The sequence below is a fragment of the Pleurodeles waltl genome, chromosome 2_1 (genome assembly GCF_031143425.1).
Source record: "Pleurodeles waltl isolate 20211129_DDA chromosome 2_1, aPleWal1.hap1.20221129, whole genome shotgun sequence".
In the NCBI taxonomy this organism is placed as follows: Eukaryota; Metazoa; Chordata; class Amphibia; order Caudata; family Salamandridae; genus Pleurodeles; species Pleurodeles waltl.
The window spans coordinates 675,098,991-675,171,079 of record NC_090438.1 but is presented as its reverse complement, the minus strand read 5'-3'; positions in this window follow the sequence as shown (position 1 = coordinate 675,171,079).

The following is a 72,089-nucleotide window of genomic DNA, read 5'->3' as shown; positions in this document are numbered from 1 at the left end:
AGTACATCATCAGTTCACCTCCAGAAGCTAAGCTTCAACTGCGGCACCTGCTACGATTATAATTGTAAGTACTTCCTTTGAGGATCAGTTTCTGTAAAATGAGCATCGTGGCCTACTCAACCGGAGTATTTTCTACGAGTATGTCAGTAAGCGTTACCTAGCATGCTTCATACGCCCCGTTTATATTGTACACTAAGGGTACGTGATGGGCCACGGGGTAAACGTCTCCAGAAACCTTGTTTTCCTTTGGCAATGCGATTGTTACTAGTGCGTCTTTGTGGAGATGTCCTCGTGCTTCTGAGCATCAACAACGCGTGTATGAGTGAAAGGCATAAGCTCAACACTCCTGCCTGCCTACTAGACCAGTTCAGTCAGGCCCTCAAGAGTACTGGATATTCTGAGGAAAATGCACATGCACCACCAAATTTGGCAATACAGTATCATTTTACTTTTAACAATCATTGTTTTTAGAACTGTGTGGGTTCACTTCACTCCTTCATAATTTGTATATTTTAAACCTAGATGAAAGGACATTTGGAAATATGCCAATTACCAACTTGGACTGTGTGATTTATTGAGGTGTGACTTCATTTACACCATAAATTAGTGTGGAGGATGTGGTGAAAGTGACAATAGCTCACTGCATGATCTTCTATTACTTCAGCAATAGCCCACACCAGCCCCATTTACCCACCCACACGTTATTCATCATCATCATTATTCAGGCCTTGTGTTGTTGCATAAATGTTTAACCTTTTCCACTCCTGACTCTGAGTCCACTTCTCGTGACTCGAGGATTTCCTAAGTTTCGTTTTAATTAAATACCAGCTTCCCATTCCTCAGAAGAAGTTACTATTGCTAGTTTTTGTTATCATATCAGATCTTCTTTGTTGTGTCATGATGGTAGTCTGGTCTCTAAGTATTTTAAAAAATGTGATATAAATAATATAACCCACTAACTATGTGTTTAATTTCAATCTAGTTGCTGTAATAATTAACACTTTGATTAATCCTATGGTTGGAGTTGACCAAGGTGGGAGTGGGAACTAATTTGTGATTACCTTTCTTCCCCCTTAGAGGGCTAGCCTGCTATTACTACCACCACCATCAACTTTGGAAGCTCTGCAGTAAGAAGGCTGAGAGGTAGCAGTCCTCACTTTTGTTTCTATTTAGGTAAGAGACCTATGTAGTGATGTGAACTAGGTTAATTAATAACTAGCCTCTTCTGAAGATGTTGTTATTGTTTATCTAGGTTGGTAAAGACAATAAAGGTAATGGCAATCTATGTCTAGTGGTCAATATAGCTACAGAGGGTAGTAGGACAAGGGCATAACTAACTGGTATCCTTTTTTTTAAATCATATTTAGAAAGCGGTTATGCTAAAAGACAGCAGTGCACAGTAAAATACCAAAACAAAGATTTGAGGCACAAATAAAGTAAAAAACAAGTTTAACCTTTTATTTAATTAATGATTATACAACCTAACCTTTCCACCCACAACAGGCTCACCTCTCTCCCCAAACAAATCATCCTGTCCCCAACCAATGTCCAAAGAAAACTTAAGTGTTCTAACTAGTGCAACTCCGGTCCCAGCTCCCTTTCTCACCCTCTCCACCCACAATACATATTTCTCCAACAAAACAAAAATGTAAAAAAAGGGCTAAAAGAGGGTGTTCTCTACGTGGGTCGGAGATCATCAAGGCTTCCCTCAATGTGCGCCACCCTGCAGTCCAGATGCTCCAGATGTTGTAGGACGTGGTGCTGGAATATGCAGTTTGAGCAGAAGGAGGGGCAGCAGTGGCATGATGTGGATGGGCAGCTTTCAGCAGAACTGCAGATGTTGCCACTGGGAAGCTGGAGGCACTGGCAGATGGCTGGAGGAACTGCGCCCGTGGTCAAGGAAGATGCCATGTCCTCTTCCTCCTGCAGAGCCACCAGCCTCTGGTACTGCAAAGGGATGGCATCCAAGCTCTGCCACCACAGCTGGGCTGCTATCTCCTGGTGTGTAGGTTGTCCTTCAGAAGTATACGATATTGTACACACTGCTCTGTGCAAGCACTTGCTTAAAGTTATAGTGGCAGAGTAGCAGTACATTGCTGATCTCTAGGGCCATTGGAATTTGATGTGACTGATTACGAGTCACAAGGCCATTTTTTCCACCCACATATGCCTCACTGCAATTGACGAATGTCGAAAATTAACATTTGAACAGGCATGAGTCTATTATGAAAGCCAAGAAATATTTGAATCACCTTGTTTTCAGTTTACAGTGCATTGAAAACTTTGCAAATTTTCCTTTAACTGAAGCAGATGCACACTGCACAGACAACACTATTGCACAGCCAAATTGAACTGTGCTGCAGTTAGGTCATAGCATGAGTGACTAAATGCCATGGGCAGGGAGGTCATGAATGATGATGGTGAGAGGATACATATCTGCCTTGCTTGACAAATACAGTGAGCTAAGGGAGTAGATGGAAAATTAAAATACCCCCCACTTTGAAGCTTTGATAACCAAGCAAAGCAAGTGGACTAGTTGAACACGTCCCTCTCCAGAAGAGCTCTCAATTTCTTCATCCAAGCAATTATCCATTCACCCTTTCATCCTTATATTGACCCTTTGATACACACCATTTAAGCTTTACATTCTCTCATCCAAACTTACACCATTCCAATCCATATGTCCACCCATTGATCCATCCATTCACTTAGCCACCCTTTCAACCATCCTTTCATCCATTCATCCATTTACACACACATCATTACCCATCCACCCATCCATTAACCCACTGAGAATCCTTTTACCCATCCACCATTCACCTACCCACACATATACCCTTTCACCTATCCTTTTACCCTTTTTTAACCAACTATCCTTCTTTCCCTTTACCATCAACCCATCATTTGTAGCGTTCATTATCAACTTTTGTCAGCTGAGTTGCAGATAGAAGGGACCATTAAGAACTCAACCCCCACTGTAGCTGCTAAAGGGGGGGTTCACAATGCCTTTACCGTGAATATACTAGTAATTGTCAATAAACAAGCAATGTGACCTACTAACGCCCGTCCCTGCCACCGCTGGTTCTCCCTCTCCAACAGCCACCACGTCTGGTTCACTGGTACTGCCACTGGCCCCAGCACTGGTGGTTGGTGCAGCTGGAAAAAACTTTACACATTTTAGATGCCAGATTTATCTCCCCTTGTTATTTTTTAAGAACAAATTCAACAAAATACAACCACAATAGATCACTACAGTTCTATCTTCTTCTACCATTCACTTTTTTAGGAGTTTTGTTGGTTAACTATGTTAGAAAAGCCAGCTATTCACATCAAGCCAGCCTCAAAGGTTTCATAATTGGGGAGGGGACATAGCTAAGTCAGTAAATCACAATGGGGGGTGGAATAATTGGTCAATTAAGGACGTATGGTGAGGTCTTGGTTGGCAAATGCAATGGGAATATCCTAATACTACTTTCCAGTCACACCATACTTTCATCAAAACCACTGATATGCTATACTACTGTAAAATTAATAATAGTACATACAAAACAACATTAGGGAGAGTGGGTCCACCATGACCACAGCCACTCTTTCAATTTTACTGTTTAAAGCATGAGTGTTAGAAATGGGGTCTTTGGTTGGCACTCAGGTTACCCCTGTCCAAGCAAGGACCCTCACTCTAGTCAGGGTAAGTCACACACAATCCAAATGATCCTGTGCCCACCCTCTGGTAGCTTGGCACTGAGCAGTCAGGCTTAACTTAGAAGGCAATGTGTAAAGTATTTGTGCAATAAATCATACAATAACACTATATAGTACCACAAAAAATACACCACACAGTGTTTAGAAAAATATATAATATTTATCTGGATATTTGCAGGTCAAAACGATAAAAGATGCAATATGAAATTGTAAAGATATCACTGAAAAGTGATATAAAGTGTCTTAAGTCTTTAAGAAGCAAACAAAGTCTCTTTCAAGCACAAAGTACCTGGATTGGAGTGGAAAATCTCCACAAAGGGCCGCAGAGGAGGAGATGCGTGGAAAAATGGTGTGTGCGTCGGTTTCGCCCCTTCACACACAGACTTGTGTCGTTATTTTTCATGCGGGGAAGACGTGCGTCGTTTTCTGGCGCGTGGACAGGTCTCCTCTGTGGGTCGCGGGATTCCCAGATGTCCTGGGGTCTGTGCGTGGAATCCTGGGCTTGTTATCCGGCTGCGTGTCGTTCTGGTGGGCTGTCCGTGGAATTTTCTCCCTCACGGCAGGCGTTGTGTTGATTTCATCTCCGGAAGTCGGGCGGCGTGCGTCAAAGTTCCGGTCGCACTGCAGGCGTTGCGTCGATCTTTCCCTTGTGGGGTCAAGCAGCGTCTTTCTGGATCGGCTTGCGGTGAATTTTTCACCGCGGAGCAAGCAGTGCATCAAATGTTTCAGCGCACAAGGAGTCCAGTTGAAAGATGGAAGTCTTTTTGGTCCTGAGACTTCAGGGAACAGGAGGCAAGCTCCATCCAAGCCCTTGGAGAGCACTTATGCAGCAAGGCAAGAGTTCAGCAAGGCAGCAGGCCAACAGCAAGGCAGCAGTCCTTTGTAGAAAGCAGTCAGGTGAGTCCTTTGGACAGCCAGGCAGGATGCAGGTTCTGGTTCAGGTTTCTTCTCCAGCAAGTGTCTGAGGTGGTAGGGCAGAGGCCCTGTTTTATGCCCAAATGTGCCTTTGAAGTGGGGGAGACTTCAAAGAATGGCTTAGAAGTGCACCAGGTCCCCTTTCAGTTCAATCCTGTCTGCCAGGGTCCCAGTATGGGGTGTGGCAATTCTTTGTGTGAGAGCAGGCCCTACACCCTCCCAGCCTAGGAAGACCCATTCAGATGTATGCAAGTGAGGCTGAGTACCCTGTGTTTGGGGTGTGTCTGATTGAATGCACAAGGAGCTGTCAACTAAACCCAGCCAGACGTGAATTGTAAGGCACAGAAAGATTTAAGTGCAAAGAAATGCTCACTTTCTAAAAGTGGCATTTTTAGAATAGTAATATCCAAGTCAGCAGGATTTTGTATTACCATTCTGGCTATACTAAATATGACCTTCCTACTCCTTTCAGATCAGTAGCTACCACTTCAATAATGTATGAGGGCAGCCCCAATGTTAGCCTATGAAGGGAGCAGGCCTCAGAGTAGTGTAAAAATGATTTTAGGAGTTTTTCACTACCAGGACATGTAAACTACACAGGTACATGTCCTTCCTTTTACCCACACAGCACCCTGCTCTAGGGGTTACCTAGGTCACACATTAGAGGTGACATATGTAGAGAAAGGGGAGGTTTAGGCTTGGCAAGTACTGTTAGATGCCAAGTCGAAGTGGCAGTGAAACTACACACACAGCCCTTGCAATGGCAGGCCTGAGAGAAGGTAAAGGGGCTACTTAAGTGGGTGTCACAACCAGTGCTGCAGGCCCACTAGTAGCATTTAATCTACAGGCCCTAGGCACATACAGTGCACGTTACTAGGGACTTATAAGTACATTAAATAGTCCAATTGGGTGTGATCCAAGGTTACCATGTTTAAAGGGAGAGAGCATATGCACTTTAGCACTGGTTAGCAGTGGTAAAGTGTGCAGACTCTAAAAGCCAGCAAAAACAGAGTCCAAAAAGTGGAGGGAGGCATGCAAAAATGTTAGGGGTGATCACCCTAAGGTATGTCAGGTCTAACAATGAGCAAAAAAAGAAAGTTTTCTCAACAGATATACATAGAAAAGCTTACTTGGTCATGTGGTCCTCACAGTAGAGTACCTGTCCTACAATCTTTTCTCTTAGTCTTCGAGTACCAGTCTACAAGATATATAAGGGGAGAGGAAAAACTTACTAACAAAGCAGAAGAAAGCTAAAGACTAGTGTAGACAGGACGAAGTCAGCTACAGAAACATGAAATATAGAAAAAAGCTGGGATAATGCATGGAGAACAAGAATTTAACAAACCTTTGAGAAAAGGAAGATGAGTAGTGAAAAAGGGAGACAGGCAAAGTAAAAAAGGAACAATTATTTTAAATGTGGAGAGGTAAAAGTTAGAGAATTAATAATAATATAACAGGAGGACTTACTGGGGCCAGCAGTCTTCCTGACCCACCTCTGAAGACCTCTTTTTGCCCTTGGGTGCTGAGGAAAGAAATAAAGAAGATTAAAAATGATATCAGTGATACAGTTAATCTCCTAAAAATATGTTGACAGGCAAAGGTAAATGTCGTAACATTGACCTTTCTAAATCAGATTGCCTATAGTAATAGTATTGAGTTAACCTATTCTTTAATTTCCAAAACCTAAGCCCTATTCCAAATTTGCTAAGTCTAAACTACTTTTGCAACTACTAATGCATTTCAACAAATGATCTTTGCTTCTCAGCCACCTTTGGTGGGCCAACTCAGTCTCCCTTTTCAGTGCATAGATGCATACTACACATCAATGGGAGATTGGCATTGGCACAGTATGAGCTACATAGGGAAAGACCCTCCCCCCGTAGCAGGACGTAGCCACTCTCACGCATGATGCCAGCATGGAGGGGAAGTGGCACTACACATTAAACACAAGTACTGCTACCTCTGCCTTGGAAAAAATGGTGTGGGGCTGCACCGCTTGGTGGTGCCAACAACCGCAAGGTATACGGATAACAGCCGCACTGACACTGCCACCCCCTGATTCGCACTGCTCTTCCATGACGCTGGCTGGTAAAAAAGGGAATAAATAGGTGAAGAAAGGAAAAACTAAAGAAGTAAATGGAAAATCAAAAAAAGTAACAAAAACTCACAAAAACCCCAACAAAAATTACAAAAACTTAAAATACACAAACACAAAGACAAACACTGATATAGTAAAGGAAAATTAGGGTGAATGAATCAGACAGAGGAAGGACTGAGAAGAATAAGGGTATATTCGAAAATAAGGACCCAGCACCATGCACAGAACAGAATAAAACAAAATGGCCATGTACATGCAAACTGAGTTGTGCCATTCATGTGCCATTTCCAGCACAAGAACGCACATTGTGCTCCTAAACATCAAAAACATAGCATGATCGGGTACCCCAAGTAGCTTCTCCCACTTGCGGAACTAGGTGGAGCCTTGTCGAGTTTTTGGCCCGCTCCAAGGAATTCAGTGTAGTAGAACTTTGCAAGATCCACCAAGGCCTACCTTTTATCTATTGTATTTCTCATGTAATTGTTTATTGGTTTATAAAATCATGTGACCATAAATGTGTCTTTTAGTTGTTCATGTAGTAATTCTGAAACTTTACATATGCAGTCTTGTTAATTTTTTGGGCTTTCTTTCTACTTTTATTAGGATGGTGCTACATAAGAATCACAAAATGAATGAAAGGCAATCATTGTTATTAGTATAAAAGCTGAGATTATTATTTTTTTCCTAGTGTCCAATTATCTTGTCTTCCAAGTAGCAGTTTATGTGGCTCACTGCTAGGTCAATTTTTCATTTATTTTTTCAGGGGTGCATTAGAAAGATGGTTTTTGTTTGACTTGTTGAGCCATTTTAATTTTGTAAGCTAGACAGTATGCAAAGAAACTTTATGTAGATTAAGATGTTCTATTTGCTATGCATTTGTTTATAGGTTTCCATTCACATGTGACCACAAATGGGTTTTTCAGTTGTTCGTGTAGTAAATTTGAAAATGTATATATGTAGTGTAGTTTATTTTTTTGGTCTGTCTTGCTACATTTGATAGCATTCTGCTACAATATAAAACTAAGTTGAAAAACCTTAGTATTTACTTACTCTAACCATCTTCAGTGAACAACAGAATCATCTGCACTTCTCAATATGTAATATTGCTAAATGTCATAAAAATCCATCTGCTATTTTTGCACTATATGAAAGACAAAAGTCTATGGAAAAATCATGCATTTGAAGCCCGTTTTGGGACCCCCTTTTTCTTTGCATCCTTGTGACCTTACGCCTCAAAACCTTCAGTTCTCCTAAAATGAAATGGGGGCAGCGAGTATGCAAAGTTTTATACATATTCATCAAACGGATGCAAAATTATAAATAAACATTCAAAAATTCCCTATCTCTGTTCACCCTAACCATAACTACAGAGTGGCTACTGGCTAAGGGGGTCATTCTGACCTCGGCGGTAAAAGGCCCTTACCGCCGGTCAGAAGTCCGCTATTCTACCGCCGCGGCCGCGGTAAACCGCCACGGTCATTCTGACCACCAACTGTGAAACCGCCAAAAATCCGACATCCAAGGAAGGCCGCCTCATCAGCGGGCCGCGGGAAACTGGAGATGACCAAACCTCCACCGTCACGCCAACACAAACACGCCCATGCCATTCTGACCCACGAATCCACGCGGCGGTCTTTCAACCGCGGTATTCCATTGGCGGTACACACTGCCGCGCTCAAAATACACACACAGCTCCAAAACACAGCCACATTGGACAATTTGAAATACACACACCTGACACACATACAAACAACACTCCCACACATCCAATCAACTATAAAACACACACCCACATCACCCACAAACCCCCACTAGTTGGAAATCGGAGAGAAGGAGATAGAGATAGAGAGAGCGAGCACAGCAAACGAAAACCCCAACACACACAGGAACCCACCTTCATCACCCACACCACATTTACGCACACATCACCACATATCACCAAGCACATCACCACAAACACCACCCCACACCTCATCCACACCACCCCATGGCACCCCAAAGACACCCCAGGTTCTCGGACCAAGAACTCAGGGTCATGGTGGAGGAAATTATAAGGGTTGAGCCCCAGCTCTTCGGCACACAGGTGCAGCACACCATTATAGCAAGGAAGGCTGAGCTATGGCAAAGGATCGTAGACAGGGTCAACGCTGTGGGACAGCATCCCAGAAATCGGGAAGATATCAGAAAGCGATGGAACGACCTACGGGGGAAGGTGCGCTCGATGGTGTCGCGACACAACATCGCTGTGCAGAAGACTGGCGGCGGACCCCCACCCACTCCACCCCAATTCACTGCATGGGAGCAAGAGGTAGTAAACATCCTGCATCCTGATGGCCTCGCTGGAGTACACGGAGGAATGGACTCTGGTAAGTCGAATCTCAACTACTTCACCCCCCCCAACCACCAGCATGCCAACCCCCCCCCTCACCCCCAATCTCAACCCCCCAGCACACAACCTCCCTGCCAATGTCTCACCAGCACAACCCACCCTAAAAAACACCAACCCCTGAATGCCAACACAAACCATAGACAGCCACCACCAAAGCATGACCATTGCACATACCCATACACCCCCCCCCCCCACCCTCACAACACCTCCCACAAGGGAATGCCAGCACTGGGGGACAAAGGCACTCAAAATGCACGCCATGGCACACACAGAAACAATAACCATACTCCTTTACCCCTGCAGGGCCCGAACGCCAACACACCGCCACGGAGGGTCCAGATTTGTCCATCCCACCCCCAGAACAGGCCCCCAGCGAGGACAGCAGCTCTGTCGACCTAGAACCTGATGACCAGCCCGGACCATCGGGGACCTCTGGACAGTCGGTTCCCCACACACAGACACAGGCCACAGCAGACCCAACCCCCTCTGGGAACACCAGCACAGCTCCCACCCAGCGGGCCCATGCCTCTGTCTCGCGGACGCGTCAATCAGCGGTGTGTCCGCCACTACAGGGCACCCAGGCTGACCCAACACCCCAACAACAACAGGGACCTGGGGGCAGTGGTAGTGGGCACACCGTCCAGGGGACAGAGGCCCGGGGAAACAGGGCAACTGGGAGGGCTGCTGTGCGACAGGGGGGGGAGGACAGGCCCAGGGAACCGACTCTCCAAGAGGCCCTCACCACCATCATGGGAGCATACCATCACTCCCAGGAGACGATGGCGACGGTACTGGCCAGGTTCACCGAGATCCAGGCACAGCAGGAGGAACGGTACATGGGGTTCAGCAATGAACTCCGGAACATCGCTAACGCTATGGGGACCATAGTCCAGGCCCTCAACCGGATAGAAACCACATTGCGGGATCATGTGGCACCACAAAGGGCCCCTGTCACTAGCCAGGAACAGCCTACCACCTCCGCCGGCGCTAGTGGTCAGGAGGCCCCCACAGAACGACGGGCCCCCAGAACCCCACCTCCTGCTGAAGAACAACCACCCCGCAAGAGGAACCTGAGATCTCACAGGAAGACAGAGTAGGATGCCAAGACCCCCGCCAGCATAAGATACCCCCTGATGTCATCCCACTTTCCCACAGTATCACCCTGTCCAACCTTGAACTGCCCCTGCTCCATCCTTCCACAGGCATATGGCAAATGCACCTGTGAAACTGAGAACTGGGCTCTGCCATAGACATTACTCCACCCTCACCCATCACCGTTTTAATATCATGTACCAATATCTAGCACTAAAAATAAATCACTCATTGCACTGAAATCATTCTGGAGTCAGCCTGTATTATTTACTAATGTATAACACATTACTGATCAATAATGTTCTGTTATTTTTGTGATGACAACATACCGATGTCAATAAGCATTAGTCCATGGGCTAACCAAGCAGAAGTCACGCAGTGGGTCATACAGAACTGAAAAGGGAAGGGAAAATCAAACATCAGTTTAAAAGAACTGGGGGGAAATACACAAAGTAAAGATGCAGGGGGCTTTCAGTAAATGTTAAATGGCGTGGGTGATTCTTACCAGTGTGCTACTGAAAATACTGTTGGATAACTCTGTCCCTGTTGTCTGGGTCGTCTTCTTCGTCTTCCTCCTCTTCACTCTCCGCAGGCTCCACAGCTGCTTCAACACCACCATCTGGACCATCCTCCTACAGGAAAGGCACCTGACGTCGCAATGCCAGATTGTGAAGCATACAGCAGGCCACGATGATCTGGCACACCTTCTTTGGTGAGTACATCAGGGATCCCCCTGTCATATGCAGGCACCTAAACCTGGCCTTCAGGAGGCCAAAGGTTCTTCCAATGATCCTCCTAGTTCGCCCATGGGCCTCATTGTACCGTTCCTCTGCCTGGTCCGGGGATTCCTCACTGGGGTCAATAGCCAAGGCAGGTTGGGGTAACCAGAGTCACCAATTAGCCACACACGTTGTCTCTGTAGCTGTTCCATCACATAAGGGATGCTGCTATTACGCATCACATACGCGTCATGCACTGACCCAGGGAACTTGGCATTCACATGGGAGATGTACTGGTAAGCCAAACAGACCACCTGAACGTTCATAGAATGGTAACTTTTCCTGTTTCTGTACACCTGCTCATCGTCTTTTGGGGGTACTAAAGCCACATGGGTCCCATCAATGGCACCAATTATGTTGGGGATATGTCCAAGGGCATAAAAATCACCCTTCACAGTGGCCAACTCAACCTCCTCAGGGAATACAATGTAGCTCCGCATGTGTTTCGTCAGGGCAGACAACACTCTAGACAACATTTTTGAAAACATAGGCTGAGACATTCCAGATGACATGGCCACTGTTGTCTGGAATGAGCCACTTGCCAAAAAATGGAGGACTGACAGAACCTGCACTAGAGGGGGAATTCCTGTGGGTTGGCGGATGGGTGACATCAGGGCTGGCTCCAGCTGGGCACACAGTTCATGTATAGTGGTTCGGTCAAGTCGGTATCGTAGTATGATATGGCGTTCTTCCATTGTCGACAGGTCCACCAGCGGTCGGTACACGCGAGGATTCATCCTTCTCCTCGCAAGTCCCAGCGGACGGTGCCTAGGAAGGACAACATGGAGCACAGAGTCAAGCAAATCACAGGTACGTTCACCACAGCATGCCGAGCACACGGTTATCTATGTATTGAAAGGCGTGTATGTGTGGCAATGCAAGGCCTAGGCCTGTGTGACGCAGTACAAAATATGCCATGTGGGCCCTTGAAATGGCGGCTGCCTGACCTGTGAAGTGGGACAATGGGATGTGAGGTCAATGCGCTGGCGTGGCACACCGTGGCGGTAGGCGGTCGAAGACCGCTATACGAAGCCGCATTGGCTAACATTGAAGCCTATGGGTTTCAGGAGCCAATGACGAGGTGCGCCGGCGGTACGCACCGCCGCGGGCGTGACCGCCATTCTCTATCTGCTTAATCACTCGAGACCTGATCATCCACAGGAGAGGACCTATACTGCAAGTGCTGCTGTGACCTCGGTCTGGAAGTGACAATGGCTGCTGCGACTGGGGAAAGGGCCCCTGCCTTCACTGCGGAGGAGTTGGAGAAACTTGTGGATGGGGTCCTCCCCCAGTATGCGTTACTCTACGGTCCTCCAGACCAACAGGTAAGTACACTGGGTGCACATTGAATGGGCTATGCCTGTGTGGAGTGGGGTGGATGTAAGTTGGTGGGGTGGGGGGCGAATGAGGAGTGCAACGCACGACAGATGAGAGCATGTGCCATATGGCAAGGTTGGGGAGGGGGGGCCAATCGCATCTAACATGCAGAAAATTGATGATTTTTTCATTCCCACCCTGTACATGTCAAATAGGTCAGCGCCCATCAGAAAGTGGACATTTGGCGTGCCATCGCCAAGGACGTCCGGGCCCTGGGGGTCCACAACAGACGGGGCACCCACTGCCGCAAGAGGTGGGAGGACATCCGCTGCGGGACCAGGAAGACCGCCGAGTCACTGCTGGGGATGGCCTCCCAACCTAGGAGGGGTGCCAGTCGTACCCTGACCCCCCTGATGTCCCGGATCCTGGCGGTGGCCTACCCTGATTTGGATGGGCGCTTTAGGACATCACAGCAGACACAAGGGGGTGAGTATCAGCACAATCTGCTATCTCTCTGCGCAGTGGAGGCGTCTGGGTGGGGGAGGAGGGTTGTGGGTGACATTAGGCCAGGGCGCTTTCTGTAGTGTAGTCCTCTCCTTTAGGCATGGCCCTGTGCTCCCGGCCCCCACCTCTGTAGGGTGACAAGTACAGCTATCGATGGTCCAGCATCACACATGTACGCCTTTGTCGTCTCTAGACCTGTTGTCCTAGTCAGAAGTACTGAGTAGTGTACCCCGAATGCGCGGCTTAGTGCATGAGGCTCCTGTGTCTGTCCTCTCCGCCAACGGTGTTGACATTGCATGCACTCAACCTGGTCTTCGTTTTTCTCCCCCCACCCTTCTTCTTCATCTTCTTGTGCATGTGTGCATTAGCATCATCAGGCGGAGGAGAATTGGCATTGGAGCACGAGGGAGCTGCAAGTCACAAGGCCCCGGTGGGCCCAGGAACAGACACCGAGGGCACCAGTGATCCGGAGGGCGAGGGGAGCACCACAACGGGGACCGGTGGTGACACCAGCGACACCGACACGTCCTCGGATGGGAGCTCCCTAGCGGTGGCTGCAACATCCGGGCCCCCCGCCTCTACAGGTACAGCCGCCACCCAGCGCACCAGCCCCGCCTTCCAAGCAGCCCCTCAGCCTACGCTCCGTGCCCGCTCGCCCAGGAAGGCGGCCGTCTCCTTCGCCCCAGGCACCTCAGCCCCTGCCCCTGTTACCCCTGCTGCCCTCAGTGAGGAGGTCATTGACCTCCTTCAGACCATCATTGTTGGGCAGGCTACCCTTTTGAATGCCATCCAGGGGGTAGAAAGGGAGGTGCATCGGAGCAATGCCTACCTGGAGGGCATTCATTCGGGTCAGGCTGCCCATCAATGATCGTTCAATGCTCTGGCCTCAGCACTGACGGCAGCCATTGTCCCTGTTTCCAGCCTCCCTCTTCTGACTGCCTCCAGCCTGTCTCTGTCTCCTGTTCCTCAGCCTATCCCATCCACACCATCAGATCAGCCTGCACACACCTCAACACCCAAGGGCAGCTCATCCAGACACAAGCACCACAGAACCCACAAGCATTCACGCAAGCAACACCCAGATGCAGACATTCCAACAGTCACTACCACCTCTGTGTACCCTCCTCCTCGTCTCCCTCCTCCCTCCCTGTGACGTCTACACTCACACCTGCATGCACACCACCATCAGCCAGTGCTTCCATCACCAGCACACCCTCCAGTCCAGTCCGCACACGTGCAGTCACCACCCCCACTACCATTTACACGTCCCCTGTGTCCTCTCCCACTGTGTCTGTCACCCCCTCTTCCAAGACACACAAACGCAGGCAGACACCCACCCAACAGCCATCCACCTCAAGACAGCCTACAGCACAAGCACCTGCACCCAAAGACAGCACACCTGACTCTCCTACAACCACATCCTCTTCCTCCACTCCCATCACCGCTCCTCCTACCATTTACCTTGGTCCTAAAAAAGTTTTCCTCGCTAATCTTGACCTCTTTCCCTCCACTGACCCACCCCCTCCATCTGCAAAGAGTCCCAAGAGCACCTCAGCCACCACCAGCCCAGCTTCGAGTGTCACTGTGGTGCATGGGTTCTGGAGTCCACCCTTTGCCAGCAGTGACACTTCAATCAGAAGCAAGGGGACAGCCAGCCCCCCCCCAGGCAAGAGGACCCGGAAACTAAAGGGCCGCCGTGAGAGGACTGACACGGCTGCCCCCAAGGAGCAAAGTTCGCCCACTTCACCAGCCACAACATCTAGGGGAGGCAAGGGCCTGAGAGCCCCATCTAAGGAGCGAAAGGGCAGCAGGGCGGAGAAGTCAGCCAGCAGGAGTGCGGAGCAGGAGGGCCCCACAAGCCCCATCCCGGGTGTTAGGGAGAACACCAAAGGGCCCAGGACTCCGTCACCGAAGGGTCCAGCAACAGCACGGTCGGAGGGCGACTGAGCAGGGAGTCCAGGCCAGGTCTGGCTCCCTTGACTTACTGGACGAGCACCGCTGAACAGGGCCCCGCCGTGCAGAAGAGCACCGCTGAACAGGGCCCCGCCGTGCAGAAGAGCACCGCTGAAGAGGGCCCCGCCGTGCAGAAGAGCACCGCTGAACAGGGCCCGCCATCTCAAGCACCGCTTCGCTGGGCCCTTCCTGTCAAGCACCGCTCCGCTGGGCCCTTCCTGTCAAGCACCGCTCCGCTGGGCCCTTCCTGTCAAGCACCGCTCCGCTGGGCCCCGCCGTCTCAAGCACCGCTCCGGTGGGCCCTTCCTGTCAAGCACCGCTCCGCTGGGCCCCGCGGTCTCAAGCACCGCTCCGCTGGGCCCTTCCTGTCAAGCACCGCTCCGCTGGGCCCCGCCGTCTCAAGCACCGCTCCGCTGGGCCCTTCCTGTCAAGCACCGCTCCGCTGGGCCCTTCCTGTCAAGCACCGCTCCGCTGGGCCCTTCCTGTCAAGCACCGCTCCGCTGGGCCCCGCCGTCTCAAGCACCGCTCTGCTGGGCCCTTCCTGTCAAGCACCGCTCCGCTGGGCCCTTCCTGTCAAGCACCGCTCCGCTGTGCCCCGCCGTCTCAAGCACCGCTCCGCTGGGCCCTTCCTGTCAAGCACCGCTCCGCTGGGCCCTTCCTGTCAAGCACCGCTCCGCTGGGCCCTTCCTGTCAAGCACCGCTCCGCTGGGCCCCGCCGTCTCAAGCACCGCTCCGCTGGGCCCTTCCTGTCAAGCACCGCTCCGCTGGGCCCTTCCTGTCAAGCACCGCTCCGCTGGGCCCCGCCGTCTCAAGCACCGCTCCGCTGGGCCCTTCCTGTCAAGCACCGCTCCGCTGGGCCCCGCCGTCTCAAGCACCGCTCCGCTGGGCCCTTCCTGTCAAGCACCGCTCTGCTGGGCCCTTCCTGTCAAGCACCGCTCCGCTGGGCCCCGCCGTCTCAAGCACCGCTCCGCTGGGCCCTTCCTGTCAAGCACCGCTCCGCTGGGCCCTTCCTGTCAAGCACCGCTCCGCTGGGCCCCGCCGTCTCAAGCACCGCTCCGCTGGGCCCTTCCTGTCAATCACCGCTCCGCTGGGCCCCGCCGTCTCAAGCACCGCTCCGCTGGGCCCTTCCTGTCAAGCACCGCTCCGCTGGGCCCTTCCTGTCAAGCACCGCTCCGCTGGGCCCTTCCTGTCAAGCACCGCTCCGCTGGGCCCCGCCGTCTCAAGCACCGCTCCGCTGGGCCCTTCCTGTCAAGCACCGCTCCGCTGGGCCCTTCCTGCATGCACTGTTAACGGTTCACTGTGCCCACCATGCCTCCTCCTTGACCAGTGGAGACTGTAATCCACCTGATGGACTGTGGCTTTGCACTCGCCAGGATGGCACAGTGGGCAACCCACCCACTTGTGAGACTTGAGAGACTGTGGCTTTGCACTCCCCAGGATGGCACAGTGGGCAACCCACCCACTTGTGAGACTTGAGAGACTGTGGCTTTGCACTCCCCAGGATGGAACAGTGGGCAACCCACCTACTGTAGAGACTTGAGAGACTGTGGCTTTGCACTCCCCAGGATGGCACAGTAGGCATGGTGGCCCCTTCGTGGTTCTGGCGTCATGGACTCATGTGGCTGTGGTTCCCCCCCCCTTCCCTTCCCCCTGAGGTGCCTGTAGTTTTTTCATCAGATGCCCCTGCAGTGTTCTCTCCAGAGGACTCAGGTCTCCTGTGTGGGCTTTGCCCTTGTGTTGTTACACTTTGGCCCACGGACACTTCGATTTTCTTTTGATGTGCAGGACTAATTGCCTCGGTTATCCATTGCACTGTATATAAACTTATTTTGATATTGATTTTTTGGCTAGTTGACCATAACTTTTCAGAGCCTATTTTGTACATAAATTTTTATTCACAATTTAATTATGTCTTTGCATTTATCAGGGGAGTTTGGGTGGTGTCACTGTGACTTGTTGCTCTGCATTGGTGTGTAGATATTTTGGGGGGGTGGGGGCCGCATATGTGTGTGCCGTAAGCTTTCCTCCTCCCCCCTCCCGTGTGTCGTAGGTGCAGTACTCACTGTTGTCGTCTGCGCCGGCGTTCGTACTCGTGGTAGATGAGCAGGTAGACGAGAGCAGGTAGTATGTTTAATTCGGGTTCCATGCTGTCCTCCTTCCTCGTGGAGTGCTTAGAGGTGAGCGTTTTCCCGTTCGTAGTCTGTTTCCGCCGTGTTTTTATCGGCGGGGCTCCCGCCCCGGAAAAGGTGGCAGATTGGTGAGTTATGATACTGTGGGTGGTACATTGTCTGCCGCCTGCCTGTTGGCGGTGACTGCCGCGCTGTTTGTCTGTACCGCCGTGGCGGGCGGAGTGTTAATGGCTCCCGCCAGGGTCAGAATTCCATTTTTTGGACCGCCAGCCTGTTGGCGGGTAGGCTGCCGCTTTATCACCGACCGCCAGGGTTAGAATCACCCCCTTAGGTCTCAAAATGACCGCCAACACTTCCTGGTGTTTTGGCAGCCAATAAGATCTCTGCACGAGATCATGAGTATTTGCAAAGCCTTCGCACATCTTAGTTTTCTTATAATATTTCAAAAGCTACACAACATATTCACACCATAAAACAAAAAGGCTTCTTTCTGGACCAAATCTAACTATCTGCCAAATTTGGTGAAATTTCGTCCAGCGGATCAGGCTGTCGTTGTGTTAAAAATCCCTATAGGTATTTCACCCTCCCTTTTCTCTGCCCTTGCTGGATGGATCACCCCAAAACTTTCTGTGCACAATAAGACTCTCAGGCACTCTATTTTCCTAAACGTTTGTGAAGATTTGTGAAACAGTGCCAAAGATATAGCCAAGTCTAAAATCGCTCTTGAATTGAAACCAGGTCCAAACTATAAATGTATATTTATATGTATGTATGTATGTATGCATGTATGTATGTATGTATATGTATAAATATTATATATTCACTAAAAAAACAAACCTATAGGGACATTATAGTTAGGTTCAGACTTTACATGCACACTGCCATATAAATTCAGCTTTTATAGTTTGACTTATTTCAAGTCACTGTAGTCTTAGGCCCGTATTTATACTTTTTTTAGCGCCGCATTTGCGCCGCTTTTTGGCGCAAAACAGCGCAAACCTACAAAATACAATGGTATTTTGCAAGTTTGCGCCATTTTTGCGTCAAAAAACGACGCAAATGCGGCGCTAAAAAAGTATAAATACGGGCCTTAGTTTTTTTTAATTCAATTTCTAAGATTTTTTTATTCTATTTCATAAATATAATGCCCCTGTAACCTTTGTTTTTTCACTGAATTTCTAGGATGTTTTCTAATGTTAAGTAAGACACCCATTGTAATTCACTGTGTGTGGGGGGAGGATTGGATGCAGGGCCTGGCCTGGAATTGTGCTGCCCCCACTCAAGCTTGCTGCCCCTGCAACCCCTCCTCCCTTCCATCCATTATCCAAGTCCATGTCCCTGCTCCTCATTGCAGTCCTGTGTGGCTCTTGTTCTATCACTGCCCTTCCTGCCTGCCCTAAACAGTTAACTTGCTGTCCCATCCACCTCCTCCCTACCCTCTGTTTTCCGAGTCCATGCACCAGCCCCATCCCTCCTGCCCTGATTGGTCCGATGTACTATCACTACCCTCCGTTTAGCTTGGTGTCCCTGCCCATTCCTCTCACTCTCCATTCCCCAATTCTAGGCCCCATCATTGCCCTTCTGCTTAGCCTCTGTGCTTAGCTTGGGGCCCTACCCTCCTTCCCCCACCCTCGGATGTCTGTGTGCATGTCCTTGCTCCCTGCTTTTTACCCACCATGTTCCATGGACCTGCCGGTACCAGTGCTATCTACTCTGGATGTTTCATTGACCTGCTACTGCTAATACCACCTGCCTAGCATGGTCAGATGGCTATCCCCTGTCTCTGTTACCTCTACCCTGCCTGTCTGAGTTCCATGTCCCTATGCCCTCTCTTCTGTCCTCCGTGGTCCATTTTGCTGCTACTCCCTTCTGCCCTCCATACTCTGTTGTGCTGCAACTGCTCTTCCTGCCTGCTCTGCATGGTCTGTTGTGATGTTCCTTCCCCTGCCCTCTCTTGTCTGTGTCCAACCACTACCACCCTTCTGTCTTTCGTGGTCCTTTGTGCATCTCCCTGCCCCTTTTCTGTTGCCCCACATGGCTATTGTGCTACCACTAACCCTTCCGCTTGCCATGAATGGTCTTCTGTGCTGCTACAGCCCCTCCCACCTGTCCATTGTAGCCAGCTTGCTGCATTTGTCAGTGTGTATTCCATTATAGTCTCACTGTTGCCTTTATCGTGTTTTGTGCTTTCAGTGCCCATCCCAACTGCCCTCCATGGTCAGCTTGCAACTGCTACTCTGCCCCCTTGTCCCTTGCCCTCTTTTTTCTGATGTTCATGCCCCTATCCCCTCACTCCTGCCTTATCTAGTCTGTTGTCACCCCCCCCCCCCCCCTCTCCTGCTCTTCATGGTCAGTTATGCTGCGACAGCCCTTCCTGCTTAATCCCATATTTTCATCTTGCTGCCCTTGCCTCTTTCCCCTCTGGTCTCTGTTGTCTATGTACATGGCCCGTCTCTTCCCAATTGCTTTCTGTAGTCCGTTGGGCTGCACTGCCGTCCTGTCTTCCTGCTTGCCCTGTGTAGTGCTATGCTGCTGCAACCTCTGCCCCATCAGTTTGGTGCACTTGTCCATCTCCCTCCTGCACTGTCAGTACCTCTACCCCATTCCCCTTGCCCTTCGTGATCGAATGTACCATTCTTGCCAACATTTTGAACTTGGTGAGAGGGAAAACATTTTTTTTAAACTGGAGGAATTGATTTTCCCTGTTGATTAACACTAAAAAGAGGAGAATTTAGGCAGGAGACGGATAAAATAAAGCCCTTTGGGGCTTAAAAGCATTGAAAGTCTTCTGCCTGAATTGGTCATATGATTATACTACCACTGCCTCTTCCTTCTGCCCTCAATGGTCTGTTATAGTGCCACAGACTCTCTTGCCTGTCCAGCATGGATGTTTTTTTTGTCCGTGCCCCCCTTTCCCCTGCACCCCAGGGTCCGTTGTGCTTCCACTGAACCTCCTGCCTGCCCAGAGTGGTCAACTTGTCCCCTCTGCACCCTCGTCTTTGCCCTCAATTATCAAAGTAGGTGGCCCTGACATCTGCCTCCCCACATTATTCTAATGAACAACTAGGTTTTAACATTTAATATTTATTGCAAAAGTGTAGCATTCCTAATGTAATTTTGATGTATTCAAAACTGTACTACCTAAAGCATTTCCTTTAGAAATTATGAAAATGAGAGGGTCTTATTCTCATACAAATTATTGTTAGTGCTCCAAAAACTAAAATGGGGATTCATTTCTGAGCTCTCAAATAGCGACAAATCACTTTTATATTATACGCTTTCTTTATGTTTTTTATCCAGTTGATCACTTGATTATATGCTACACCTTAGGGGGAGGATGTGGCATTACGGCCAGAGCTGCAGACTTTGAACTGGATAACCAGGTTTGAGTTTCAGCATCAGCTCGGTGTCCTGTGACTGTGAGCAAATCACTTAGGGGGTCATTATGAACATGGTGGTAAACACCATTGTCCCCCGTGGCAACGGTGAACAGAAGACCGCCATTGGCGGTGAACAGAAACCCACCATATAAAGATGGCAAAGACAGAAACCGCCAAAATTTCTGTTTCCACCAGCCACCGCCAGGGCCTTTCCGGCAGAAAGGCTGCACATCCCACCCTGCGACCGCCAAGCAGAAAAATCCCCCGCCCCCCAAATAATGATGCACAAATCACCACAGCAGTTAGTGGATGCCGAATGACCATTGGCAGTACAGACAGCCACGGCCAGCAATGGCACCCAACAGCAAGAAATGCACACATTGGCAAGTTTGAAACCCACACACCTGTCACACATCCACAACACTATAAAACATTCACAGACTGTGAGAAGGTAGCCTCTTTCTAGCCTTGTTACCCCCACTTTTGGCCTGTTTGTGAGTGTATGTCAGGGTGTTTGTCACTGTTTTCACTGTCTCACTGGGATCCTGATAGCCAGGCCTCAGTGCTCATAGTGAAAACACTATGTTTTCAGTATGGTTGTTATGTGTCACTGGGATCCTGCTGGTCAGGACCCCAGTGCTCATAGGTTTGTGGCCTATATGTATGTGTCACTGGGACCCTGTCACACAGGGCCCCAGTGCTCATAGGTGTGCATGTATATGTTCCCTGTGTGGTGCCTAACTGTCTCACTGAGGCTCTGCTAACCAGAACCTCAGTGGTTATGCTCTCTCATTACTTTTAAATTGTCACTAACAGGCTAGTGACCAATTTTACCAATTTACATTGGCTTACTGGAACACCCTTATAATTCCCTAGTATATGGTACTGAGGTACCCAGGGTATTGGGGTTCCAGGAGATCCCTATGGGCTGCAGCATTTCTTTTGCCACCCATAGGGAGCTCTGACAATTCTTACACAGGCCTGCCACTGCAGCCTGAGTGAAATAACGTCCACGTTATTTCACAGCCATTTTACACTGCACTTAAGTAACTTATAAGTCACCTATATGTCTAACCTTTACCTGGTAAAGGTTAGGTGCAAAGTTACTTAGTGTGAGGGCACCCTGGCACTAGCCAAGGTGCCCCCACATTGTTCAGAGCCAATTCACTGAACTTTGTGAGTGCGGGGACACCATTACACGCGTGCACTACATATAGGTCACTACCTATATGTAGCTTCACAATGGTAACTCCGAATATGGCCATGTAACATGTCTATGATCATGGAATTGCCCCCTCTATGCCATCCTGGCATAGTTGGCACAATCCCATGATCCCAGTGGTCTGTAGCACAGACCCTGGTACTGCCAAACTGCCCTTCCTGGGGTTTCACTGCAGCTGCTGCTGCTGCCAACCCCTCAGACAGGCAGCTGCCCTCCTGGGGTCCAGCCAGGCCTGGCCCAGGATGGCAGAACAAAGAACTTCCTCTGAGAGAGGGTGTGACACCCTCTCCCTTTGGAAAATGGTGTGAAGGCAGGGGAGGAGTAGCCTCCCCCAGCCTCTGGAAATGCTTTGTTGGGCACAGATGTGCCCAATTCTGCATAAGCCAGTCTACACCGGTTCAGGGACCCCTTAGCCCCTGCTCTGGCGCGAAACTGGACAAAGGAAAGGGGAGTGACCACTCCCCTGACCTGCACCTCCCCTGGGAGGTGTCCAGAGCTCCTCCAGTGTGCTCCAGACCTCTGCCATCTTGGAAACAGAGGTGCTGCTGGCACACTGGACTGCTCTGAGTGGCCAGTGCCACCAGGTGACGTCAGAGACTCCTGCTGATAGGCTCCTTCAGGTGTTAGTAGCCTTTCTTCTCTCCTAGGTAGCCAAACCCTCTTTTCTGGCTATTTAGGGTCTCTGTCTCTGGGGAAACTTTAGATAACGAATGCATGAGCTCAGCCGAGTTCCTCTGCATCTCCCTCTTCACCTTCTGATAAGGAATCGACCGCTGACCGCGCTGGAAGCCTGCAAACCTGCAACATAGTAGCAAAGACGACTACTGCAACTCTGTAACGCTGATCCTGCCGCCTTCTCGACTGTTTTCCTGCTTGTGCATGCTGTGGGGGTAGTCTGCCTCCTCTCTGCACCAGAAGCTCCGAAGAAATCTCCCGTGGGTCGACGGAATCTTCCCCCTGCAACCGCAGGCACCAAAAAGCTGCATTACCGGTCCCTTGGGTCTCCTCTCAGCATGACGAGCGAGGTCCCTCGAATCCAGCGACACCGTCCAAGTAACTCCCACAGTCCAGTGACTCTTCAGCCCAAGTTTGGTGGAGGTAAGTCCTTGCCTCACCTCGCTGGGCTGCATTGCTGGGAACCGCGACTTTGCAAGCTACTCCGGCCCCTGTGCACTTCCGGCGGAAATCCTTCGTGCACAGCCAAGCCTGGGTCCACGACACTCTAACCTGCATTGCACGACTTTCTAAGTTGGTCTCCGGCGACGTGGGACTCCTTTGTGCAACTTCGGCGAGCACCGTTTCACGCATCCTCGTAGTGCCTGTTTCTGGCACTTCTCCGGGTGCTACCTGCTTCAGTGAGGGCTCTTTGTCTTGCTCGACGTCCCCTCTCTCTGCAGGTCCAATTTGCGACCTCCTGGTCCCTCCTGGGTCCCAGCAGCGTCCAAAAACGCCAAACGCACGATTTGCGTGTAGCAAGGCTTGTTGGCGTCCATCTGGCGGGAAAACACTTCTGCACGACTCTCCAAGGCGTGGGGGATCCATCCTCCAAAGGGGAAGTCTCTAGCCCTTGTCGTTCCTGCAGTATTCACAGTTCTTCAGCCTAGTAAGAGCTTCTTTGCACCAACCGCTGGCATTTCTTGGGCATCTGCCCATCTCCGAGCTGCTTGTGACTTTTGGACTTGGTCCCCTTGTTCCACAGGTACCCTCAGTCAGGAATCCATCGTTGTTGCATTGCTGATTTGTGTTTTCCTTGCATTTTCCCTCTAACACGACTATTTTGTCCTTAGGGGAACTTTGGTGCACTTTGCACTCACTTTTCAGGGTCTTGGGGAGGGTTATTTTGCTAACTCTCACTACTTTCTAATAGTCCCAGCGACCCACTACAAGGTCACATAGGTTTGGGGTCCATTCGTGGTTCGCATTCCACTTCTGGAGTATATGGTTTGTGTTGCCCCTATCCCTATGTTTCCCCATTGCATCCTATTGTAACTATACATTGTTTGCACTGTTTTCTAAGACTATACTGCATATTTTTGCTATTGTGTATATATATCTTGTGTATATTTCCTATCCTCTCACTGAGGGTACACTCTAAGATACTTTGGCATATTGTCATAAAAATAAAGTACCTTTATTTTTAGTATAACTGTGTATTGTGTTTTCTTATGATATTGTGCATATGACACTAAGGGCCTGATTCTAACTTTGGAGGACGGTGTTAAACCGTCCCAAAAGTGGCGGATATACCACCTACCGTATTACGAGTCCATTATATCCTATGGAACTTGTAATACGGTAGGTGGTATATCCGCCACTTTTGGGACGGTTTAACACCGTCCTCCAAAGTTAGAATCAGGCCCTAAGTGGTACTGTAGTAGCTTCACACGTCTCCTAGTTCAGCCTAAGCTGCTCTGCTAAGCTACCATTATCTATCAGCCTACGCTGCTAGACACCCTATACACTAATAAGGGATAACTGGGCCTGGTGCAAGGTGCAAGTACCCCTTGGTACTCACTACAAGCCAGTCCAGCCTCCTACATTGGTTGTGCAGCGGTGGGATAAGTGCTTTGAGACTACTTACCACTCTTGTCATTGTACTTTTCATAAGAGAAAAATATACAAAACAAGGTCAGTGTATATACACATAGCCAAAAAGTTTTGCATTTCCTCTTTTCACTCTTTTCTAAGTGCTGAAAAGTACTTCTAAACTTTCAAAAAGTTCTTAAAAGTTTAAAAAGTTTTTTCTGTCTTTCCAAAAAATTCTGAAAACTTTTTTCTCTTTGTCTATCACTTTAACTCTCTCTAAAAATGTCTGGCACAGGCCAAAAAGTTGAACTGTCCAAACTTGCATATGATCACCTTAGCTGGAAAGGAGCAAGGAGTCTCTGCATAGAGAGAGGTTTGAGTGTAGGGAAGAATCCTTCCTTAGAACTGTTAATTAATATGCTTAGAGTACAGGATAAGGCCATAAGTGCCCAATCTGTAGAAAAAGTAGCTAATGGTTCTCAATCTGATCCAGGGACTCCCCCAGGAAAAGGTTCAGGAAAGAAACTTCTCAGCCTGCCCATTACTAGACAGTCTAGCATAGTTGGTACAGAGGTTGAATCACATCATACTGATGATGTGCTCTCACATTATGCTGGTAGCCAAGCTGTTAGGGTGCCCTTGGTAAGGGACAGGTCTCCTTCTGTTCATTCCCATCATACCTCTGTATCTAGAAATGTCCCTCCCACCCACCCTGATGACAGATTGTTAGAAAGGGAGCTCAATAGATTGAGAGTGGAACAAACCAGACTGAAGCTCAAGAAGCAACAGCTGGATTTGGATAGACAGTCTTTAGAATTAGAGAAGGAAAGACAGAAGTTGGGTTTAGATACCCATGGTGGCAGCAGCAGTATTCCCCATAGTCATCCTGCAAAAGAGCATGATTCCAGGAATCTGCACAAGATAGTTCCCCCTTATAAGGAGGGGGATGACATTAACAAGTGGTTTGCTGCACTTGAGAGGGCCTGTGCTGTACAGGATGTCCCTCAAAAGCAGTGGGCTGCTATCCTATGGCTATCATTTAGTGGAAAAGGTAGGGATAGGCTCCTTACTGTGAAAGAAAATGATGCCAATAATTTTACAGTTCTTAAGAATGCACTCCTGGATGGTTATGGCTTAACCACTGAACAGTACAGGATAAAGTTCAGAGAGACCAAAAAGGAGTCTTCACAAGACTGGGTTGATTTCATTGACCAGGCAGTGAAGGCCTTGGAGGGGTGGTTACATGGCAGTAAAGTTACTGATTATGACAGCCTGTATAACTTAATCCTGAGAGAGCATATTCTTAATAATTGTGTGTCTGATTTGTTGCACCAGTACCTGGTAGACTCTGATCTGACCTCTCCCCAAGAATTGGGAAAGAAGGCAGACAAATGGGTCAGAACAAGGGAGAACAGAAAAGTTCATACAGGGGGTGACAAAGATGGCAAGAAGAAGAAAGATGGTGAAAAATCTCAAGATAAGCATGGGGATAAGGGTAAAACCAAAGATCCCACTTCAAATCTTAAACACTCTTCAGAGGGTGGGGATAAAACAAATTCTTCCTCTTCTTCCCAACCTGCACACATTAAAAAGCCTTGGTGCTTTGTGTGTAAAAATAGAGGCCATAGGCCAGGGGATAAGTCCTGTCCAGGTAAACCCCCTGAGCCTACCACCACTAATACATCAAGCTCTAGTGCCCCTAGCAGTAGTGGTACTAGTGGTGGGACTGCTGGCAACAGTCAAGCAAAGGGTGTAGTTGGGTTCACTTATGGGTCCATAGTGAAAACTGATGTCATCAGTCCCAAGACAGTTTCTGTCACACCTAGTGGCATTGGCCTTGCCACACTGGCTGCTTGTCCCCTTACAATGGATAAGTACAGGCAGACAGTTTCAATAAATGGTGTTGAGGCCTTGGCCTACAGGGACACAGGTGCCAGTTTCACTTTGGTGACTGAAAACCTAGTGCCTCCTGAACAACACATCATTGGACAACAGTATAAGATTATTGATGTCCATAACTCCACTAAGTTTCTTCCCTTAGCTATAATTCAGTTTAGTTGGGGTGGAGTTACTGGCCCTAAGCAGGTGGTGGTATCACCTAGCTTACCTGTAGACTGTCTCTTAGGTAATGACCTAGAGGCCTCAGGTTGGGCTGATGTAGAGTTTTATGCCCATGCAGCCATGCTGGGCATCCCTGAGGAATTGTTCCCTCTCATTTCAAGTGAAATGAAAAAGCAAAGGAGAGAAGGCCTGAAAACTCAGGATCCCTCTCCATCAACAGGTAAAAAGGGTATCACAGTATCCCCTAACCACCCTACCATTCAGGATACTATTCCTGTGGTGGGAGAAACCTCTCCTGGGGTGGCACCTGTTCCAAGGGAATCATCAGCTGGCAAAGCTGGACTCCCTGAGGTGGAAGTACCTCTCTGTGGGATAACTAACATTGGTGAGAAAAAGAGCACCATTTTAGTTAACATGGAGCATCCCTCCAACCCTCCCAGAGAAACTTTAGTGCAGAAACTCTGCACTGCCTCACAACACTTAGGACAGCATCCCTGCCCTAGTGTGGAGCTGATAGGACAGCATCCCTGCCCTGCTCCAACCCAAGAGAAACAGCATCCCTGTTCTCTCTTCCAGCCATATGGACAATGTTTTTGCCCAGCTATGGCTTTTCTGAGACAGCATCCCTGTCTGGCATTTCCATCACTACAAATAGGTTCAGTGGACAATTCCCACTGCTCTAAACTAAAACTTACTGATAGAAACTCTGAAAATACATCTTCACATTGTTGCTTAGCTAAAAAACTTCAAACAGGGTGGTTTACATCCCCACAGGGAAGTAACCATATAGTGGATGATAAAGGGAGTAACCAGTCTATTGCAGAGCTACTCTCTACTTATCACCACTTAGACAATAAAGTCTCAACTGGCCAAGGTTAGCCTTATTGTCCTTCGTTTGGGGGGGGGTTGTGTGAGAAGGTAGCCTCTTTCTAGCCTTGTTACCCCCACTTTTGGCCTGTTTGTGAGTGTATGTCAGGGTGTTTGTCACTGTTTTCACTGTCTCACTGGGATCCTGATAGCCAGGCCTCAGTGCTCATAGTGAAAACACTATGTTTTCAGTATGGTTGTTATGTGTCACTGGGATCCTGCTGGTCAGGACCCCAGTGCTCATAGGTTTGTGGCCTATATGTATGTGTCACTGGGACCCTGTCACACAGGGCCCCAGTGCTCATAGGTGTGCATGTATATGTTCCCTGTGTGGTGCCTAACTGTCTCACTGAGGCTCTGCTAACCAGAACCTCAGTGGTTATGCTCTCTCATTACTTTTAAATTGTCACTAACAGGCTAGTGACCAATTTTACCAATTTACATTGGCTTACTGGAACACCCTTATAATTCCCTAGTATATGGTACTGAGGTACCCAGGGTATTGGGGTTCCAGGAGATCCCTATGGGCTGCAGCATTTCTTTTGCCACCCATAGGGAGCTCTGACAATTCTTACACAGGCCTGCCACTGCAGCCTGAGTGAAATAACGTCCACGTTATTTCACAGCCATTTTACACTGCACTTAAGTAACTTATAAGTCACCTATATGTCTAACCTTTACCTGGTAAAGGTTAGGTGCAAAGTTACTTAGTGTGAGGGCACCCTGGCACTAGCCAAGGTGCCCCCACATTGTTCAGAGCCAATTCACTGAACTTTGTGAGTGCGGGGACACCATTACACGCGTGCACTACATATAGGTCACTACCTATATGTAGCTTCACAATGGTAACTCCGAATATGGCCATGTAACATGTCTATGATCATGGAATTGCCCCCTCTATGCCATCCTGGCATAGTTGGCACAATCCCATGATCCCAGTGGTCTGTAGCACAGACCCTGGTACTGCCAAACTGCCCTTCCTGGGGTTTCACTGCAGCTGCTGCTGCTGCCAACCCCTCAGACAGGCAGCTGCCCTCCTGGGGTCCAGCCAGGCCTGGCCCAGGATGGCAGAACAAAGAACTTCCTCTGAGAGAGGGTGTGACACCCTCTCCCTTTGGAAAATGGTGTGAAGGCAGGGGAGGAGTAGCCTCCCCCAGCCTCTGGAAATGCTTTGTTGGGCACAGATGTGCCCAATTCTGCATAAGCCAGTCTACACCGGTTCAGGGACCCCTTAGCCCCTGCTCTGGCGTGAAACTGGACAAAGGAAAGGGGAGTGACCACTCCCCTGACCTGCACCTCCCCTGGGAGGTGTCCAGAGCTCCTCCAGTGTGCTCCAGACCTCTGCCATCTTGGAAACAGAGGTGCTGCTGGCACACTGGACTGCTCTGAGTGGCCAGTGCCACCAGGTGACGTCAGAGACTCCTGCTGATAGGCTCCTTCAGGTGTTAGTAGCCTTTCTTCTCTCCTAGGTAGCCAAACCCTCTTTTCTGGCTATTTAGGGTCTCTGTCTCTGGGGAAACTTTAGATAACGAATGCATGAGCTCAGCCGAGTTCCTCTGCATCTCCCTCTTCACCTTCTGATAAGGAATCGACCGCTGACCGCGCTGGAAGCCTGAAAACCTGCAACATAGTAGCAAAGACGACTACTGCAACTCTGTAACGCTGATCCTGCCGCCTTCTCGACTGTTTTCCTGCTTGTGCATGCTGTGGGGGTAGTCTGCCTCCTCTCTGCACCAGAAGCTCCGAAGAAATCTCCCGTGGGTCGACGGAATCTTCCCCCTGCAACCGCAGGCACCAAAAAGCTGCATTACCGGTCCCTTGGGTCTCCTCTCAGCACGACGAGCGAGGTCCCTCGAATCCAGCGACACCGTCCAAGTGACTCCCACAGTCCAGTGACTCTTCAGCCCAAGTTTGGTGGAGGTAAGTCCTTGCCTCACCTCGCTGGGCCGCATTGCTGGGAACCGCGACTTTGCAAGCTACTCCGGCCCCTGTGCACTTCCGGCGGAAATCCTTCGTGCACAGCCAAGCCTGGGTCCACGGCACTCTAACCTGCATTGCACGACTTTCTAAGTTGGTCTCCGGCGACGTGGGACTCCTTTGTGCAACTTCGGCGAGCACCGTTTCACACATCCTCGTAGTGCCTGTTTCTGGCACTTCTCCGGGTGCTACCTGCTTCAGTGAGGGCTCTTTGTCTTGCTCGACATCCCCTCTCTCTGCAGGTCCAATTTGCGACCTCCTGGTCCCTCCTGGGCCCCAGCAGCGTCCAAAAACGCCAAACGCACGATTTGCGTGTAGCAAGGATTGTTGGCGTCCATCCGGCGGGAAAACACTTCTGCACGACTCTCCAAGGCGTGGGGGATCCATCCTCCAAAGGGGAAGTCTCTAGCCCTTGTCGTTCCTGCAGTATTCACAGTTCTTCAGCCTAGTAAGAGCTTCTTTGCACCAACCGCTGGCATTTCTTGGGCATCTGCCCATCTCCGAGCTGCTTGTGACTTTTGGACTTGGTCCCCTTGTTCCACAGGTACCCTCAGTCAGGAATCCATCGTTGTTGCATTGCTGATTTGTGTTTTCCTTGCATTTTCCCTCTAACACGACTATTTTGTCCTTAGGGGAACTTTGGTGCACTTTGCACTCACTTTTCAGGGTCTTGGGGAGGGTTATTTTGCTAACTCTCACTATTTTCTAATAGTCCCAGCGACCCACTACAAGGTCACATAGGTTTGGGGTCCATTCGTGGTTCGCATTCCACTTCTGGAGTATATGGTTTGTGTTGCCCCTATCCCTATGTTTCCCCATTGCATCCTATTGTAACTATACATTGTTTGCACTGTTTTCTAAGACTATACTGCATATTTTTGCTATTGTGTATATATATCTTGTGTATATTTCCTATCCTCTCACTGAGGGTACACTCTAAGATACTTTGGCATATTGTCATAAAAATAAAGTACCTTTATTTTTAGTATAACTGTGTATTGTGTTTTCTTATGATATTGTGCATATGACACTAAGTGGTACTGTAGTAGCTTCACACGTCTCCTAGTTCAGCCTAAGCTGCTCTGCTAAGCTACCATTATCTATCAGCCTAAGCTGCTAGACACCCTATACACTAATAAGGGATAACTGGGCCTGGTGCAAGGTGCAAGTACCCCTTGGTACTCACTACAAGCCAGTCCAGCCTCCTACACAGACATACCCCACAATCCTTTGCAATGCCAATAGGATAAGCCAGACTGACAACAGTACACGCAGACACTGAACGCCACAACACACAATTCACACACCCAACCACAAAACAGCACCCTCACCAATATCCACACAACACAACACACCACCCACAACACATACCATGGCACCCCCTAAGCACCCAAGCTTCACAGAAAGGGAGCAAAGGTGCATGTGATACTCAAAGTCGAGTCACAAATCTTCGGGGCACAGGTCCAGCACGCACCCATCACCAGGAAGATGGGGTTGTGGCAGACCATAGTACACAAGGTCAACGCAGTTGAAAACCATCCACGCAAGAGGGACAACATCCGTAACAGATGGAACGACCTGCGTGGGAAGGTGAGGCACCTCCTCACCCCTCCAACTTCCACCAGGATCACACCCTACCCTGGCCTCAATCAGCACATCCATCACCTTGCATGCCCACAAACACACCAACAGGCCCACATCCCTCCCCCTGTGCATAGCCACCCACCCTTGCAAGGTAGCACAATGGCACTACACCACCCACAATGCACCACTACATTCCATGAAAAATGCAATGCAACCCCACAAAAGGTCCCTGCATGGACCTACAGGGGAAGAATCTGCACAAAATAGGCCAAAGCTGTGCACCCTCATCTGAATTAGTCAATGTGACATACATATCCATTCCCCCCAAAAGGCACCACCACCCATGCCACCCTGACGGATAGGACGAGGAGTGCCAGTGCCCCACATGGAGACAGAGACCCCACTCAGGACACTGGAGAGGGTACTGTGGACACTGAGGAGTACCCTGGTTCGTCACACAGTCCTGGACTGTCACCCTCCAGCAGCCCCACCCAGTACACCACTGATACCCCTACCACCCAGGCAACAACATCTGTACATGGCAATCAACCCCACACCAGTGTATCCAGGCCACAGACTGGTGGAACACAGGTACAGATGCCACAGTCTCCACCTACCAACAGGCAGGATGATGATGGCCCCAGTACAAGTGGTACAACCAGACCTGTGCAGGGGACACAGGCACAGGAGGCTAGGCCCAGTGGGAGGGCATCAGTGGCCCAGGGGGAGTCCAAAGGATGGATGCTGTAGTCCAGGAGGTGATCTCAGAGGTCCTGGGAGCACACACACCATACACAAGACAGGAAGGGCCACCCTCAAAGAAGTGACTTTGACACAAACTGACTCCCAAGTGTGCGACTGTGCTACTATCCTCACCGGCCAATAGCAAACCAACAACTTGCCAGGTACAGATGGACTAAAACCCACTGTCACCAATCATTGAGACCATGTAGAAAGTATGGACATCCACCATCAGCCCACTCTCTATCACTGTAAAGAGCACCAATGCATCCTTGACAACTATTAAAACATTTGTACACAAATTTCAATGTCCGCTGTCATTATGTTGATTTAATTGCAAGTGTGAATGCATTTGCCAGTAAATTTAAAAATCATACCTTTATTGCAGGAATGGCACCCCACGCACAACATTGTGTGGAGTGGACAGAAATGTACACCATGTTGGTTATCATGTCACATGGCACCTGAAATTCATGTAAAAGTGTCAATGGCTACAGACCTCACACCCCAATAGTGAACAAGTCAGACTGACATTATGCAGTGCAGAGAACATCATTAGTGAACAGCACCTCATAGTCATGGGAAGTATAGTTGGATCAGTTGGTTCCTGGAGTGAACATCTTCCCCCTCTTCATCATCACCTTCTCTCTCATTCCCTCTCAGAGGGAGCTGGTCTGGATATACCCCACCCTCCTCCTCCAGTAGGGGGATAGATTTCCACACAGCGACCTTGTGGAGCATGCAGCAGGCTACCACTATTCTACACACCTTCTCAGGGCCATAGCACAGGGATCCCACAGAGAGATGGAGGCAACAGAATCTAGTCTTCAGGAGGCCCATAGTGCGCTCTATCACCCTCCTAGTACGTCCAGGGGCCTTATTGTAATTCCTCTCAGCATCTGTTCTAGGATTCCTTACTGGTGTCAGGAGCCAATGCATGTGGAGGTAGCCAGAATCACCTGCAAAAGTGGGAAAAACAGGACTGTAACTAACTACCCTCAGTTTCAGACAGCCTGACTGTCAGCTATGTACAGTAAAAGTGTCAAACACACTCACCTATGATCCATCATCTGTTCCCTTGTAGTTGTTCCATCATGTGTGGCACACTGGTGTTCCTCAGCACAAATAAATCATGGACTGATCCAGGGAACATGGCATTTACATGTGAAATGTACTGGTCTGCATACACACCAATTGTATGTTCATGGAGTGGAAGTTCTTCCTGTTTCTGTACACCTGTTCTTGGGGGGATGAGAGCTATGTGGGTGCCATCAATGGCCCCTATCACATGGGGAATGTTGGCAAAGGCATACAATTCTGACTTGATGATGGCAGGTAGTTCAGCACCTTGGGGAAACTTCACATATGTCTGCAGGTGTTGTACAAATGCATACAATAATCTGGACCAGATAAGGCAAAACAATGGCTTTAAAAACCCTGCACCCATGCCCACTGTCACCTGTTATGAGCCTGTGGCCGGGAAATGGAGTACAGAGAGCACCTGCACTTCAGTAGGGATGACATACTGATTCCAATTTGCTGGTCTCAGTACAGGATCCAGTAATGCACAAAGTTCATGGATAGTAGCACAAGTGAGTCTGTAATTGATAATGATGTAACCTTCCACCATGGTCTCCAAATCAACAAGAGATATGTACCCAGATGGGGCCCTCCCTCGCCACATAGGTCTGTACCTAGGAGGCGTGGAGAACACATGTGAGGAACACAAATGTATTTGCACAGACTGTTGTGTATTAAATACTGGTGTCCAACATGTAGGTTACACATAAGCAGTGTAGGATGTACAACTGGAGTGACATGTCTTAACTGATTTGTCTGGAATGGTTGTGGTGAGTAAATTGTCATTTGTACATGCGAATGGGTGCTGGGGTCCATAGGGCCTGCATGGGGCCCATGACCTAAAAATATCTGCGTCGTACTTGTAAAATGGCAACCCCCTGTCATCCAGATTTATAGCAGTGGAAGTGACCTCATAACTCTAGCGGTTGTTGTAATGAGGTAAGGCGGTGTTCACCGCCATGCACCCATTCATCGGTTAACATGGATGTCAATGGGAAATATGGGCCTATCATGATCGCCGCCGGCAGTGATGGTGCACACTGCAGCGGAGCGTACGCCATTTCGTCACCCCAGGTTCACTTGACTCCCGGATTCCGTGCATGGAAGTACTCCACTGAGTGTGCTGTTGTGTCCTGACCTTGGTTTCTCAAATGGCACGAGTCACAGGGGAGAGGGCCCCGACCTTCACTACGAAGGAGCTGGACAAGCTGGTGGACCGGATCCTACCCCTATATACCAAGTTGTATGGGCGACCAGAGGTGCAGGTGAGTAGGAGGATGGAGTGCATGGATATGTATGATGGTGGTGGATGCCTGCATGCATGTGTGCATGATTTGTCACTGCACAGGCGTTAAATGTTTGACAATCAGCGTGAGTGAGGTGGTAGAATGATGTTGTAAAGTGTCCGTCCCACAGGGGACGTATGGCCAGTGGTATCAAATGGGCATTGTCTGACTTCTGTTTTTCTTTTCTGTGTGTCCCCTACAGGTCAGCATCCATCAGAAGAGGGGACTCTGCCAGGCCATCCCCAGGGAGGTGCGGACCCTGGGGGTCTACAACTGGCAGAGCACCCACTGCAGGAAGCGGTGGGAGGACCTGCAGTGCTGGGCCAGGAAGACCTGCGAGGTCCAGCTGGGGATGTCCTCCCAACAAGGAAGGGGTGTACGTCAGGCCCTGACCCTCCTAATGCGTCACATTCTGGTGGTGGCATATGCAGACTTGGATGGGTGCTTGAAGGCTGCACAGCAGACAAAAGGGGGTGAGTACCGGGACCAATTTATGCCTCCTTGATGGATGCCTGAGGGTGCTGAAGTATGTACGCTGTCTAGTGGCAGGGACTCTGACTGGTGTCTTATAGCAATACAGCCACCAGGGGCAGGTCTGTAGTTCCTGAGGTCCTTCTGTAATGTGGGAGATGGTTGTATACTAGGGTTATGGCCAATAGTCAGGGGCATAGGGATGACTATAGGTGTAGGTGCTACATGTTGGCGTATTAGCTGGGTGGGAGTATGAGTGAACCAAATTATGTACTTTCATTCAGGTGTTAATATTTTTTTTCCTATTTTGTCTCCCCACCCCTGTACTCTTGTGTTGTCTGTGTACATCAGCATCATCTGGCGAGGGAGCAGTGGCACTGGTAAGTGGGGATGCAGCAGCCCACGGTTCCAAGGAGGCAGAGTCTACCAACTCCAAGGGGACCAGTGGGTTGGAGGGCGAGTACCATGAGGGAGGCAACTACCACTGGAAGTAGTGACTTAGATGCCTTCTTCGATGGGAGCTCCCTGGTGGTGCCGGACCCTAGTGGGCCCACCCATTTTTTGACATCTTCCGCCACCCCCACACCATCACCGCCCTCCCAGTTGTGCCCTACCCAGTTGCCCGAGGCCGCTCACCCAGAAGGGTGGGCATCTCCTTCGCCCCCGGGACCTCATCCCCGGCCCCAGTCAGCCCTGCTGCCCTCACTGACGAGGCTATTGTCCTCCTGAGGACCATCTCTGTAGGGCAGACAACCATCATGAATGCCATCCAGGGGCTAGCATCCCAGATGTAGCATAGCAATGCATACCTGGAAGGCATTCACGGTGCCATGTGTGGCCTACAGAGATCTTTTCAGACTCTGGCCTCCTCTTTGACAGCATACAGTGTCCCTGGTCTTTCCGTCCCCCCTCCAACCACCTCTACCCCTTCCAGCACCCCACTCCTTTCACCCATCCCAAGCACACATTCAGACAGCCATGCACACACCTCAACACACAAACAACATACAGATAAACACAAGCACCACACTTCGCACCACAGACATACACAGAGCCAACATACAAAGGCACACACAACAACATTCACTTCCCCCACTGTGTCCACCTCTCCCGCCTCCGTGTCTGTCACCTCTACATGCACACTCACAAGCTCTGCACCCTCATTTACTGTTGCTGGCCCCATTCTTGCAGTCACCACAACATCAGCCATCCAGTCATGCACCTTAGACACCACAACTGCACTCACCATGATGTTGAGTAACACTAGCAGCACACTCACCAAACTTGCAGACACACAGACAACATCCATTTACACTGGCAGCCTGTCTTGTCCACTGTGTCCACCCCATCCTCCCATTACACTCAGACGTCCCCAGATACCCACCCAACACACATCCACCACACCTCAGCATACTGTACAGGCACCTGCATCCACGTCATGCACACCTACACCTCTTATAACCACTCCCTCTACGTCCAGTCCCACACCCTCCTCCAGGTCCACCCGACTGCCCCTACAAAACTCTTCCTGTCCCTTGTGACCTTTTTGAACCCACTGGCCCACCCCATCTCATCCCTAAACATGGGTGGAGTGGGTGGGTATGCAACTGTGCCCTTTCTTCCCACGTTTACCGTTGTCATCTTCGTCGGCGGTCACAATCGCAGAGGTATATGGCAACGAGCAGCACTGGCATGATTTCCAATTCTCTCTCCATGTCTGCTTCGGCGTGTTCTGTGTGCCTCTGGTGAGTGTTTCCTTTTATTTGGTTTGTTTCTGCCTGGCTTTGAGTGGCAGTGGTGCCCACCCAAAATCTGACGGCGGTCTAGTGCTTCATTATTGGCACAGTGCCTAAAATCAAAATCAATGTGTAATGTAACTGATCCTCATATAAAGCACTACAATACTCTCAAATCTGTGCTGTATAAACCTTAACCTTAAAAAAAACAAAAGTTAAGCGTTTTGCATACTTCTGGCACTGGGCTGTAGTTGTGCTAGATTCGGGCTCTTTTTTCTCTGGTGGCCATCCCGGGAGCCATACTTGTTATGAAGCTCTCCAATTTCCTCATTTACCGCAGTATCTTCGGTAGAAAATGCTTTCAGTTTTCCACTTCGATTCCATCAAGATGGTATTCCAATGTGTCACACTTTTGGCATAGATTCAGAATGATAGCACTTTAGTTGCTCATTAAAACACTGTAGTAAAGATGCTAATTACCAAGAAGTTAACTTGCAGTCTGCTGCTGGTGTTGAAAGTGCATGATTCAGTTTACATCTCAGAATGTTTTAATGAAATAGAAGAGGAAGATATTTGAGAATTCACTTGAAACGTGTCCTCATTTGTCTTTGTACAGCACTAACCATAATTTCTATGACAAAATGTACCCCCTCATTTTGTTCCTTTCTAAATTAAGGGCCATATTTGCAAGAAATGATGCATCGCTGCTTTGAATTAGCTCGGCATCAAAATAACTTGCGCCTCAGTACATCAGAATCCTACGCCATGGATGCGTCAAATGGCGCACCATGGCAAAATGATCCTGTCATTGTCAACAAAAATGATGCTTCTATGTGTGCCATGTAGTAGGGAAATCTGACACTACTGCTGCAAAAGTAACGCAGGGCGAACTTGCGGCATGCAGATGACACAAATCGGCCCTGTGCCATTTTTGAGTTTGGAATGCATCAAAAAAGTACAAAAAAATGACGTTTTGTAGAAAAAAATGGCACACTTCACAGAAGGCAGTCATGGACCAGGCACCAGGCAGGAACAGGAGAGACAACAACCCCAGCACCAGCCAGGATGTCCAGACAGACTCAAAGGGGAAGAGGAAGAATAACTTCAATGAGGAGGAGAATGACATCTTGATCACTGAGGTGACAGAGCATCAACAGCAGCTCTTTGTCACCTCAAAATTGTCACTAGGGAAGAAGGATCTCTGTGCCCCTTGAGGAGCTGGAAGCCTTGAATGAGTGGGTGGCAGCTGTCATCCCAGATGAGCTGGTGCCTGGAATCCACCGACAAGACAGTGCAGCATACGAGGAACCACAACAGACACAGGGTAAATATCAACAAGGGGCAATGGAGGCACATAATGTCATGTTGTGCAATTCAGGTAGCTCCACTCGCTGTCTGAAGGGCATAGGGCAGGAATCTGAATCATGTCCCATTAAATGCCACTGAAATGTTACTGACACTCCCCAGTAATATGTCACACAGCTCAATCAGGCTCTGTCACATGTATCTATTACAGTACAGTACCAGTTGAGCCCAACCTGTGTATACTGGCATGTGTAGTGCAATGCACAACATGAGTCACTAGAACTACAAGTCACACAATACAAATTAAAAACAACGGGGCCCAATCACAAGCTAAGTGGTGCAGTGCAGTGATGTAAGTCACCTTTCTATACTGTCCTGTGCCACATGGAAAGGGAAGGAATGGCCTGTATCAACAATATAACATGTATGCATGTACTGACACACACTGCGTTGCTGGAGGATAGATGCAAGCACCCTGGCATCCATATTGCAAGGATGCCTGCATCGCTAACTCGCTGACAGGATTGTCCTTGTGCAGGAAGGGACACCTTTCTGGACAAAAACAATCATGCCAGGCTTTGTCCTCTTCCTATGCGTGTGGCAGAATGCTGCACACATAGAAAAAGGAAAAAAAACGCTAGGATAATAAAATATACCTCTTCTTGTGATGGCTCCCCTGTGAAGGTGCAACATTGTTTTACAATACCCAGATTACAAAACCTTGGAAAGCAGAGAATTCAACTAAACCCATGTATGCTGCATCTGGAAACCCATTACAATGCCTATGCTATGCCCCTTAATGCAGAGTAAGCAGCGCAGCGACTTGTGCTGCCTTGCTTCACTCCATATCTCCAATTCCAAGAAAAGCCATGCATAGTGGCCTCTTGTGGCCTTGTAGAAATGGGTCTGCAGTTTTCACTGATGGTGTGTCACAGAAAGTGATATAGCAGCAGTGTAAGCTGCATCAAGAAATGTCCCCCGGACTGGAACTACACATCACGCATGGACACCTGACCCCTATACAACCTGATAACAATGAACACCACCTTGCACCATGAGGCCACTGTGTCTTACATGAGCCCATAAACATTAATATGCACTGTTACAGACGTTAAAGGCATGTGCTTGTCTAAGGAGAATCAACTCACCTGAGACGGTGGTCAGGTGTAGGGTATGTGAAGTATAAACACAAAGGAACATGCCAAGAATCTTGTGTACATTGACTGGCATGGCAATATATAGCACACACCTAGTCTGATGTGAATGGTGAGACGACTCAGGTGTCAGCTGCCAAGGTATGGACCACCCAAACTCATACCATGTACTAAATCTGACTAGGTCAGTGTATATGCAAGTGATGATCAGAGGACCATGTATGTTGAAACCATAGATGATCTGTGGTCCTGGTGGAACGATGGTTGTCCAGTGCATTATAAGTGATGGTTGAGTAGGTGGAACTACCACTGTGTCTGAATGGGGAGACATTGCATAGTAAGTAGCTCAAAATGGATATGTGTTCTTCACGGTAACCTAACTAGTACACATGCACTGCTGTGTCTGACACTGTCACACTTGTGCTGTAGCTGGGAAGGGATGAGAGAGGAGAGCCCATTGGAGTATAACATCCTACATGTCATGTGGTCCTGCTTGAAGATGTAGCATCTGGCAGGAGGGAGTCTGTAGAGAAACTGAATCACTTTACCACATATGTCTCGGTTGGAGGATGTGAAATAGGGATCTGTCAAGGGACATGAAAAAGTAGTCTGCCAACACAAAGGGCATGTGTCAGTGAAGTGGATGTTTTTGGTCATGTTGCCAGATTGTGTAGATACATGTTGCTAATTTCAGCACCACTAACAATTGGATTACAGCTTGACCTGTAGCCTGTAACAACAGCCAGACATGTCAGTACATTGGACATGGTTGCACATATTGTTGGTGTAGTAGGCACATGAGAGTCAATGTATGACCAGGGTTGCATCACTGTGTGGCAGTAAGTTGTGTCCCTGGGCCTAAATGAGGAGTGGCAGAGGAGGCCTTTACATGTGAACAGCCCTGAGTTGAAGGATGTGTCACCCTATGCAGATACTCAATTCTGGAAAGTATCAACTGGGGTGCATGTTATTGTTAGCAAACCACCTCATGTGACATTGACCATAGCTTCAGATTTGGTACATAGTGCCCACTGTCCACAATGATGGACCTAAAAGTGTATTTAGTAATACAAAGAAGGAGCCAGAGATATGAACTACATAGGAAGTACATGCCCTCACACATTCCTGCAGTCTATCAATTTATTTGTGTGTATGGGTGTGCAGGATAAGTGTAACAAAATCAAACCTTGAACACATGAATGCGCAATGTGCTTGTTAGACAGCACAATCAGGCAGAGTGCCATAGTGTACAGTGTGAAAACCAGATGGCAGGCTCATAACAAAAACATGAGCAGAGCCACATCACATGCACAGGAGCATTGGGCTGAATACTAGCACAGGGAATGCAGACATCCTGGTGATTGGCTGCAATCTAAACAGTAGTGGGGTAAACATGTTAAATCGAAATCACTATAGACATCATGACAATCAATGCAATTCACCTTGGCAGATCTGGACACTATCGCTTTTCATACGTTCAGGAAGGTAGGCCCAGTGACCTGTGTAACAGTGTTGCAATATGTGCCATGAGTCCAAATGTCCGTCTGGACACACAGTGGTTATGGTGATAATGCAAACATACTGCCATATGAAAGGCATTTACAGTGCAACTTGGACTCTAAGACTCATTGTAGCAGACATCCCATGCATCAGTATTGTATTGGAAGTCTAACTTTAGCAAGTCAGGTTGTCAAACAGTTTATCCATGTCAACATCTCACAAAGACACCCTTAACATTGCTTTCACTCATTGCAGAGGATGTACCTATACCTTCTGAGCAGCTGCCATCCAGGTTGACGATCTGACTAAGGATGACAGCCTGCCAAGCTTTGATCAAGACACCCTCCACAAAATTCCTGGACTCCTTTAACACATCATCTCCGGTTGCAAGAAGGGCTGACAGTGTTGCAGGGTCTCCAGAGGATCAGGCCACCACATAACAAACATCACCTGCACACCAACTTAGCCCTGGGATCTGAGGACCCCTTTTAGAAATGGGGTCTCTAGTTGACAAAGGTATACACCCTTGTCCTGGTAGCTTGGCACTGAGCAGTCAGGCTTAACTTAGAAGGCAATGCGTAAAATATTTGTTCAATAAATCATACAGTAACACAGTGAAAACACCACAAACATACACCACACAGGATTAGAATAATAGATAATATTTATCTAGTTAAAATAAGGTCAAAACGATAATGATTCAATAAGCACAAGTTGAAATATCACTTTTGCAAGTTTAAAAAGAGTCTTAAATCTTAGAAATCAACAGTTGTGTCTTGATTACACAAAGTACCTGGTTTGCGTAAAAAATAACACGCACAGAGGCTGCAGAGGAGGAGATGCATGGAAAAATAAGGTGTGCATCGGATTTTCTGAGGCGGCACAGACGTTGCGTTGTTTATTTCCACGCTGCAAAGTGCTTGCATTGTTTTTTGGTGTGCAGTCTTGGTTCCTCACTGTGATGCGGGAATCTTTGTGATGCCCAGGGACAATGCATGGTAATCCTGAGCATGCTGGAAGAAGACACAGGCATTACGTTCATCCGGAAGGGCGATGCATCGAATTTTCTGTCACACAGCAGGCCCTGCATCGCTTTTCCACTTGGGGAATCAGCTGCTTCATTCCGGTTCAGCTGTACCTCAATCTGGTAGGGCGGTGCATTAAAATTTCTGTCACAAGGCAGGTGCTGCATCGAATTTCCATAAGGGAATTCATTTCCAGTTCAGTTGTGCAGCGATTTCTCAGTTGCAAGGCAGGCTGTGCGTCATTTCTGGCCAGCTGTGCATTGATTTTTGGCGCACCAGGAGTTTCCTGAAGAGATGAAGGGGGTCATTCTAACCCTGGCGGTCCAAGACCGCCAGGGCTAAAATGACGGGGGCACCGCCAACAGGCTGGCGGTGCCCCGCTGGGCATTCTGACCGCGGCGGTTTGACCGCGGTCAGAAGTGGAAAACCGGCGGTCTCCTGCCGGTTTTCCGCTGCCCATTTGAATCCTCCATGGCGGCGCAGCTCGCTGCGCCGTCATGGGGATTCTGACAGCCCATACCGCCATCCTGTTCCTGGCGGTTCGCCCGCCAGGAACAGGATGGCGGTATGGGTTGTCGTGGGGCCCCTGGGGGCGGGATGGCATGGGCACTGCAGGGGCCCCCGTAAGAGGGCCCCACAAAGAATTTCACTGTCTGCTTTGCAGACAGTGAAATTCGCGACGGCTGCCACTGCACCCGTCGCACCTTCCCACTCCGCCGGCTCCATTCGAAGCCGGCGTCCTCGTGGGAAGGTAGTTTTGCACTGGGCTGGCGGGCGGCCTTTTGGCGGTCGCCCGCCAGCCCAGTGCAAAACCCAGAATACCCTCAGCGGTCTTCCGACCGCGGAGCGGTATTTTGGAGGGGGAAGTCTTTTTTGTCCCCAAGACTACAGAAAACAGGAGGCAAGCTCAATCCAAGCCCTTGGAGAGCACTTCTCAGCAAAGTCAGAGGTCAGCTGGGCAGCAGTCCTTATTAGCAAAGCAGCCCAGATGACTCCTTTGGGAACCAGGCAGTTCCTCTTGACAGATTGCAGGTTCAGGTCCAGAAGTGTCTTAGTTGGTGGGGTCAGAGACCTAGTTTATATACCCAAAAATGCCTTTGAAGTGGGGGAGACTTCAAAGAATGGTTTTGAAGTGCACAAATTCCCCTTTCAGTACAGGTCTGTCTGCCAGGGTTCCAGTAGGGGTTTTGGCAGTCCACTGTGTGAGGGCAGGCCACTAATGCTAGAAATGGGGTCTTTAATGGGCAGTCAAGTTACCTCCTGTCCAAACAAGGACCCTTGCTTTAGTGAGGGTAAAGGAGAATCACACTCCGTTAACCCCCACTCACCCCCTTGGTAGCTTGGTACAAGCATGTAGGCTTAACTTCAGAGACCAGGTGTAAAGTATTTGTACCAACACACACAGTAATATAGTAAAAAAACACAAAAATTACTCAACACAGGTGTTGAAACATAACCAATATTTATCTAAACAAAACAAGACCAAAACGACAAAAATCCGACATACACAAGTCAAGTTATGAATTTTTTAATATTAAACTAAAAAATAGCGCTTAGAAACACAAAATGCTTCGATGAGGTGATAACACGGCATTGTGACGGAGTCGTTCCCAAAAATCCGATGCCAATGGTGCCAGGTACGGAGTCATGCAGACCCCCAGGAACAGTACCTTAGTAAAATGTGAGAACAAGCTGGTGCGCAAAGTCAGGGATCGCGGTGTCCCTGAATCCGAGGTGGCATTGGTTCTGGTGCTGCGGGACAAAGGAATGGAGGTGTCACGAAGAGGCATCAGGTCCTTGCTGCAGAGCAGCGGAGGTGAGGCAGTGTTGGTGCGAAGCATTGAATCTGCGCAAATCGGGCGAAGTCGATATCCAGCGTTCATGACGTGGTGCAGCAACTTTCACAGAGTTGCAGACTTCTTGGATTTTCACCAGCTTCTCCTTTCAAGGGCCCAGGGACTGGATAGGGCACCACTTGTCAGGGCAGGAGTCTCAGCAGAGAGTACAGGTGCTGGTAGGGAAAGTCTTTGATGCCCCTGAGTTTTCATAGCAGGGGCAAAGCTCAGTCCAAGCCCTTGGAGATTCCTCTCAAGCAGGAATAAACCACAAAGTCCAGTCTTTGTCCCCTTTCACAGGCAGAAGCAGCAACTGAAGGCTAGCCTACAAAGCATAGTCACAGCCAGGGGCAGCACTTCTCCTCAGCTCTTCAGCTCTTCTCCTTGGCAGAGGTTCCTCTTGATTCCAGAAGTGATCTAATTTTCAGGGTTTTTGGGTGCTCTTCTTCTGTCTTTGAAGTAGGCCTACTTCAAAGGAAAGCCTCTCTTATTGGTGAGATCCTGCCTTGCCCAGGCCAGGCCCCAGACACACACAAGGGGGTTGGAGACTGCATTGTGTGAGGCCAAGTACAGCCCTTTCAGGTGTAAGTGACCATTTCTCCCGGTCCTCCTAGCACAGATGGCTCATCAGAATATTCAGGCTACACCCCAGATCCCTTTGTGTCACTGTCTATAGGAGATGTGAAAACAGCCCAACTGTCAAACTGACCCAGACAAGGAATCCACAATCAGACAGAGTCACAGAATGGTTTAAGCAAGAAAGTGCCTACTTTCTAGAAGTGGCATTTTCAAGCATACAACCCAAAAAACAACTTTACTAAAAGATGTATTTTTAAGTCGTGAGTTCAGAGACCCAAAACTTCATATGTCATATGTTCAAAGGGAATCTGTGCTTTATTAATGTTTGAATAGTGGCCCCATGTTAACCTATGAGAGAGATAGGCCATGCAACAGTGAAAAACAAATTGGCAGTATTTCACTGTTAGGACATGTAAAACTCAAGTACCTGTCCCACCTTTAACATACACTGCACCCTGCCCATGGGGCTGCCCAGGGCCTACATTAGGGGTGCCTTACATGTATTAAAAGGGAAGGTTTAGGCCTGGCAAGTGGGTACTCTTGCTAAGTCGAATTGTCAGTTTAACACTGCACACACAGACACTGTAGTGGCAGGTCTGAGCCAAGGTTACAGAGCTAATTATGTGGGTGGCACAACCAGTGCTGCAGGCCCACTTGTAGCATTTGATTTACAGGCAATGGGCACCTCTAGTGCACTGTACTAGAGACTTACTAGTAAATCAAATATGCCAACCATGGAAAGTCAATTGTGCATATATTTTACATAGGAGCCCTTGTACTTTAGCACTGGATAGCACTGTTAAATTGTCCAGAGTAACAAAAACAGCAGAAACAGAGTCCAGCACACAACAACAACCTGGGAAACAGAGGCAAAAGGTTAGGGGAGACCACACCAAGGATGCCAAGTCTAACAACCAGCCCAGCCCAGCCCAGACAATGATTGGAGACGGGCTATAAGGCACAGATGGATTTTAAGTGCAGAGAAATGCTCACTTTTTAAACGTGACATTTCTAAAATAGTAACATGAAATTCAACCTCACCAATAACCAAGATTATTTATTACCATTCTGGCCATACTAAATATGACCTGGTTACCCCTTTCTGATCAGAATCTACCATTCAAACAGTACATGAGGGTTTTCCTAATGCGATCCTATGAAAGGAGCAGGCCTCACAGTAGTGGAAAACGAATTTAGGAGTTTCCCACTACCAGGACATGTAAAACACACATGTACTTGTCCTGACTTTTACCTGCATGGCACCTTGCCCTATGGGGTACCTAGGGCCTACTTTAGGGGTGACTGTTGTGTAGAAAAAAAGGGAGTTTATGGCTTGGCAAGTACTTTTAAATGCCAGGTTGAAGTGGCAGTGACACTGCACACACAGGCCTTGTAATAACAGGCCTGAGGCATGGTTAAAGGTTTACTTATGTCGGTGGCACAATCAGTGCTGCAGGCCCACTAGTAGCGTTTAATTTACAGGCCTTAGGCACATGCAGTGCTCTTTAGCAGGGACTTGCAAGTAAATCAAATATGCCAACTGAAAATAGACCAATGTTACCATGTTTTAAGGGAGAGAGTATATGCACTTTAGTACTGGTTAACAGTGGTAAAATGCACAGAGTCCTAAAACCAGTGAAAACAGTGACAAAAAAATGGAGTAAGGCAGGCACAAAGTTGGGGGATGACCACCCTAAGGTCTAACAACCCCCAGATAGACTTTCAACTTCGAGAGGTTGGAGTACAGTGGCAGATGCTTGATGTTGTGTGGGTGGATATGGAGACCACGGCATGCACCTTAGAGGCAGTCCCTAGGTGCCTCAGTCAAAATAAGAACACTTTGGGGGTCATTCTGACCATGTCGGTCATGGACCACCAGGGCCAACGACCGCGGGAGCACCGACAACAGTCTGGCGGTGCTCCCATGGGCATTCTGACCGCGGCGGTACAGCCGCGGTCAGATACGGGAAACCGCCGGTGTACCGCCGGTTTCCCGCTGCCCTGGGGAATCCTCCACGGCGGCGCAGCTTGCTGCGCCACCATGGGGATTCCGACCCCCTTACCGCCATCCTGTTCCTGGCGGTTTTTGCCGCCAGGAACAGGATGGCGGTAAGGGGTGTCGTGGGGCCCCTGGGGGCCCCTGCAGTGCCCATGCCAATGGCATGGGCACTGCAGGGGCCCCCTAACAGGGCCCCACCAAGATTTTCAGTGTCTGCCAAGCAGACAATGAAAATTGCGACGGGTGCAACTGCACCCGTCGCACCCCTTCCACTCCGCCGGCTCCATTCGGAGCCGGCTTCCTCATGGAAGGGGGTTTCCCGCTGGGCTGGCGGGCGACCTTCTGGCGGTCGCCCGCCAGCCCAGCGGGAAACTCAGAATAACTGCGGTGGTCTTCTGACCGTGCAGCGGTATTCTGGCGGCTCCCGCAGGCCCTGCGATTACCGCGGCCGGCGGGAGTCAGAATGACCCCCTTTGTCTACTACATGAGGCACCTACACTCCGCTCTGTGGACTCCAACAGTCCCTGGCTGATATCGCTGGTGTCATGAGGCAAAGGCATGAACAACTGCCCTGCCAAAGTAGCACCAGCAATGTTGTCACACAGCTGGGGCCTATGCGCAAGATCCTGGAGTCCATGGAGCAGAAGCAGGACACATTGATCACCACAATGGGTGCCTCCCACCCCAACCTAGGTGATATGCTGGCAAACCAGCAGACCCTTCTCAGTGCAGTGCTGCTTCACTTGTTCACACAGAGAAATGCAGCTGCTCACTGGGATTCTACATCTTCAGCCCCTGATGTGTGTGTGCCTCCTTTGCTGTCAACTCCAGCGCCTACTACACACTCCTCACATGAAGCACCACACACATCAGAGAAGGAAGATGTAGACGCCACCTCTTTCCAATGTAAAACTGCACAGTAGCATTTTTCTGAGCAAAAATGCCAGTTCCTCCTTTGCCTAGTGCTGATGGCTACTGCAGTAAATGTCACAACTGGTAATGTCCTCAATTTACTGTCCCACCTGTTGACCTCACTGATTTGTGTACTGTTAATGTGGCCTATATTCTCTCTTGGCAATTTGTTTATTCTCCTCCTCACTGAAATACTCCTCTCCTCCACATGCCACATGAAATCGTTCACCCATGTACTCTGTCTGCACATTCACTGGCAAAGAAACTGTGTGGGATTGTTGCTACAAAAACTGTACCTTTGATCCTATACATTTTGCACATATAAATAAATGTCAAATCTGTGTGTTGTATGTCTGTAGGAGTATGGACTAAATTGAATTTGGTTGATTGTTTGAGGCAAAAACAAAATATACTTCCCAAAAGGGCACAGGTGTAATGGTGCCACAGGCTGAGGGAAATAGATCAGGTGAACTCTATGTGTATGTAGACTAGCAAGTAGTCAATCAAGGTCCCAAGCATGAAGTCCAACATTTAGCATGGAGTCAATGTTGTTGGTGAATTAAGTCACAGCACTGGTGGGGAGTCTACCTATGGTTAATAGCCAACAAACTACACTGCTGTGACAGGCAAATGATGAAAGGCGCAGTGTGTAAGGGCCTGCCAATCAGTGTGTGACCACGGAGTAACTGGATCGGTGACAATGAGTTTATATCACTACACCTCCATTGCATGTGACATGATACACACACACAACAACAGAATGGGAATATCTGTTTTGGGAATACCTGTTCTGGCCTGTTTTCACATTAAGAGTGCCACTTACAGAGCACACAGCAGCGGATCCTCCATTGGAGTGGAGGAGCGTCACCCCACTGAAAATGTCCCCCAAAGCACCAGAGATAAAAAATAAAAAGATAAGTTATTACCATTTTATTTTTCATCATCCCATCCTTAACTGAGTATCAGGACAGGGAGGGGCCTGCTGAGTGGCAGCAGGGAGGAGTGGTGGGCAGAGGGCTCCCTGTGTATTGTTTAAAGTGTGTAGGTCCTTTGGCCGGCCGCCTTGCGACGGCCAGTCTAACATCCGCTCTTTAAACTTTTCAACCCAGCTGTCGTAAGACAGCTGGGTTCAGAGCAAGTGCAAGGCCTCCAGTGCACTGGAGAGTGCCGAGAGAAGCTGCTCCCTCCATTCAAGGTGCTGCTCACATGCTACTTTATAGCATGTGAGCAGTGCCAGGATTGGTCAAGGGATTTTGCTTTGACCCACACACCACACTTCAGTCTCAGCAGAAAACATCCAGCGGGAGAATGACTTGCAATTCTGTAAGTGTTTTTTTTTTTATTTGTTTTTGCTCACATCCACCTATTTGACCGCCCAACCTCCATAGATGTGAGCCGCCACTGAGAGCACAACTATGTTTGCCAGTCCTATTGTCATTCCAAGCCTAACTTGACAGTTTCCTATCCATAAGCCATTAACCAAGTCACACATGTCTGAAAACACTGCTAGCAAAGACAAATACATGTTGTTAACATTCAATAGGCACATATGCTAACACCTACACAGTAAACATGAGGTAGACTTTTATGTAGAATTCAAAGATATTTAACGTTAATATGAACCTTAGCCTACATAAAACTACCAAACCTATATAACCTTAACCTACATTAACTAAACTCCACCTAATCTAAACTATGCTATCTGAAATACACTATCTAATCCTAAAAACATCTTAAACTGCATTATCTTAATTTAGTATACTCTAAACATATAACACAATAGGTTAAACATCAACCTCCACCCCCTTAACCCCTTCGCTGCCAGGCCTTTTCCACCTCCTGTGCCAGGCCTTTTTTTGCCTATTTGGAGCAGTTTGCACTTAGGCCCTCATAACTTTTTGTCCACATAAGCTAACCATGCCAAATTTGCGTCCTTTTTTTCCAACATCCTAGGGATTCTAGAGGTACCCAGACTTTGTGGGTTCCCCTGAAGGAGGCCAAGAAATTAGCCAAAATACAGTGAAAATTTCGTTTTCTTCAAAAAAATTGGAAACAGTGGCTGCAGAAGAAGGCTTGTGGTTTTTCCCCTGAAAATGGCATCAACAAAGGGTTTGCGGTGCTAAACTCAGCAGCTTTCACGCTTTCAGGAACAGGCAGATTTGAATCAGAAAACCGAAGTTTTCAACACAATTTTGGCATTTTACTGGGACATACCCCATTTTTGCAATTTTTTGTGCTTTCAGCCTCCTTCCAGTCAGTGACAGAAATGGGCATGAAACCAATGCTGGATCCCAGAATACTAAACATTTCTGAAAAGTAGGCAAAATGCTGAATTCAGCAAGGGGTCATTTGTGTAGATCCTACAAGGGATTCCTACAGAAAACAACAACTGAAAAAGAAAAATATTGAAATTGAGGTGAAAAAAACATCAATTTTTCTCTATGTTTTACTCTGTAACTTTTCCCTGCAATGTCAGATTATCGAAAGAAATATACCGTTACGTCTGCTGGACTCCTCTGGTTGCGGGGATATATAGGGCTTGTAGGTTCCTCAAGAACCCGAGGAACCCAGAGCCAATAAATGAGCTGCACCCTGCAGTGCATTTTCATTCTATACCGGGTATACAGCAATTCATTTGCTGAAATATAAAGAGTAAAAAATTGCTATCAAGAAAACCTTTGTATTTCCTAAAAGGGCAGAAGATAAGGTGTTGAGGAGCAGTGGTTATTTGCACATATCTGAATTCTGGAGTGACCATACTAGCATGTGAATTACAGGGCATTTCTCAAATAGATGGCTTTTTTACACACTCTCCTATATTTGGAAGGAAAAAATATAGAGAAAGACAAGGGACAATAACACTTGTTTTGTTAATCTATGTTCCCCCAGGTCTCCCGATAAAAATGATACCTCACTTGTGTGGGTAGGCCTAGCGCCCGCGACAGGAAACGCCCCAAAACGCAACGTGGACACATCCCATTTTTTTTTAAAGAAAACAGAGGTGTTTTTTGCAAAGTGCCTACCTGTAGATTTTGGCCTCTAGCTCAGCCGGTACCTAGGGAATCCTACCAAACCTGTGCATTTCTGAAAACTAGAGACCTAGGGGAATCCAAGGAGGGGTGACTTGCGGGGCTCGGACCAGGTTCTGTTACCCAGAATCCTTTGCAAACCTCAAAATTTGGCTAAAAAAACACATGTTCCTCACATTTCTGTGGCAGAAAGTTCTGGAATCTGAGAGGAGCCACAAATTTCCTTCCACCCAGCGTTCCCCCAAGTCTCCCGATAAAAATGATACCTCACTTGTGTGGGTAGGCCTAGCTCCCGCGACAGGAAACGCCCCAAAGCGCAACGTGGACACATCCAAATTTTTGAAAGAAAACAGAGGTGTTTTTTGCGAAGTGCCTACCTGTAGATTTTGGCCTCTAGCTCAGCCGGCACCTAGGGAAACCTACCAAACCTGTGCATTCCTGAAAGCTAGAGACCTAGGGGAATCCAAGGAGGGGTGACTTGCGGGGCTCAGGCCAGGTTCTGTTACCCAGAATCCTTTGCAAACCTCAAAATTTGGCTAAAAAAACACATGTTCCTCACATTTCTGTGGCAGAAAGTTCTGGAATCTGAGAGGAGCCACAAATTTCCTTCCACCCAGCGTTCCCCCAATCTCCCTATAAAAATGATACCTCACTTGTGTGGGTAGGCCTAGCGCCCGCGACAGGAAACGCCCCAAAGCGCAACGTGGACACATCCAAATTTTTTAAAGAAAAAAGAGTTGTTTTTTACGAAGTGCCTACCTGTAGATTTTGACCTCTAGCTCAGCCGGCACCTAGGGAAACCTAACAAACCTGTGCATTTCTGAAAACTAGACACATAGGGGAATCCAAGGAGGGGTGACTTGCGGGGCTCGGACCAGGTTCTGTTACCCAGAATTCTTTGCAAACCTCAAAATTTGGCTAAAAAAACACATGTTCCTCACATTTCTGTGGCAGAAAGTTCTGGAATCTGAGAGGAGCCACAAATTTCCTTCCACCCAGCGTTCCCCCAATCTCCCTATAAAAATGATACCTCACTTGTGTGGGTAGGCCTAGCGCCCGCGACAGGAAACGCCCCAAAGCGCAACGTGGACACATCCAAATTTTTTAAAGAAAACAGAGGTGTTTTTTGCGAAGTGCCTTCCTGTAGATTTTGGCCTCTAGCTCAGCCGGCACCTAGGGAAACCTACCAAACCTGTGCATTTCTGAAAACTAGAGACCTAGGGGAATCCAAGGAGGGGGGACTTGCGGGGCTCGGGCCAGGTTCTGTTACCCAGAATCCTTTGCAAACCTCAAAATTTGGCTAAAAAAACACATGTTCCTCACATTTCTGTGGCAGAAAGTTCTGGAATCTGAGAGGAGCCACAAATTTCCTTCCACCCAGCGTTCCCCCAAGTCTCCCGATAAAAATGATACCTCACTTGTGTGGGTAGGCCTAGCGCCCGCGACAGGAAACGCCCCAAAGCGCAACGTGGACACATCCAAATTTTTGAAAGAAAACAGAGGTGTTTTTTGCGAAGTGTCTATCTGTAGATTTTGGCCTCTAGCTCAGCCGGCACCTAGGGAAACCTACCAAACCTGTGCATTTCTGAAAACTAGAGACATAGGGGAATCAAAGGAGGGGTGACTTGAGGGGCTCGGACCAGGTTCTGTTACCCAGAATCCTTTCCAAACCTCAAAATTTGGCTAAAAAAACACATGTTCCTCACATTTCTGTGGCAGAAAGTTCTGGAATCTGAGAGGAGCCACAAATTTCCTTCCACCCAGCGTTCCCCCAAGTCTCCCGATAAAAATGATACCTCACTTGTGTGGGTAGGCCTAGCGCCCGCGACAGGAAACGCCCCAAAGCGCAACGTGGACACATCCAAATTTTTGAAAGAAAACAGAGGTGTTTTTTGCGAAGTGCCTACCTGTAGATTTTGGCCTCTAGCTCAGCCGGCACCTAGGGAAACCTACCAAACCTGTGCATTTCTGAAACTAGAGACCTAAGGGGATCCAAGGAGGGGTGACTTGCGGGGCTCGGACCAGGTTCTGTTACCCAGAATCCTTTGCAAACCTCAAAATTTGGCTAAAAAAACACATGTTCCTCACATTTCTGTGGCAGAAAGTTCTGGAATCTGAGAGGAGCCACAAATTTCTTTCCACCCAGCGTTCCCCCAAGTCTCCCGATAAAAATGATACCTCACTTGTGTGGGTAGGCCTAGCGCCCGCGACAGGAGACGCCCCAAAGTGCAACGTGGACACATCCAAATTTTTTAAAGAAAACAGAGGTGTTTTTTGCGAAGTGCCTACCTGTAGATTTTGGCCTCTAGCACAGCCGGCACCTAGGGAAACCTACCAAACCTGTGCATTTCTGAAAACTAGAGACCTAGGGGAATCCAAGGAGGGGTGACTTGCGGGGCTCGGTCCAGGTTCTGTTACCCAGAATCCTTTGCAAACCTCAAAATTTGGCAAAAAAAAACACATGTTCCTCACATTTCTGTGGCAGAAAGTTCTGGAATATGAGAGGAGCCACAAATTTCCTTCCACCCAGCGTTCCCCCAAGTCTCCCGATAAAAATGATACCTCACTTGTGTGGGTAGGCCTAGCGCCCGTGACAGGAAACGCCCCAAAGCGCAACGTGGACACATCCACATTTTTGAAAGAAAACAGAGGTGTTTTTTGTGAAGTGCCTACCTGTAGATTTTGGCCTCTAGCTCAGCCGGCACCTAGGGAAACCTACCAAACCTGTGCATTTCTGAAAACTAGAGACCAAGGGGAATCCAAGGAGGGGTGACTTGTGGGGCGCGGTCCAGGTTCTGTTACCCAGAATCCTTTGCAAACCTCAAAATTTTGCTAAAAAAACACATGTTCCTCACATTTCTGTGGCAGAAAGATCTGGAATCTGAGAGGAGCCACACATTTCCTTCCACCCAGCGTTCCCCCAAGTCTCCCGATAAAAATGATACCTCACTTGTGTGGGTAGGCCTAGCGCCCGCGACAGGAAACGCCCCAAAGCGCAACGTGGACACATCCAAATTTTTGAAAGAAAACAGAGGTGTTTTTTGCGAAGTGCCTACCTGTAGATTTTGGCCTCTAGCTCAGCCGGCACCTAGGGAAACCTACCAAACCTGTGCATTTCTGAAAACTAGAGACCTAGGGGAATCCAAGGAGGGGTGACTTGCAGGGCTCGGGCCAGGTTCTGTTACCCAGAATCCTTTGCAAACCTCAAAATGTGGCTAAAAAAACACAGGTTCCTCACATTTCTGTGGCAGAAAGTTCTGGAATCTGAGAAGAGCCACAAATTTCCTTCCACCCAGCGTTCCCCCAAGTCTCCCGATAAAAATGATACCTCACTTGTGTGGGTAGGCCTAGCGCCCGCGACAGGAAACGCCCCAAAGCGCAACGTGGACACATCCAAATTTTTGAAAGAAAACAGAGGTGTTTTTTGCGAAGTGCCTACCTGTGGATTTTTGGCCTGTAGCTCAGCCGGCACCTAGGGAAACCTACCAACCCTGTCCATTTTTTAAAACTAGAGACCTAGGGGAATCCAAGATGGGGTGACTTGTGGGGCTCCGACCAGGTTCTGTTACCCAGAATCCTTTGCAAACCTCAAAGTTTGGCTAAAAAAACACCCTTTCCTCTCATTTCGGTGACAGAAAGTTCTGGAATCTGAGAGGAGCCACAAATCTCCTTCCACCCAGCGTTCCCCCAAGTCTCCCGATAAAAATGATACCTCACTTGTGTGGGTGGGCCTAGCGCCAGCGACAGGAAACGCCCCAAAGCGCAACGTGGACACATCCCATTTTTTTAAAGAAAACAGTGCCTACCTGTGGATTTTTGGCCTGTAGCTCAGCCGGCACCTAGGGAAACCCACCAACCCTGTGCATTTTTGGAAACTAGAGACCTAGGCGAATCCAAGATGGGTTGACTTGTGGGGCTCGGACCAGGTTCTGTTACCCAGAATCCTTTGCAAACCTCAAAGTTTGGCTAAAAAAACACCCTTTCCTCTCATTTCGGTGACAGAAAGTTCTAGAATCTGAGAGGAGCCACAAACCTCCTTCCACCCAGCGCTCCCCCAAGTCTCCCGATAAAAATGATACCTCACTTGTGTGGGTGGGCCTAGCGCCAGCGACAGGAAACGCCCCAAAGTGCAACGTGGACACATCCCATTTTTTTAAAGAAAACAGTGCCTACCTGTGGATTTTTGGCCTGTAGCTCAGCCGGCACCTAGGGAAACCCACCAACCCTGTGCATTTTTGAAAACTAGAGACCTAGGCGAATCCAAGATGGGGTGACTTGTGGGGCTCGGACCAGGTTCTGTTACCCAGAATCCTTTGCAAACCTCAAAGTTTGGCTAAAAAAACACCCTTTCCTCTCATTTCGGTGACAGAAAGTTCTAGAATCTGAGAGGAGCCACAAACCTCCTTCCACCCAGCGCTCCCCCATGTCTCCCGATAAAAATGATACCTCACTTGTGTGGGTGGGCCAGGTGCCTGCAACAGAATAAGGCCCAAAACTTGAAGAGATAGAAGGGATAGCACAGCGAGTTTATAAGGGCATATTCTTTTATACATCTTTAGACGGACTCTGCTTTGGGGACCCACATAAGTGAGGTGTCATTTTACTTGGGAGACTGAGGGGAAAACTGGGGAGTAGGAATTTTGTGCTGGAGCGGTGATCTTACTAAGAAAAGTCAGGAAAATATGATTTTTTTTGCAAATTTTGAGGTTTACAGAGGAGTCTGGGTAAGAAAATGTTGGGGGAGCCATGCAAGCCACACCTCCCTGGACTCCTTGGGGTGTCTAGTTTAAAAAAATGTCTGGGTTTTGTAGGTTTCCCTAGATGGAGGCCGCACCCAGGACCAAAAACATAGGTGGGCCCTCCCCCCCAAAAACAGGTATTTTTGTAATATATCATATTGATGTGTGCATATACGTCCGTGATGTGCCAAACACTAAAATTGTGAAAAGAAACACACTTAGGTTATGTGAAGAAGACACCTCACCCACCAACCAAGTTGGTGGCATGCTTCATCATTGGGGTCCCACCCGAGGCACCTAGCGTGTCACAGGTGTGCTGCGAAGCCTGATTACAGCGGAGCAGGTTTTGTCATTTTTACCACACATACTGGTTGGATTTGGCACGAGGGTGAGTGATGGTTCAGTGGATCAAATTTTATTAACAAGAGATTTCACAAAAATGAAATGCACTGCTAATAACTGAAAGGCAAAAAACTGAACCAATGACTCACAGCTCGTGAGCTGTAAAGCTGCGACAAGGCACCAACCGATTTACAGTCCATTCACACACCTTTCATACATGATACGCACAAGACCATTCACACCGCCAGCCACAGGCCCAGCACATTACAACACTCACATCGACAGACCGCGCCACTCAAGGGCCCATCACTTACATACGCCCACATGCCTGATACAAGAATCACACCAGCTGATGGGAGTGTGGACTGCCGTTTGGCTGGCACCACCAGCCAAGCACCACCCCACGCACACCGCCAGCCAAGCGCCACCCCACGCACACCGCCAGCCAAGCACCACCCCACGCACACCGCCAGCCAAGCGCCACCCCACGCACAGCGCCAGCCAAGCGCCACCCCAAGCACACCGCCAGCCAAGCGTCACCCCAAGCACACCGCCATCACTTTTTTTGTTTATAAACAACAAAGAAACCACTAATTATAAAATAAGCACAAAACTACAAACACAAAAGCTCTAACTAAATACATGACAGAGATGCCAACCGTGAAACATATGAAAATATAAAACAGACAGCTTACGCTCACGGTATTTCCCAGAATTTTTTTGGGGTATGGTAACTTCTGTAACAGCCGGGCACACACAGCCCAGGCTTTGAAGGGCATTCGGGGCAGTACATCCGGCTCTCCCTCCGGATTAATCTCCGGGCACATACTCTACAGTTCTTTGTGGGCAAGTCTTTTTTGGGAGTGGGAGGAATGTGATCTGGAAAGTGCCGATCTTTCAATCTAGCCACATCCTCCACCACTTCTACTCTAGGAACTCTTGCCGGTTCCACCACAATAAGGCTTTCTATCACCGACTCCTGAAATTTAACAAATGTCATCCTTGACTCAGGTGAACAATCCTTGTATACAATAAAGGCATTAAAAGTTGCCAAATGAAATAAATGTAGGGCCAACTTTTTATACCACTCATAAGACTTACGAAAAGCAGTGTAAGATTCCAACCTCTGACCTACTCTATCAACACCACCCATGTGCCTATTGTAGTCCAAAATGCACGCAGGTTTGCGCACTTCCGCAACCTGACCCCAAACAGCCACCGGGGAAGTACTCTCATCATGGATGGTCGATAGCATGTACACATCCCTCCTGTCTGAAAATTTCAGAGCTAGCAGCTCATTATTCCGCAAGGCACTGCACTGTCCCCTCTCAAGTTTTTTACAGACAAGCTCCCTTGGATAGACTTTCCGGTTAGAATGGATTGTGCCACAAGCAACAGTGTCCACCCTAAACAACTCCTTGAACAACTGCACTCCAGTGCAGAAATTATCTACGTACAAATGGTGACCTTTGTTAAACAGACGTCTAGCAAGTTCCCACACAATTTTTTCGCTAACTCCAAAAGTGGCCGGACAACAAGGAGGGTCAATACTGGAATCCCTACCAGTGTAGACCCGGAAATTATACACATATCCTGTACTGCTTTCAGACAGCAGATACAATTTAATCCCATACCGTGCCCTCTTACTAGGAATGTACTGCTTAAAAACTAAACGCCCCTTGAAAAGGACCAAAGACTCGTCCACACTTATCTCTTTGCCTGGAACATAGACCTCTGAAAACCGATCCACTAAATGATCAAGGACAGGCCTAATCTTAAAAAGACGGTCACAATCAGGGTGATCTCATGGCAAGGCTAAAGCATTGTCTACAAAATGCAGCATACGAAGAAGAAGCAAATACCGATTACGTCTCATTGTTGCAGGAAATATAGCAGTTGCCATCAAGGGACTAGTAGACCAATAAGAAGCCAGTGACGGCTTCCTGATCAACCCCATCAAAAAAGACAAACCTAAAAACCTTTTCATCTCTTCCAGATATGTGGGAACCCACTGAGTAGCTCTAGACTGAGGCTTAAGTCTGGCAGCGTTGTCCCACAAATATTGCTCTGCATACACATTTGTCTGCTCCACAATCTCTTCCAAAAATACATCGTCCATAAACAAGTGAAAGAAATGGACAGGCAAAAAGTTTTCCGTATTAACTCTACACCCTGGGAGACCAGTAAATGCAGGTAACTGTGGCTGCTCCATGTTTGGGGCAATCCAGGTGTCAGGTCTTCTAATGGGAAACCCTTCAGCCCCAGGCTGCTGCACTCTTGGCACATCAATGTCCTCCTCTAACACAGGCCCTTCATCTGCACTGAGAGTAGCTTCCTCATCAGAAGAATACTCTCGGACAGAAAACTCACTTACAGAATCTCCTGCTTTCTCCTCTGCCTCAGATGCAGAGTCAGTGTCTTAATCATGGTCTGAAGACGACTCAAAGAGCATGCGAACAACCTGCTGAGCGGTCACTTTGGGGCTAGCCATGATCCTAACAACAAATGGATTGCCAACAACAACTAGCACTAAAATAAGTAATAAACAAAGTGTAGCTTTATCACAAAGAGTTATGTACCACAAAAATACTATACCACTCACTTGCCTGAAAAAGCTACTCACCAAGCAACTACTCCGCACAGACACAGCAATCACCAATGATATCCCACTAAAAAGAAAAAAAAAAAGAAAATTAGACATATGACAACACAAACATCACTGTGCTCAAATCTAAGGACAATGTCAAACACACAATACTGCATTTAGTACACCACCTACAAACATGTCATTCATGCATGTCAACAATACTCCTTTGGAGTAAATTGCTTTCACTCACCTAAAACATGCAACTATGAAAACCGCAGGACAACTACTGCCAAAACAGCAAAGATCCACAGCAAAGGAAGCAAAAGCGTTGAACTAGAAGAAAAAGAAGAAATAAATTGTTATAATCACAAATGCAAATACTTTGCCAGTTGACAAACACCCCACCACCAAGAACTTAGAAGTTGTCCCTGGTACCTAAGTGGATCCTGCCCCCCTCGGGGGTAGATGGGCGTAAAAAAGTTGGCCAATCTGCCCCCAAGGGGGGCAGGAATGGGCAACACCTATGTGCCCCCTTTAGGGGGCGACCCTTCCCAAAGGGGGCACCCCAGCACAACACAAAAAAAAAAAAAAAAAATCCCTGCCGTGTTGGTGGTTTCTGCCCTCCTTGGGGGCAGATGGGCCTACAAAAATAGGGGCAGAGATGGCCAATACGAACTTTCCCCACTTTCGGGGGGTGACCGTTGCCCAAGGGGTGCCCCCAAACGCACACCACACACACACACACCACACAATCCCTGGCGCTTAGCGTGCTTCCACCCCCGGGGGCCAGATCATCCAAAAAATGGCTGGTCTGCCATCGGGGGGGGCAGAAACAGAAGAAAAAAAATAGCCCCCCAGGGGAGCGACACTTGCCCAAGGGGTTGCCCCCAAAATAAACAATAAAAACAAAATCCCTGATGTCTAGTGGATTTCGCCCCCCCCCCCCCCTTGGGGGCAGATCAGCCCAAAAATTGGCAATCTGCAAATACTAAAAAAATAGCCTCCCAGTGGGGCGACCCTTGCCCAAGGAGTCGCCCCCAAAAGAAACTTTACAATAAAAATAAATCCCTGGTGTCTAGTGGTTTTCGCCCCCCCCCATGGGGGCAGATCCACCGAAAAATCGGCGGATCTGCCCCCGGGGGGGCGAAATACTAAAATAAATTGCCCCCGGGGGGGGCGACCCATGCACAAGGGGTCACCCCCAAAATACACACCCAAAATAAAATCCCTGATGTCTAGTGGTTTTCGCCCCCCCCGGGGGCAGAACCACAGAAAAATCGGCGGATCTGCCCCCGGGGGGGGGCGAAATACTATAAACAATTGCCCCCGGGGGGGGCGACCCTTGCCCAGGGGGTCACCCCCAAAATATACACCCAAAATAAAATCCCTGGTGTCTAGTGGTTTTCGCACCCCCCCTCCCCCCCCCGGGGACAGATCCGCCGAAAAATCGGCGGATCTGCCCCCAGGGGGTGTGAAATACTAAAAACAATTGCCCTCGCCCAAGGGGTTGCCCCCAAAATAAACAATGAAGAAAATCCCTGGTGTCCTAGTGGAGATTCCTGCCCGCGATCGTGGAGCAGGAATCTTGTGAAAACAGGCACAGGGGGAAAGGAAAAACCCTTTCCTTTCCCCCCGTGTCTGTTTTCACCACCCCCTGCCCCCCAAAAATGGAAAGGACTCACCTTTCCTCCTCGCGCGCTGGAAGCAAATGGCTTCCAGCGCCCGGCAACACAAGATGATGTCAGCGCGCTGTGCGTGTGCTGACGTCATCGGATTGCCGGGGGGGTCGGGGGTGGAAGGGGAAGGTCTTCCCCTTCCATCCTCGCCTTGGGGAGGGAGGGGGGTGCACGGGGGGCGCGCTAGCGCTCCCCCAAGTTCCCCTGTGCCTTGGACGAGGTGACCTCGTCCAAGGCACAGGGGAACTGTGGCCTTGGACGAGGTGACCTCGTCCAAGGCACAGAACAGGTTAATAAACATCTTCATCCATGAACAACAGATACTACACCTATACATATAATCCTAAACAAATATATATTTCTTCATTTTTTAAAACATTTTTGTAGCCGTTCAGCTACTAAAGAATCTGCAGTAGGCTATGGATTGACTCCCAAGGGTGCCTGCATGGGTGCATGGTGGCCCATTGTGCACCGGCACAGGGGAAAAGGACAGAACTGTGATGTATCTTATAGATACAATGCATTCCTGTCCTTTTCTTTTGAAGCAGGTCAGTGCAGCAAGAATGTTTGTGGTGCTGCCCTGATTTTAAAACTTGAATATATGCGCCTTACTCTATCTGTCTTCATCGTGGTGTGAATCTACACATCCTGTATGGACTAGCCATACAGATTGGACAGAGAATACAATGTGAGTGACTAAAGTAGAATTGTGCATCTGACATGCATTTGGAAGGTTAACCATCTCTAGCCATGTTCACCTATGGATCCACTACCACATATTTTCACAAGCTATGAGATTTTGATCATGACTCCTCTGTTAGCCTATCATGTGGTCAGGAAGTTATTGGCAATGTATTCACCTTGATATTAGTCAGATTCCAATGAGCATGCAACAATTGTAATTTTAAGTTATGAAGTATCCTTTCAATAACACATGATTTCTTTGGGTTAGGAATGTACATTGGACAGGGCAATGCAAACATCATCAGTCATCACATATTCCCTGCACTACACAATAAGAATTGAATATGACACTCACTGGCAATATCCGAATCTTTGAAGCTCTTCTCCTCACCCGTTGTGTATGGGTCTGGTCCATCTACAAGACATAACATGATACATTGAACTATGAATGTAGAGAAGCACAGTACATGTGAATAGCAATTGGCTATGTGAGTCTTCAGGTTGTAATGAATAAAATGGCACAGTTGACATGCCTTAATGAGGCACATAGGTAAGGAAGGGTGAAGTGTTAGCACATATTATGAGCAAATCATGCCTCTGGTGGTGAGATTGTGGAACCAGTTCAAATACCTCACCACCACTGTGCACCAAATGAATTTACATACCACACTTTACAAGGTATTACAATCCCCATGCCTTTCCCATTTCTTTACATGTCCATGACAGTGCCACACACATCAGACAGTAGCCATCCTGGTTGGTTGTATGATGGAACCACGCATGCTGGAGCCACACATGCCTTAACAACGCGGTTAAAATAACAACTGTGTTGTTTCCACTCATGCCTTTACCGTGCATTCCTTTACAACAAATTTTCATTGTAAAAGCATGCCTAGTAAAGACATGTGTGGAAACGGCATGCAAAATAGCAGGCGTGGTTCTGTCATACCACTCCCCACTTGCCCTGAAGCCCAAAACTATTTCCACCCCTAAAACCTGAACTACCATGACACCCTCACCCGCTCTAAATCTAACAAAAAAACGATCCCGACTCCCCCACCCCTAAAAATAAACTACCACAGCATCCCCCACCTGCATCGAGCCCTAAAACCTTGCCCCCAGTAAGTAAACTACCCAGAGCCCCCACCCAGCCTAAACCCTAATAAAATAAACTAATAAACTATACCGACCCCCACCCCAGCCCTCAAGAACTAAATTATCCTGTATCCCCCACCCACCCTGAGCCGTAGAAAAACAATAACCCAACCCGCCCCTAAAAACTAAAGCTAAAGTACCCCAACACCCCCACCCACCTTAAAACCTAAATCCGGCCCACTGCTAAAAACTAACCACCAACCCTGCCCAAACCCCACTTAACTCACCGTGTCCTCTCCCAATCTTTCTTCCTCTTCTCTCCTTCTCCCTTCGTTAAACCTTCCCCCACCCCTTTAAAAATTAACTACCCCAAACCCTAAATAAAAAATATACTCAAAGCCCGCCACTCCCGCCCCTAAAAAACAATAGCCCACCTCAATCCATTAATCCACCACCAATCCATGTCCCAGACACACTTACCTCACCACATCACTCCCGCCCCTAGCCCAACCCCCACCCTAATTCCTTAAAAAAATATCCAAACTCCGACCCTGTCAGTAAAAAACAATAAACAACCCCCCCACCCTAAGCCCTACCCAACCCCCTCACCCTGCCCCTTTAAAAAAAATAGCACGCACCCAGCCCCCCACCCTCCCCAATCCTTTAATTCACCCCTCACCCCTGCCCCAGCCCCACTTACCTCATTGCATCCTCTGTGACCTCTTCTGAACAAAAGCATGGCTGTTTCTGTGCCTTAACCATGCATATGCATATACGTGGTTAAGGCACAGAAACACTCATGCGTTGTTCAGGCAAGCGTTGTTATGCTTGCATTCGAAACGTCTGTGTTGTTTATAACGCATGGTTGAGGACCTTTCCCATTCTTGTTCCTTCATTTAACTGAGATCAGTATCTGTCAGTGCTGCATAATAACAGACGTCGTCTATCCATGGCCTGTGCAGGCCCAATTAATAATGGCTAAAATTTGAACAACAGCATGTAGGACATATTTTCTGATGTGTCCCAATCAGCCAGCTTTATCACCAGAGTGTGTTCCTTAACTTTCATGGGGGCGTGGCCACATACAAATGAGGGAATCTCTTTGCTTCTGCGCCGGTGCTATACGTTAGACGCACATGCAAAGGCAAGCAAGCTGTCAGGAGGCACACTGACAGGTCACCCTTTAAAAGGGGGGACACTGTCAGTATGTACCCTAATGGCAGCCCTCCGGGAGGAGAGGGGGCCCCCTCGACCCCCCAGACATTCCCTTGCAGGCAGGTGAAGTCGTTCACCTCACCTCCCTGCAATGGGATTTCAAAACCCCTTTAAAAGTGCAGGCGGCTTGGCGCCTGTGCAGTGAAACACTGAACATCTGGTTTACATGTGCTCCATTTTCTACTTAAAAGTGATGCCCCAGGGCAGTGCAAATTTGAGGCTGCCCTGGGGGCAGCACATTACATGTAATAGGGCACGCTTTTTATATATTTCTACATGGCGCACCTGTTGTCAGTTCACCTTGGTGCAAACAGAGGAGGTGCGCCTTATGTATAACAGGGCCACTGGTCTGTGTAGGTGAATGACAGCCTAGTGTTTTAATGGTTTGGTGGAGGCAAAACACTTTGACTCTAAAACACATGTGAACCACAGATACATTGAATACAACTCATCTAAAGACACATGACACACAGGGAACTACTCACAGAATATGTGTAATTGCCAACATCTCCACCAACTGTCACTCCAACGTAACTCAGGATGTCGCCCTCCTGGCTGATGACACTCGCACAGCGATGCTTCAGTTGGTGCATCATCCGCTCCATTTTGAATAGCCAAATCATATGCTGCCACTACTTCTCCCATTTAGTCTTCCTCTTTTCCGTTGGGTAGTCCTGTATGAGCCTGCCACCACTGGCAATCACGTTCAGGAGGTAGTGTGTGATGCCCCGCAGGAACCCAGGAAATTCCTGCTTGTTCATGTTTTGTGCCCTGCCCTTCCCATACATGTCCCTTCCCAAACACAATCTCACCCCAAAATATCCAATAATATTTAAAAAAACACAACTATCCCTAACAATAAACCCCAAAAGGCAGACTCCTGACAGTAAACAGAGCAAAATAATACAATAAACTATTATAAAACACAATTTTAACTTTTGGGACACAACAGAGACAGGGGACACTGCAACAATATCAAAATACACCAACACACTCTCCAGCATAGACAACACATAACCTCTACCAAGCACAGACAGAAAGACTGTGAAGGTAACTTCACACTTTCTGGTTTGCAGCATGGTAGAGCCATTGTTTCATTTCCTGGGCTGATGCATCATGTTTTCACCAAATGGGTTGTTTTTGTTTACGTTTCCAATGCTAAAATACGCAATGCAAGATTTTCACACAAGCCATGACAAGCACCATACGGTAGTTCTGACGCCTCAGCTGGGAAGCTAATGCATCTCTTTTTACACAATGGGGCTATATTGTGTTTTACAGTGTATTGTGTGTTGAAATGCATATAGACAATTACATAGAATGGTGTATTTCATAAGATTATTGGAGGGGACATGCTTGATGTATATGAGTGTGTTGCATGTGCATGTTGAAAGTGCACATATGTGTGACTTATTTCATTACTGGTGACCCACTACCTATGGAGGACATTTCCTCTATTTGTGTAGCAACACAGCTTTTAAGAGTTCTGTAATGCGCTTACTGTGAAAATCCACACAATGCAATTTTTGCGCTAAACCCACGTTTGGAGGAGACTTGCAATGCACTCATGGCTGCACATTGAAGTGTTAAATGTTGGGATTCCCTCGTCTACCATGCCCATGTTCACCCCCTGTTTTGTTTGCAGCTAGCTACCCCAGGGGGGATGGCTCAATCATGTAAAGTTTGGAGATGTGCGTTGTTACTGATTGGCTTAGCCAAGACTTGTTTCCTTATTTATGTCACTGCTTATTGCCCCTGTTGGATTTTCCAAGGCTTGTGTATCCTGCCACTGTAGGTTTTACCAAGGTGTGTTGCTTCTTCTCTCACTGGACCTAGTCGTAAACACCTGTGTCCCCATACATTGTAAGACAGCTGCCCTCTCCAGTTGCTAAGCAGCATCCTTGTGCCCTTTGTTTTGCCATGTGTCGCTCTTAACAGCATCCCAGACAAACCATAAAAAGCCTCGCGCACCTTAGACAGTGCTTGGCTTTGTTCTTGTTTCCTGGAGAGCAGACGTCAGAAGTCGGGCCTGGAGAATTCCCTCCCCACTTCACCCCCATTGTCAGGCAACCAGAGACAAGCCGGCTTTCCTTCAGCCTTATTGCAACGTCTGCCGCTTTTCAGCTAAGTGACTGACAAACGCTCTTAAGAACTCTTGAACTAACCCTTTCAGCTTCTTGTATGTGCTTAGAGACTTTTATACCACAAGCGGTACGCTTATACCAGAGTGCATAGACTCATCTTTTCAAATCCTGGACATTATTATTGTTATTGGACTAAACTTTTTATTTGCGTAGTTAAAGACTTGACATTTGAATGAGCAGGGCACTTAACAACAGCTTATGAGAGAGATTTGACTCCTTATTTCTGACTTTGAATATAAATGCATGCTGCTTGCTATTGAAAGGAATCAGAACTTTTACAATTCTGTTCTTATCACTTAGCAGTACTTATTTTGTCAAGTGATTGCCATGAAAAGGAAACACTGGTAATTACCCCAGGAAGCCTTCCAAGGTGCTATTGTATAAGTAGTGTTCAAATATTCTTGTTTAAGAATAAGTAAATTCCTGGTTCACTATTATGACATGGTCCCGGTGTGCGTGTTCTATTATTTGATAATTTCCAGAGAGTAAAGAAGCACCAAGAGTGATTACTACCTTGAGATACAAAGACAGAGTCTGTGTAAAAGAGAAATTACAAGAGAACATGTTGGGTGACGGGTGATTCACAGAAGTAGAACGAGTGCATGAATACTGTATGTTCCGGAGTAGCGTGCTACTCACCGAAAAGCGTTTCAACGACTCGTCACGAGTAATAAGCGCTAAATACATACTAATACAAAACAATACAATACAATATCTGTTGTTCTGTGGGTACAATCAGCACGTCACTCATACCTGTCCCTTGCCTTTTCAGAACCTGACTCTCTGAGCAAAAGCATTGCCAACAACCACCTGCACCCCAAAGCATCGGGAGCCCAGCTGGACCAGGCAGCAGTGGTGGTATCTTTCTCTTTCTCATCCAATCTCCTACCCTTTGGGGTTGGGGACACCCACTGGGACTCCTGTGCTATGCCGGAAGTGCCAAGAGGTGTCCCGGGAAGACAGGGAACAGTCATCATGACTGCAGACAATTTGCTTTTCAGGTGAATAGCCAAACTCACATTAAATGGCAAAGTTTTTTGGAACAACTCCATGTTGTACTGTGCATGTGCACCTGCATGCAATTTCATGGGGTATCACAGATTCACTTGCATTGCATATGAGTGCAATGAGTGATAACACTCACCTGCAAGTGTATGTCTGGGTGGGCCAAAGGATGCACTTTCACCCCCTCCAGTGAGCTGTAATCAGGGGGTGAACTGTCAGTGCACCACATGACATCTTCTTTGACTCTGCACTAATGTTTTTGATATGACTCACATGCAGAGGCAAAGTAAATCACTCATTTGCACTGGGCCACACACCCCTGCAAAAGCATAACCACCCTCTGTTGATAGCACTGCCAACATAAGTGGCCCAGGGCTACTGTCCTTTTTGAAGGGGCACACTAATGTTTGCTGCCCCTTCTGGCATTCCCAAGTGTCCAGGGAGAGAGCAAAGCAGGGCCCATTATGCCCCCGCAGCCCTTCTCTGATACAGCCCTTGGTGTTAATAATGAGGCTACCATGGTAGCATTCTCCGATTTGCTGGCATGTGAAGGGACTTATTGACTAATCATTGACGCTATACAGTGAAGCAAGTCAAGTTGGTGCACTGAGTTACGTGGAATGGAGAGGTCAGAAATCTGCCATGAAACTGAAGATATAGGGGTTTTCTTGTGTCTCCTTGTGATGATGCAGTGCTGAGGGACTAGAACCAACACATGCACCCTTGTACCATGGTGCAAAGGTGTCCATGTTGTTTACATGATTGTTTATGTGGAAGAGGGGACCCCTTCCTGTGAAAAAGACAATAAACAAAGTTGTTTCCTTTTCCACATGGAAATAGTCAATGACAATGTCACAGACATATTTCTCTCATGTTCACACCATCCCCTGTGATGCGTTGGAAAAATTTAAATCCCTGGGGTACGTACCTTGTCTAACTTGTTATTGCATGTAATCTGTGGGTGAATGCATGGTAACAGCCATGTTCCCCACATGGAACGCTTTATTGAAGGATATGTAATGAATTACAGCACTTGACGCAGATTTGTAGGAATTTCTTTTAGGCACACAAAAGGTGTGTTAACTTGCCCCTTCCTTGGCTTTAGGATTGTGTTCAGACATTTAAGGCCTCATTACAAGTCTGGCAGTCAATGGTCTGCCAGACTGGTGGTGACACTCAGACCACTGGCCCAGCGGAAATCTCATAATTGGGCCAGTGGGCGGTAAACCGGAGTGTCATATAAGATGTCATCAGTGATGTCACTGCCCATGTCATACGTGGTGTAATATGTGAGGTAATAAGCAGTGCACTACGGGAGTAGAAGTTATAGTTAGCTCAGGTAACTATATCTGCTGAATTTGTATGGTTTAGAATGAGTACATTTAGAACCTAACTATAACGTCCATTTAAGCTTTGTTTTTATTTCAGTCGATTTCTACGTTTTTTTAAATTCTATTTTCTAACTATCATATCCCTGTAACCTTTATTTTTTTCAGTGAATTTCTACGTTTTTTAAATTCTATTTCCTGGCTATAGCATCCCTTTAACCTTTGTTTTTTCAGTGAATTTCTAAGTTTTTTTTTCACTCTATTTCCTAACATTAATGTCCCTTTAACCTTTTGTATTTTTATGGAACTTCTAAGGTTTGATTAAATATAATTTAAAACCATAACTTGTGAATATTATTGGGTTTTTTAGGTTTTTATAATTTCTTTTGCATACATACTTAGATATTAACCCCATACGTGTGGGTAAAAAAGTGTTAGGAATCCTTTCATTGAGCTTGCCTGCACAATGAAAAACACCAACCCTGTACAGTGTTGCAAATTGAATAGAAGGGGCCCAATCCTTCTTATAAAAGTGCTGCTGATACTGTTTTATACTTTATTCAATATTTACCCAGTTCTGAAGTAGTATTGTAATATTTTTGTAATTAATTTTGGAACCGTGGTGCAATCCACAGTTCCGTAGAAGCAAAGCGGCGAAGCTCTATGGTTTCCATTCCGATCGTGTGACCGGAATGAATCAGCGGTTTGGATACACAGATTTGCGATAATTAAAAGAAAAAAATTACAATGTGCTCCCCATTCTTTCCCATATAAACAGAAGACTGAACATATTTACAACTCACAAACATATGTTATTTATTTACAATAGAATACAAAACTTATATTACAGGTTCAGGGCCACAGAGCCACTCGATGTGTGAACAACAATCTGGCATTTCATTGTTTACCTTTCAAGCACACGTTGAGGCAGATTTAAGGAAAGTGGCCCAGTGCAGAGCCACTTTCTTTGCGCCCTTCCGCGCCCCCCACCATGTGTGTGTCGTATTTAAAATACAGCACACCATGGCGGTAGTTAGGGACTAGCATCATCATTTTTTATGCTAGTATGGAGCTTTGTAAAATTAACATTAAAAATGTTGACGCGAAACTATCAAAGCCCATTGAATCGCATTGTAATTATTGGTGTGGCTCCTATTAAAAGTGCTGCTAAAAATTACGTAAAGAAATCTCTTAGATTTCTTTGCACCATTTTTCCGGCCCCCAACGGGGAATACCTCTTTTGCATACATTATGCCTGTTGCAGGAATAATGTAGTGCGAAGAGTTACAAAGTGCAGCAATCCATGCATTGCGCCACTTTGTAAATTTGGTGCAGCAATTTTGACCTTGTTGTGCCACATTAATGTAAAAATAAATTATGCTAATGTGGCGAAAGGAGCCACTAGGGGCTCTTCAATATGCCCCCCAGTTTTGGGTAGGGCCACTCCCTAAAACAGTTATTATTATTCAAGTTCTTGAGGAAAAAACATCTCAGCTGTGATCCTCCTGCTACAGACGTTTCCAGAATGGCTGATGGGAGTGCTCCACCACCACCTAAAGAGTCTCTAGATATTCCTGAAGAGAATGATTCTCAAAAGGTGCCTTCTTCATCTAGAAAAGAGAGTGATGTAGGGACATTTTTTACCATACTTAGTGGGGAAAAAAAGTCAGTGCAAGAATTGTGAAATGCAACCTCTGTGAACAACATCTTTCCCATGGTACATCAAAGAAATACAGCTAAAGAAAGTCGAGCATGTGGAAACATCTGCACACAATCCACGAATGGGCAAACCGATGAATGATGAGAGAAAAAGAACTGACACATTATGATGCAGAACCTGGTACATCATTATCTAGCCAAGCTACTGCTCAGAATATCAGTATGCCAGCCACATGCACCAAATTAGGTCAAATGGTAACATCCTGCAGCATCTGCCATAATCTTGTGGTTGCAAAAGTAAGTTAAAAATGCCAACTACTTCATTTTGCAGGTTACAAACCCCTGTTGCTAATTTTTTTCACAATGTTTCTCTTCAAACTATCTGTTATTGCACACTGTTGTGCTTTCATAATGCAAAAGTATTTCATTTAAGTTTTTCCCAAGTTTCCAAAACCTTTTCTGAAAAAAAAGAAACATTTTTTAAAAAAAAAACTTGTTCTATCAAAACTACAAAAAACGGTTCTTGATAGGACCAACAGTGAATCAAACAAAGAGCTGTGTTTCAGTCTTTATTACTCATCAGTATTTCCATACCTGTGTGAGTACATGTAGAACTTTTCATTTCCATGTATAAGTTTATGTATCAGTTTCTATCTAGGTGTGTCAATCTAGCCATAATTGTGCCCCTGGGTGTTTTATTCTATGTTGAAATCTGAACCTGGTAATGTCAATGTATATGATAGTGTCTACCTGTGTGTTTGAATGGAAGCATTACTATATAACTGGCTTTGTTAACTTCTGCATTAGTGTCTGTCTGGGTCTCTCAGTGTATGCATCAGTGTGTACCTCTGTGTGTTAGTGTGAGTATTAATGAGTCTCTGGATGTATTTATCTATACACCAGTGTGCATCTGAGTGTGCCAGTTTATGTAATCATGTGGGCCTTGGTTTGTCAGTGCATGCATCATTTTGCATTTGGATATGCCAGTTTATGCAGTAGTATCTGTATGACTATATTAGTGATTACATACGCTTTTAAGTGTCTGTGTTAGTGTATGCATGAGTATTAGCCTGGCCATATCAGTGTATGCACCAGTATTTACTTGTGTGTGGTAGTTTATACATCAGTGTACTCCTAGGTGTGTGAATGTCACTCTATCCATCTCTCTCTCTCTGAATGTCTCAGTGTATACATCACTGTATATTTGAATGATTCTCTAAATGTATCAATGTCCACTAGGCTGCATAACTGTATGCACCAATATGTGCCTGGATTTGTCAGTAGATGCATAATTGCATCCCTGGATGTAGCAGTATATGTAAGAAAGTGTGTCTGGATGTATCACAGTATACATCAAGATGTGCCTGGCTCTCTCAGTCTATAGATAAGATTGTATGTCTGGGTCCCACTACATGTATTACTGCATACCTAAGCGTCTCACTACATATATCAGTGTATCCTTGGAAGTGTTAGTGTATACATCACTGTCACCTAGTATTGTTGTGTATACAATACAGTGCACCTAAGTGTCTCAATCAATGCATCAGTTCCACCTGGTTGTCTCAGTGCATGCAACAGTGCATTTCAGGATGTGTCACTCTACTCATTATTACTCATCTGGGGATGTTAGTCTATACATCACAGTGTGCATAGGTGTGTCAGTGTACATATCAGTGTGTGTCTAGGTGTGTCAGTGTATGCATCAGTACATCCCTGATTCTGTTATTGAATCTATCGGTGTGGTCTCTGGTGTATGGCTTTTTATGTTAGTGCCTGCATTGGTGAATACACAAAAGACTTTGGGGGTGATTCTCACCCTGGCGGGCGGCGGAGGCCGCCCGCCAGAGTTCCCCCCTCCAGAATACCGCACCGCGGTCATTAGACCGCTGCGGGTATTCTGGGTTTTACACTGGGCTGGCGGGCGACCGCCAAAAGGCCGCCCGCCAGCCCAGTGTAAAACAACCTTCCCACGAGGACGCCGGCTCCGAATGGAGCCGGCGGAGTGGGAAGGTGCGACGGGTGCAGTGGCACCCGTCGCGAATTTCACTGTCTGCAATGCAGACAGTGAAATTCATTGTGGGGCCCTCTTACGGGGGCCCCTGCAGTGCCCATGCCATTGGCATGGGCACTGCAGGGGCCCCCAGGAGCCCCACGACACACCATACCGCCATCCTGTTCCTGGCGGGCGAACCGCCAGGAACAGGATGGCGGTATGGGGTGTCTGAATCCCCATGGCGGCGCAGCGAGCTGCGCCGCCATGGAGGATTCAGAAGGGCAGCGGAAAACCGGCGGGAGACCGCCGGTTTTCCACTTCTGACCGCGGCCGAACCGCCGCGGTCAGAATGCCCTGCGGGGCACCGCCAGCCTGTTGGCGGTGCCCCCGTCATTTTAGCCCTGGCGGTCGACGACCGCCAGGGTTAGAATGACCCCCTTTATGACTATTTCAGTAGATACAAGACTGACTGTACCATTTCCTTATTATTAACTGTATAACTACCATATGTTCTAGTAGAGTGCATACATACCTGGGCATAGGTCTCTGCAACCTTTCATCTCAGTCACTAAAACTCAGAACAACATGTTTCATCTTTTAATACAAAATACACTCTCTTCTATAGCCTACATGCATCTCAATTAAAGGGTGACTTTTCTCACAACACACAGTACTAACCTACTTAAACACATTTTCTAATTTAAGTGTACTTAAAACTAAAACAGTGTACCTATGCTCAAACTTAGTACCTTAAACCATCTTTATACCACAATTTACCTAAATAAGAATCTATATTATCACTATGTAAAGCTACATATTGCATTCAGTATATTGCATCCTAAATACACCTCTTACTGCAGCCTATTTACTTAAATTCTCTATGTCTACATCAAAATAGAAGTGGCTGTTAATGTCTCTAAATAAGTCTGTTTCCTTTTATATTTGTATTATTTTCTATCTCCTCAACAGTATATATTAGACAGTGTACGTATACCTTAACATAGCAAGTGCACTTTTAACACAATACAAATTAAAAACACAATTATTCTCTTCTATAGACACAGCAACCTCCTCTTCAACCTACATACAGTATATCTGACCCCTTCACTTTCTGCCTCAAAAAACAATTAATCCTGCTCTTACCCAGTGCTTTTTCTTACCTTTTAAAATAATATACTTCACTTATATCAATGTCTAACTCATAGTGAAATAACCTCTATCATATCTCAATACCCTTGACTCTCTGCATGAATTCAACATTGTTTTTATACATAGCCATTTCTGTGTAGCCAAACATATTACTTTTCTACAACTTAATATGACATTTTTAACCATTAAATTACTCGTTAGTGTATTCTCCATACTAGCTTCAGCACACATGAGGATCACTTTAATATACTGATAGAAACTGGAAACATCCACAAAACCCCTTATCCGAGTTCAGCTGAGTACATTTCTTATACAATGAATTACTTGTATAATTCCTTTACATAGCTTTTTTTCTAGCATTTTGTGAATACACTGCTCACTTTCTGCAACCTAAGATTAATTGATTCATATACTAACACTTTTTAAAATAAAGTATATTTCACTACACCTACCTAAAGATTATCTTTCTTGTGCTCTACGTTTCTCTTTTAGTATCAGTTAGAATTTCCTCTCACTGAACACAGCTCATAAAACCAAACTCACAAATGGAAGTCCACTTTCATAGCAGGCAACCAGAAAAGGCAACTTCCTCAACTCTCCTTTCAAGGCTACTTAGTCAGTAAACCAATCACAGTCTCCCTTTCATGTTATTACAATGTCCTCCAACTTCTCACTGGTTTGTATAGTTAACCCTTTGCAGTGCACCTGAAAAGTTAGCCAATAAGATGTGAGTTTTGCCAGATCCACGTTTCCACCAAGGTGTTCAGAGCGGCTCACCTGTGTAAATTCACGTGTAGATCCCCGGGTCTACGGGGAAGATCAAAAATTATTTTTTGATTTAAAAAAAAAAGCTGCATCCATATAAAGTTTTTTTTAGAACACAAAATCAAATAATAACATTAAATAATCATTATGAATCATTACTGCTTCTATATACATGGTAAAACAAAGTCACATTCTACTCTTTTTCCTACTCCATTCCCCCTCACGCTCCTCTAGCGCTGTTACCATGGTTACATAGTCTGCAACATTCTGCTGCACCAGTTCACACATTCATAACAGTTTCTGACTAGAGCATGCTTAGTTTCAAGCCACATTCAGCTGGTGCTGTTTAATTTTTCAGTGTAAACATATCACAGCTATTTTTTACTGTTTTCCAATTTCTCTAAACCCAATCCAACATATATTTACAATTCACATATCCTTACTAACTACCTTTACCCAAAACATATCTAAAAAGGCAATGGAATCACTACTTCCAGATTGTACCTACTACCCTCCATTTTAATTCATTTTGATTTCATTCCAGCCTCATTCAGCTGCAGC